We start from the raw sequence: 72089 nt of genomic DNA, 5'->3' as shown, positions 1-72089 counted from the left end.
TTTTGGGGAGGCATGACTCAATCCTAAGGAAGATCTGACAGTTACCAATCTTCCATCATCTACAAGCCCTGTTGGTGTCAGCAAAGGTTTTCCCATCAGCTGCTGGGAGGAAGAAGAAATGGAAGCAAGTCGGTATGCCAAGGGTTGCTTATGCCCAAAAGGCTACGAGAGTCCAGAGACGTAAGTACCTGAAGAAAATATATCAATTCTTCTCATTTTCTATCAAAGCACAGCCAGCAAACTCCCTCAGGTCTCTGTGCTGTTTGCTGGTGCTTATCTTCGGAGAGTTGACAATCTAGCAGAAGGAAGAAGAAATGATACAGATAACTAGGAAACAAGATGAAGGGTGGCTCCTGCGCTAAAGGGGCAGGAGAATTGCTGAAGGAAGGGAACACGAACTCTGGTCTTAGAAGTAGAGCACCACTCTTCAGGCAATTTTCATAGTTTCATGGCCCAGCTTTCTCAACTTTCCTAGGGATGTCTTGAATATGGGACAACTTGTCTAATTTAAAGAGTAAATGAACAGGAAATACTGTATATAGGCAGTCCTCTGCTTTCATAAATATAAAAATACGTATGAAAGTAACTGTATAGAAGTGGAGCAAAAGACTTACACATTATAAGTAGTTGTTTCACCCCAAATGGCACTGTAAGGTTGGGTAGGTTGTGCACTGTGCAAGGGCACCTGGCCAAGGGGGTAAGTGAGGACTGAAATCCAGCTATGTGCCCTGGTGCAGGGTTGTATTTATCCAGGAAAAAAAGGAGTCCTTTTTTCTGATTCGCACAAGACACCATGTTGGCTAGAAGTGGCCCTGATTCTGAGAGGTTAAAAAATATTTTAAAATTCCAATCAAATATTTGTAGCATTTTCATTCATGATGTTATTTTCCTTTACCATTGAGTCTATAGTAAACCACATTCCCCATGGGGGCATATGTTCTTGTGCCAGAACGAAACACAAAGGGCATTAGGACACCTGGTTGCCTGTGGACTCAGGCCACATGAAGACAAACTCTTCACTAGAGGCTGCCAGCTCAGTCCAGAAACTGAACACCTACTGTGTGCTGACACTATGCCAGGCCTGGAGAAAGAGCAGACACAACGTGCAATTTTGTCTCTTCTCCCCAGGAACAAGATAAACATAAATAATTCTCACAACTGTAGACCAGTGGGAAGTGCTAAAAGAGGTAGGAGTAGGCTTCCCTAGAGGCGCAGTGGTTAAGAATCCACTGCTAATACAGGGGACACGGGTTCAAGACCTGGTCCGGGAAGATCCCACATGCCGCGGAGCCACTAAGCCTGTGCACCACAACTACTGAGCCTGCGTGCCACAACTACTGAAACTCACGTGCCTAGAGCCCGGGCTCCGCAATAAGAGAAGCCACCGCAATGAGAAGCCCACGCACCACAACGAAGAGTAGCTCCACTCAGTGCAACTAGAGAAAGTCCGTGCGCAGCAACGAAGACTCAACGCAGCCAGAAATAAATAAATAAATAAATTTATTTATTTTTTAAAAGAAAAGAGGTGGGAGTAACATGGTCCCCGAGGAAGGGAGAGATTCTCTATGGCCAGAGGGACTGGGAACGCTTCCTGGAGGAGGCGGGAATTGATCTGGGGAATTGAACAGTCCAGAGGGGCCATTCCAGACAAGACAAACAACTTGAGCAAAGATTGGGAAGCAAAAGAAAAGTGGGCTTGTGCAGGGAGAGAGGAGAGGCTGGGATCCAGAATGCTACAGTGGAGGGGGTGGGTGGAGGGAGAGGTGGGCAGGAGAGCCAAGAGGTCAGAGCTGACAGTGGAGAGGGGGGCTGGCCCTGAGACTGCTGAGGGTGAGGCGTAGAGATTTGTACTTAATTCTCTGGACAGTGAAGGTTTTTGAGTCCAGGGTAAAAGGGTCAGAGCTGTGTTTAAGACTCACGTTGATAAATGAACTTATTTACGAAACAGAAATAGACTCACAGTCATAGAAAACAAACTTATGGTTACCAAAGGGGAAAGTGGCAGGGGGGTGGGGGGGGTGGAGGATAAATTAGGAGTTTGGGATTAACAGATATACACTACTCTATATAAAATAGATAACCAACAAGGACCTACTGTATAGCACAGGGAACTATATTCAATGCCTTGTAATAAACTGTAATGGAAAAGAATCTGAAAGAGAATAAATATTTTATACATATATATGTATGTGTGTGTATATATATATATATAAAACTCAGTCACTTTGCTGTACCTCTGAAACTAACACAACATTGTAAATCAACTGTACTTCAATGAGCGAAAAATTTTTTTTAAGATTCATGTTGATGACTGCCTGATTCGTAAAAGTCATGTCACCTCCCAGAAACATCGGAGTGGCTGTGGAGTGGGTGCTGGTACACAGGGAGCGCTGGCTTTGCGGAGGACGCAGCAGGGCAGCAGGACTGGGCTCTGGGGAACATGCTCCGCTGGGGTCTTTGTCTCCCTGCTCACCTGGAGCTGGGATGAGGATTTCCGCCTCTCTGGCTTTGGACCTCTGCACTTCCCTACCAGTTGCTGCTCTAGAATATTCGGCTCAGCCGCCCACCCCAGAATCAGCTCTCCTGGTCATCCGGTGACAGGTAACATGGAACGGGCAGTCCAGGACCTCAGGCAGAGATGTTACCAGGCACACAAATGAACTTCAACATCACTCACTTGAAAAAACAACCAGAAAAGCAGATTTCCTGTTTGCCACTCTGAAGCAGAAGTTTTCTGTAACTTCTCAAAAATTTCAGCCCTTATGCCGGCTCTTCTCTCCCTTAGGAACCTGCAGCCTCAGCGCGGCTGAAAGGGTCCCTTTATGCAATCGGCGTCAACTACATTCAGCTTTTTAACAGCTGATTCCAGCCAACCACCTCCTCTTCCTGTTTCCAACCCCGAGAGTATTGCAGAGATTAATTAGAGAGAAGCTGTCTGCAAGAAGGCAGCGACATTATGAGTCTCTGGAGAGCAGGGCCCCTGTCTAATTCAGCCACTCGTTCCATCAATACCTATTGGATGTGCCAGGCGTTCTTCCAGGTAATAGAGCAGAGTGGTTCTGGGCACAGACTCTGGGGCCAGACTGCCTGGTTCCTGTCTCAGCTCCATCACTTACAAGCTGCGTGACCTTGGGCAAGTTAATTAACTTCTCTGAGCCTTAGGGATAGTAATATTACCTACCTCATAGGGTTTTAAGGATCATATGGTATATATATATAAGTTTCTGAGAACAAGGAATGAGAACATATATCCACACAAAACTCGTACACAGATGTTCGTAACAGCCAAAAAGTAGAAACAACCCAAATGTCCGTCTGAAGAATGGGTAAATAAAATGTGGTACATCTATACAATAGAAGATTATCCTGAAATAAAAAGGAATGAAGTACAGACAAATACAATAAGGATAAGCCTTGAGAACATTATGCTAAGTGAAAGAAGCCAGTCACGAAGGATCATGTATTATATGATTCCATTTGTATGAAAGGTCCAGAACAGGGAAATCTAGAGAGACAGAAAGTAGATTAGTAGTTGCCTGGGCAGGGGGAGGGGAGAATGAGGAGTGACTGCTCGTGGGTGCAGGGTTTCCTTTTGGGGTGATGAAAATGTTCTAAAACTGATTGTGGTAATGGTTGCACAACTCTGTGAATATACTAAAAGCCACTGAATTGTTTACTTTAAATTGGTGAATTATATCTCACTAAAGCTGTTTTTAAAATGTCTTAGAACAATGCCTAACACATATTAAGTACTAAATAAGTGTTAGCTAATATTATTTGGTGCTCGGAAAGTTAGGAATGTAAAAGATGAGCAGAGTCTCTGCTTCATGAAGCTTGCGTTTGTGAAATTCACTTCTGCATGCCATGCATTGTCAAGCACAGGGCTGGCAAATAGTCGACATTCTCCATTGTCTGTTAGACTGTGTGCCTTCCGTAAGTCCCACCATGTGAAGGGGTGACTTGTGATGGCTGGTCAGGGCTGTCTGCCTGGCCATTCTTGTCCCATAACAAAGCCCACCCTCTCTCTCATGGTCCACATGGTCAACTCAGCAGTCTTCCTCTGGATCTTCTCAACTCCTGACCTGGCTTTGTCTCAGGCTCTTAGAAGCCCTTGACCTCTTCACTTCCTACCCCACCCTTGGACTTGACAATGCCTCTGCTTCTCTGGTTTGGACCTTAAGCTCTCGGGGACAGGCTCTGGTCCCCCATCCAGGGGATGGGATGGTGCCGGTGACATGGGGCCATCTCGTTCTCAGGGCATGGCCAAGGTTCCAAGCACACCAGTTCTTGGGACCTTCACCGGAGGGACTCTGAGTGCAGAGGCAAATGAAGACTTCATCCCCCAAGAGCCACAGCCAGATTCACACGGCCAGGCGACCACAAAGCTGCATTCCTGGAGAGGCGCAGGGGAGCAGGAGAGACAGGCTGTGTTCTTCCAGAGCAGCAAGGCGCTGCTTCCAGCCCCACCCAGCCCCGGCTTTCCACACAGGGTGACCAACTCGTCCCAGCTTGCCAGGGACTTTCTCAGTTTTAAAACTCAAAGCCCCACTTCCTGGGAACCTCCTTGGTCCCAGGCAAGTTGAAGTGGTTGGTCACTAGTTGCACAGGTCAGTGGGAGGGAGGGTCCCCTGGGAGTCAGTGACACCCCCCCCCCTTCTCCTCCTCCCCCCCCCCCCCTTCTGCTCGTCCTCCACTTCCTTCTCCTCCTCTTTCTCCCCGGTAACAACGAGGGTGGAAATCATAATGATAGCATCAGGCTAAAGACAGCAGGCAGAGCCAGCACACGGGTCACCAGAGACAGTGGAGCCGCCCACGGGGGGCAGGGAGTGGGGGAGCAGGGGAGCTGCAGGACAGCCCATGGTGCCCATGTACCACCAGCCTGCTGGTCCCAAGGGAAGAGTCTTCCAGAAACGAGGTGAAGAGGAAAAGGCAAGGAGGTCAGAGTGGCAACTGCATTCCAGGAGAGGGCTGGGCTGGGCTGGGGCATCCATCCTCCCAAGAGCCCCATACCAGCTCCAGCCTGTCTGCATTGGCCACCTTTGCCCCTTGTCACCCCCGGTCTGTGCCTCTGCATCACGCACCTGCCTGGAAGACAGCAGCCGTCCATCTTCCTGTGCGGGCGGCAGCGGTCATCAGGTGGAAGGAAGCTGGTGGAGCAGAGACAGGCGTCCACGGCTGCAGGCAGAGGCCGGCGTGGCTGACTTCCAGCGCTGTGGGTTTAGGGATAATGAACATCACCCACGGGAGCCAGACAGCAAAGAGCCCCTGAGGCGTGGCCTCCCTCGTCTCTCCCTGCGGCTTTTTCTGTAGCTGGCCTCTCAGTCTGGGAGAGCCACGTCACAACGTGTGAATTCATAATAGGCCGGAACTACGGGACAAGCGCCCAGGAAGTGATCAGGGTGTGTATAGCATCCGCCAGCTTCATCAACACCCCCAGCCCCACATCACACCAAGGAGGGGCTTCTTTGAGGTTCTTAGACCCTTTTTTAAAAAAACAAGTAGTCCTTGACACTTTAGTATGAAGTCCCACAATCAAGTTATCAGGTTCTTCCCTCCAAAGCCCTAGGTGACACCATCCCTACGTGTTCTTGAATAGCAGGCTTTGGGGGCCTGGGAGCTCTGGATAATATGTTGGGGAGGGGGAGCTCTGTGCAGCCAGGATCCTGTGGTGGGAGAGATAGGGTGCTGAGAGGTACCATCTTCATCTCTTCTCACCCAATTTTTCCTCCCTGCTCCCCAAGCTGGAATGCCCATGCGGACTCAGCACTACCCAGGTCTGAGACCATTGTGACGGGCAGCAAGTGTCTTGGCAGCCTGAGTAATGCCAGCCCTGGGGGCTGGGGTAAAATTCTATTGCCCATGGGCCTAAGGCTTGTATAGCCAGGTCACCCTGGGAGTCAGAAGCCTGCATGGGGACCCATGAGTTGACCCAGCACGGAGGACAAGATTCCTAACTCAATTTCCCTACCCAGCACTCTGTTGCCCTACAGACCTCAAGCCCAGCTTGTATTCCCCTTCGTCTGCTGAGGTGGGGACCTAACACTCTGCTTGAGTTTTTTTTTTTTTTTTTTTTTTTTATAGAATTTACTCTTTTATTTTATTTTATTTTATTTTATTTATTTATTTATTTATTTATTTTTGGCTGTGCTGGGTCTTCGGTTCGTGCGAGGGCTTTCTCTAGTTGCGGCAAGTGGGGGCCACTCTTCATCGCGGTGCGGGGACCGCTCTTCATCGCGGTGCGCGGGCCTTTCACTATCGCGGCCCCTCCCGTTGCGGGGCACAGGCTCCAGACGCGCAGGCTCAGCAGCTGTGGCTCACGGGCCCAGCTGCTCCGTGGCATGTGGGATCTTCCCAGACCAGGGCTCGAACCCGTGTCTCCTGCATTAGCAGGCAGATTCTCAACCACTGCGCCACCAGGGAAGCCCTCTGCTTGAGTTTTTTCCAGCCCTTCCCTAGAGGCTGGAGCTTGCTTCCCAGACTGCCCAGAGCTTGCCATTGGACCCTGGACAGCTGGCCTTGCCAGGACCACACCTGCCCCATTCCCCTTGGTCCTGGGGCCTTCTCCCTTCTCGTGAGCCTGTCGACCACATGGCTGTGGCCCCCGTCGGTCTCACACTTGGGCTTGTTTCCTTTCTTTCCCTTCTCTTTCCATATTCATTCAGTGGAGTGGAAGGTGTGGTCCAGTGGCTGGACAAGTGGCCACTGCCTTACTGAGGGCAGAGAGGAGCCAAGAGGGAGCAGAGACATGAAGTGCCCCGTGTCCCTGAGGAAGGCAGGCACTGCTACTCAGGGGAACCAGGAAGAGGGGTGTGAAGGGGAGCTGGGAAGAGGCCCAAAGCAAATACCAACACAAAGATGACAACTGGGCTTCCCTGGTGGCGCAGTGGTTGAGAATCTGCCTGCCAATGCAGAGAACGCGGGTTCGAGCCCTGGTCTGGGAAGATCCCACATGCCGCGGAGCAACTCGGCCCGTGAGCCACAATTACTGAGCCTGCGCGTCTGGAGCCTGTGCGCGGCAACGAGAGGCCGCGATAGTGAGAGGCCCACGCACCGCGATGAAGAGTGGCCCCCGCTTGCCACAACTAGAGAAAGCCCTCGCACAGAAACGAAGACCCAACACAGCCATACATACATACATACATACATACATACATACATAAAAAGAATGTAAGCAGACAAGAATATCATTAAAAAAAAAAAAAAATTAAAAAAAATAAAAATAAAAAAAAGATGACAACAAAAAAGGACTGCATGTGGGGTAAATGCCCAAGCTCTGGAATAAGACTTCCCAGGTCCAAATAACCTATGTGATCTTGGGTAAGTTACTTAATTTCTCTGAGTCTCATCTGAATTTCCTCATCTGAAAAATAAGGATAATAAAACCTTAAAGGGTTGCAATAAGAATCCAGTGAGGGCTTCCCTGGTGGCGCAGTGGCTAAGAATCCGGCTGCCAATGCAGGGGACACGGGTTCGAGCCCTGGTCTGGGAAGATCCCACATGCCGCGGAGCAACTAAGTCTGTGCGCCACAACTACTGAGCCTGCGCGTCTGGAGCCTGGGCTCCACAACAAGAGAGGCTGCGATAACGAGAGGCCTGCGCACCGCGATGAAGACTGGCCCCCCCTTGCCGCAACTAGAGAAAGCCCTCGCACAGAAACGAAGACCCAACACAGCCAAAAATAAATAAATAAATAAATTAATTAAAAAAAAAAAAAAGAAGAATCCAGTGAGAAGCATATAGCCCATGCATGGCGTACAGTAGACACTCTAGAAATAGGGGCCATTATTTTATTGGAAAATACATACAACCTGCTTTGGTTATAGGAACACCACCTCCAGGAAACCCTCTAGGCTCTCTTTCAAGTTTCTGGAGTACTTTGCGGGGAAAGAAAGGGCAGAGGAGAGTGTAGGGGATGGAGGGGGAGGCGAGGAAGGGAATAAGGATAATAAACAGGGACAAGCAAGCATTTTGCCCCTCCCTGGGGCAGGGCCCTGTGCTGAACCCTTGGTATAATATACCCCATTCTATCCACCAAGGAGCCCAAAAAAGGGAGACATTCTGGTTGACCCAACAAAACAATAATCCAACCTTAGTCATGGACCAGTGAGTTGCCCTTGAGTGTTTGATGTGGGGACATGCAAGGCCCAGAAGGAAAACTAGCTCAGGATTGGCCTTCAGTGACAGCTCACATCCAGGGATTCAGCCTCATCAGCACAGAGAGTAATGCTCTTTTCTAAGGCCGAGGGGCTGTGAGCATCTGAACATCACACTTCCTTCCCCCAGAACAGCAGGTGAAGAGAAAGCTTTTTCCAGGTACAAAGCAGGAGCGTGAGCAGTGCCTACCAAAGGGGAGGTCGCACACTGAGCTCAGAGGCGGGTTAGGGACTCGGCATCTTCAAAGCGTAGCCTATTCACTGTGCTCGGTCACAGGGTAACCAGTGGGGCACGGGTTCTGGAATGATCTGCTTGACTCTCAGTAAATGGCTGTTTGCCATGGCAACGGGCACCGTGGAGACTCTGAGCCTGATCAGATGGGAATCTGCTCTCCAGGGATGACTCAGACCTCTTTCTCCTCATTGTGTGGGGCAGGCTGCTCACAGAGTGAACCCAGGGGCTGGGGAGAAGCCCAGAGCTCCCCCTTACCCCTTCATGGTGGCAGCCCATATCTCCCTGTTTTCTTTCTCCAGGAGACTTGGATCAAGTGATGATAGAGTGAAGAGAAAAGAAAAGGCAGCATAGAATCTGGTCAGACCAGCCCCTCTGAGAACTCACTTTCCACATCCCACTCCCACCAGCAGAAGTCAGGAAGCCCAGAAAATGCTATCACCTCATCCTTAGCTGAGCCAAGCATCACTTCTACCTGAATGATGGGACTCTCCTGAATCCCTTCATCCGTGCACCCATTCCACGAGCAGTTACTCCAAAGATAAACATAGACACAGCCCTACCTTCCAGGAGCTTGCAGAGCTCCAGGGAGGCTTCCAGAGCCTCAGCGGCGGGAGGTCAGCTGAGTACGGCCCCAAAGAGTGCCCACGGGGAGGGATGGAGTCCTGAGAAGGTAAGGGGCCCCCACCCCAGGCTCCCTTCTCTATGGTTCCCCCCATCTCATAATGGCCAAGTCCGTTCTTCCAGTGAGTCAGGCCAAATCTTGGTTCCAGACCCCTCTCTCTCTCACACCTCACGCCCAACCCATCCTACCCTCCCTACTGCGACCGTAGCCTCTTGGCCGGTTTCCTTGTTTGCCCCTCACTCACTGCCTGTTCTCCACGAGGCAGTGAGGGCCAGCCCTTGATCTGAAGTCAAATTGTGCCCTCCTCTGCTCAAAACTCACCAAGGGCTTCCCCTCTCACTTGGGGGAAAAAGCCACATCCATGGATTCAAGGCTCTGTGTGATCTGCTCACTGCTGCCACTTAAACCTCTGCCACCACCGGCCCCCCCCTCCACACCACTCCAGTCCTGCTGCCCTTCTTGTCATCTGTCCTCAAAAAGCACCTTCTCCCAGAGAACGTCCCCAACCCCCAGTGGGAGAGGTTTTGATGCTCGTCTTGAGAATTAAAAAACGCAATCAGAACAAAGGACAGCCCTCAGCTGGCAGCGCCCTCCAGGATGTTCAGCCGAAGCAAGCGCCTCAGCCAAGGTGCCACCTCCTGCCCCACACAGTTCACGCCCAGTGACCGATGGGCGTGGGCCACAAAGGCCTGGCCCTCTCGCCTCAGACTGGAACAGCCCTCAAGCGTCATCCCAACTCAGAACTCCCCGCAGATCAGCTGAGGTTTCTCGTGAGCCCGCATCACCGCTCGGCCCATCCTGCTTCCTGCCCCCCGCCCCCGTCCTCCTACAGGTTTTTGTGCCCGTGTGGCCCCCCAGCCACAGGGCCCAGACCCACCAGGCCGTGAGAGGGCAGCAGTCCACACCGGTGATTTGGAAACATGAAAGGCAGATGGATCCACAAAACAGGTTTAAAATTAAATCTTGGATGTGCTTGCTCTCAAATAGACCCTAGCAATTTCACCAGCCTGGGCGCCAGCACCTTCCAGGCTGCTCAGGCTCCTCTCGTGGCTGGCTCTCCTGCAACTGCAAACCCCGCCCCCCCACTTTATAGTGCAGAGGAGCCCAGCTTCCTCCAGCTCCAAACAGCCCCAGAACCCCTTTGTGTGTCCACCACAGCATGTCCTCGGAACCGTACACCGTCCAGGCGGCCTCTGCCTTTCTCCCGTCCCACGTGACACAGATGCACATCCGCTTCCTCAAGCAACTGGGAAGGATGCCCCTCGCTCCCCCTAGGAAGACAGGCGTCCTAGCGTTGGCTTGGATTTTTTTTATGATGATATTTTTTCCATCCTGTGGAGCTGGATCTGCCCTCATCCAGCCCTGTTCTCTCATCTGGCCTGACCTATCTGGTCCTCCAGCCCAAAGGGACTGGGGGTGGGTCTGGAGGAAGAAGACCCTGGCCCAGGGGGCACTGGATGTGTTTGTGAACTGGCCTCTCTAGCACGATGCTTGACGCCATCAGAGGATGAAGAGAACGTCAATCACAGCCCTGGCGGGTTAGGTCAAACCATTTCACCTGAACAGCCCAGTCTGTGGCTCAGGATGAGCTGCAGAGTTCCCGGATGTGTGATGGCCCCACTCCTTCACTCCTGGAAAAAAGGAAGGCTGGGCTGCTAGGACACCTGCAGGTACGAGGCCACTGAGCAGTTCCCTCCCGGAATACCCTGGCCCGGGCCTGTGGACTGCACACGTCTACCCACACCTTGCCTTTGCTTGTCCTTTGCAGGGGATAAGTGCCCAGCTGGCAGGTCCCTGGGTTTAGTGACAAGGAGAGGAGAAGAAGGACGGCTGGCAAGGGTCAGGAATAAAAGCAGGTTGGCCCGAGCAAAGGCAGGCCACACCTGGAGCCCTCCCCACGGCCATGGTCAGGGTGCCTTTGGCTGGCCTCCCTCCACTGCTCTGTGCCCAGACCTTCCCAGGAGCTTTTCACCCTCCGTTAGCCACCATCTGGAGGTGTCATTGAGAGCCTGGAGGGTGGCCAGGAGCTGGCACAGGCTAAGCACAGAGATTTGCTGGCCTGTGTGCTGGGCCTGGCCCCGGGGACCTGGGCTCTCTCCTGATTCGATGGTGATGCCGGGGTGGGGTGGGGTGGGGTGGGATTCAGCTACACCGAGAGTGGTCCCCCAGGGCCAACAGATGGGCAGCCCTGGGAGGAAGCCACATGGCAGGGCCGTGTTGTTAACTGCAGCTCATCAGGTTTTATCAGCAAGATGCTTCTCCGTTGGCGGGAACACACCTGCCCCCAGCAAGGGCAGCCTCCAGAAGCACCGATGGCTCTGGGAAGACTTTGGTGGGAAGGCTGGAGCCATGGGCTTGCTCCTGGGGCTTGGTACCCTCTCCCAGACCTACCCCTCTGTGCTTGGGGCGGGGGGCCTTAAGAAAACGTGGAGGGCATGTGCGTACACTGAGCCTGAGGCCAAGGAGGTCCGGCATCCCGCACCCACAGGGCCAAGACGCAGGCAAGGCCAGGTGTCTCCACCAGCAACCTGTGGCCCCCAAGGTTGGACTCTAAAGACCAACCTCCCCAGGGGCCAACAGACTTTGTAAAGGCCTAGGTAGTAAATAGTTCAGGCTTTACGACCCAAGAGGCAAAATTTGAGTATACTGTGTAGGTACTTGCATAAATATTTAAAATGTAACCACTTAAAAATATAAAAAAGATTCTTAGTTCACAAGCCATACAAAACCAGGCCGTGGGCCAGACTTGCCAACCCCTGGACAAGGGATCCTGGGCAAGGGATCCAGCACAAGAGGCCACCTACAGCTTTCCTCCAAGGCAGAGCCATGAAGGTCCGGGGCTAGCCAAGCTCCACAGCCCCCGTGCATGGCTACCTTAGCTGGGGACAGACTGTGTGTGTGTCGGTCTCTTCCCTCGCCAGCCCTGGCCTGCCACCTGTGCCATGCTGTGGCCTCTCTCCCCACCCAGGGCCCCACTTAGTCCCACAGGGCCCCCGAGCTGCAGCGTGACCATCCCGACACCTCCCGGTCCTTACCGGCGACGCTGCCCTACCTCAGGGACTGCCGAGGCCCCCAGCTGTGCCCAGGCTGCTGTGGTCACGATGCCCCCCTCCCCTGTGCCACGTTCGGTGACGGGCTAAGACTGTCTTCCTGATTCCCTCTCCCTTAGGTGACTTCTCTCCCAGCAAACTCCTTACTCCATCAGACAAACACACTTCTGGTAGCTCCAGTGCCCAAGCCCAGACGCATCTGAATCTACTTAGCCTCATGCTGGGACCCTGGCCTTCTAGATTATATTGCCCACTCCACCCCATCTTACAGGGAAAAACTAGCAGAAGGAGGCCTGGGGGCGGCACCGGACAGCCTGGGTCAGAGCCCTGGCCGCAGGACCTGGGAGCCAGCCGCTCAGCCACAGCTCCCCATCTGCGAAATGCAGTGATCGCCGTGCCCAGCTCAGGTGCCCATAAATCAGACACTCAGTGGAGGAGGAGGGGCCCAGCATAGGGCGTCTGTGACCTGGAACATGTGTAGTCTTCAGCAGCTGCTTATTGGATCTGCATATAAAATTGAGGTCCAGAAATAGGATGAGCTATGGAGATGCCGGTGCAGAAACAACCGTGCGAAGGCAGAGTGCAGCGGACCTGAGGCCGATGAGGAGGGAGCACAAGCAAGGCTGAGCTCAGAACGACCCCACTTCATTCCTCAGGGCAGTGCCTGGCGGTGCAGCGCACAAAGGTGGGGAGGGGGGCGGGGAGGCAGGAAGTGGGAGGATCACCTGACCACAGTCACCAGGTAAGGTATCAAGACTGAGAGCTGCATCCAGTGTCCTCACAACCACCTCCATCCCTGAGTGGGAACACACGCTTTCCCTCACCTGCGCCTGGCCAAGGGCGTCACCACAAGCCCGGCTTCAGCTGGCCTGGCTTTGGCTGCAAGTAGCACCTGAGTGAGCCAGGCCTAAACAGTATGTAATGAGAAACCTGGAGGTGTGGGAGGTTCCAGGGTAGGTTCACAGCTCTATAAGGTCTGGGCTCCAGGTCACATCCTCTGAGAGTCCGTGTTGTCGGCCTCGCCTGCCTGGTTGCAAGGCAGCTGCTGCAGGCGTCACTTCCCCAGACAACTGCGTCCCAAGACCCGAAGTTGGGGGGCGGAGGCTTCTCAACCAAATCAAGTCCTCGGGAGATTTCCCTTAAGTCCCATTGGCCAGAACTGGGTCACATGTCCAGTCCCAAAGCAATCGCTGGCAAACAGGCGAGAGCCGGGCTCCAGGCTGACCCCCACTGAGTACACCGCACCCCATCCTGAGCACAGCTGGGATTCTGTTGGAAGGAAGATGGTGGGAGTGGACATTCGGTTGGAAACCAACCGAACTGCCAGGGTTTGTTGGGATTTTTGTTTTTCAGCTTCTGCGTTATTTTTAACTAGAGATATTATACTGTCAAAACAAGTGAGTCACCATGCCCTTCCGACTGAAGCCTGATGGCTTATTAATACTGCCATCCAAATTCCCAGGGAGACACATATGTCCGGATGGGATGAAGCAAGGAAATGTTAGGCTGCCCTTGGAAGGGTTTGATGTCATCACACCAGGAGCTGGGACTCTGGGTTTATGGAGAGGGGCTGGGCTGAGGACCCATGTGTAGGGATTTGGTAATGAATGGCTTTTATTCATTCACTATGTGACAGGCACTCCATTAAGACATGAGGGAAACAGTCCATAAAATACTAAGGGGATAAAACTAATTGAATTGTCCAAATACTCCACGGGTGGTCCCAACAGGGAAGGAGCCTTCTCCTGGCCCCTCCTAGACACTGAAATGGTTCAAGATCACCAGGCCAGGGGACAGGTTACCAGCATTCTGATTCCAGATGACCACTAGCTCGGCCTCAGTTTCCTCATTTGTAAAATCAGCCTTTGGTGTTAAAGGTCCAGATCCTTGCAGCTCTGATCCTCACTAACTGCAGCCTTGAACCACAAATGACAAGCAGGACCCAGAGGTCTGAAACCAGCAGATCTCTAGACTGATGGAGATGATGCAGTGGTGATGGGGATGATAAAAGTGATGGTGATGGTACCTAGCACACTGAGCACTTGTCGCATGCCATCACTGTCCTCATGTAGTACCTCATTGAATTCCCTCAAAAACTCTATGCAATAGTTACCTTTATTAACCTCATGTAACAGACGAGGAAACTGAGGCTTAGGGAGACACATGCCTATGTTCACCTATTACGGACGGAATTGTATCCCTCCAAAATTCATATGTTGAAGCCCTACCCCCAGTGTGACTGTATTTGGAGATAGGACCTTTATAGGGGTAAACAAGGTTGCATGAGGTCATATGGGTGGAGCCCTAATCCAACAGGATAGGTTTCCTTATAAGAAAGGACAGGAGGGATTCGCACACAGAAAAGACCACGTGAGGACACGGAGAAGGTGGCCATCTGCAAGCCAGGTAGAGGGCCTCAGAAGAAACCAATCCTGCTAACGCTTGATCTTGGACATCCAGCCTCCAGAATCGTGAGAGAATAAATTCCTGTTGTTTAAGCCACTCAGACTGTGGTATTTTGTAATGGCAGCCCAAGCTGACACATCTCCCGATGGCAGAGCCATCACTGGAACCAGTCAATCTGACTTCAGGGCCATGTCCATAAGAACCTCGCCATCTACAAGTTGACTCTGATCGGAGAGGTGGGTAGTGGATCTCCTTATGACTGGGCCTGTGTGTACAAAGTATACAGATTGCCAAATCTCACCCCCTTCCCTCCTATTCTGCATAACAAAAGACAGTCCATTCAGGACTAGCCAACACCCATGTTTTGGGTGGAAATGGTCCCAGGGAAATACAAGCCAGTGCTCAGTGGGTGGCTAGAACCATCTGGGTAACCTGGGTCGTGCCTCAAATGGCTGTAGGCACCAAAGAGATTTCAGTCAGATTTTAAATGGTATCACCATCTGCTTCCAGGGAAGAGTCCTCGATGCTGCCCAAGTTAAATGGACCTGAATTGTAATCCTGCCTTCCCTAGGTATGGGACCTTGGGCAAGTTACTTCACCCCCTGAGCCTCAGTTTCTCCGTCTGTCACACAGAGATAATCATCCTGACTGCAGCAGTGCCGTGAGCATAGAGAAGTCAATACATAGGAATCCACTTCACAGATGGTCTTAATTCAGTAGCACCTAACCCGAGGGACCACCTGAAATCCCCTTAGCTTCATCAAAGCAAAATCCTCCGTTACAAATCCCCTGGCAGGCAGCCGCCAGTCTTTTCTGGAAGGAGTTGGGGATAAATTATAGATCACAGTCTTTTGGATCAGCCACTGTTCTGGTTCTCACCCCCTTGTGGACAGAGGTCTGGGAAGGTCCCCTCAGAGTGCTGTTCATGGCCCTGGGTTGGGGGGGATCTTGCTACCCCTGCACTGCCTACCTCCTGCCCCTAGCTTTCCTTCCCCCAAGCATTTGCTATGCTCCTTGGGCTGGGGGTGAGGGGATGCCCTGGAAGGACTTCCAGAAAGCTGCCCACCCATCGGAGGGCCACAGCCTGAGCCCCAAACCCCAGCCCCTGTGAGCATGCCCACTCCATCCTCCATCCCCCAGGAAAAGCTCCATCTCCAGAGACCTGGAAGAGGAGCCCAATGCCCTGAGGGAATTTTGTGTTTAAGATTGGGAGGCTGCAAGAGGCCCAAGTGAGAGCAGCCCTGTTTTCATCAGCAGGGTCTGCCCACCTGAGGGGACTGAGCAAGATTCCTCACTCTTTCCTGTGGCCACTCGCCTTCCCCACTCCACACACACACATCCCAGCCACGTTCCCAAGACCCACCTGCACTGGGCTTTCTCTCCCTTCCCCGGCCCCTCTCTGAGGAACCCACAGCCAGGGCAGGCCAAGCAAGCAGCCTGTGGGTAGATGATGCCCAGGTCCAAGCATTTCTCCTCCTGGGAAATCTGGGATTCTGCCTCAAGAGCAAAGGCCCTGGAGCCAGCCAGCCAGGACTCCAAACAAGTTCCGCCTTTCCAGCCTCGTGACTTTGGACAAGTTACTCCCTCTCTAAGCCCCGTTATCCTCGTCAGTAAAAATGGAGATACCCAAAACACCCATTTCACCAGGTCATGAGGATTAAATAGTGCATGAAACATGAAGCAGCAGCACAGGGCCTGGATGCAGGGCCCGGGCTGGAGTGGAACAAGCAAGATAGCAAGGGCACAGAGTGCAGGGCCCCGAGAGTGAGGGCACCTTAAATCTCGTGGCCTGGCACCTGGCTTACCTCACTGATAATGCACAGGTGAAGCTGAGAGACACAAAAAGCCGGAATCAGCCATTTGCGTCTGTCTTCACAAAGGGTAGGAAGACGCAGGGTCCAGCCTGCAGAGGGCGCAGTTCCTAGTTTGGCTCCACTTCCTCGACTCTCCTCACATCTCTGGGCCTGTTTACACATCAGAGACGCTGAGGCTCCCACGGTGGGTCCCTCCCCACCATCCCCAACTCAGAACTGTGTGGGGACCAAATGAGATAAGGGAGTGAAAGGGCTTTGTAAACTAGATGGACCAGACCACTCAAAAGACAATGCTCCCCATCAGGATGGTTAGTATTACGTTCTGGGAGGATTTCTCCATTCTCCTCACCCCAGCCCACCCCTCAGTTCCCCTCCTAATGAGCTGAAAGTCTCTCCAGTTATTTAAAGCCTCTATTAAACATATTCAATTGCCCCTTGATTCTCTGGTTTCACGTCTTTATATCCGAGGGAAAGACAGCAAAAGTATCCAAAACATGAGTTGGTAATAAAGTGCTCTGTAGCAAGACTCATTCATCTCACCTCCATTTTACTTTTTTAAACAAAACCCACGAATCACCAACCACCACCTTCAATGAATTAAATTGGAAGGAAAATAAGAAAACAGCTCGGATTTTAATCAATATTTGCCTTGGCCATGAAAAAAAGAGGTTCCTTCTTTTGCCTGTCTCTAATCAGGAGTGTTAATTATCTTGCTACATGCTAGCAAATTAATTATGAACTAATGAAGTTAAAGGAGGTCATTTGTTAAGGAAAACTGATTACATATTGTTAGCTCTGGGGGATTGAATGGAAAACCACTGTCATGAAAACAGCTTTAACAATTAGACCCGATACTTGATTTGTGAGGTTGCCCAGCTGAAAGGATGAATCACAAAGGCACCCGCAGCCTGCCACGGGGGACCTGAGGGACTCTGGACCACAGGCTGCTGTCACCATCACCCCTCCACTGCACTCAAGTCTTTCAAAGATCTGCTCACATGTGGGAGCCCTGTAACCTGCTCCAGGTGGAAAGATACTAACACTAGAAGAGGTTTCTTTCCTTGGGGTGTACGTGTAGAAGCAAGAAAGAGAAAGCTAGGAGAACTGTAAGTGATTGTGAAGACAGAGAGTTGGGGGAAAGTGTGCATGGGGTGTGCATGCGTGCAAAACACGCAGTAGGCTCCAGCCCATGGCCCTACAGCAGCAGTGTCTTCCCAGCGGGCGACTCCAGGCTAGCTGAACGCAAACTGCCCTACTCGCTGGGGAACAGGATAGGAGCCCTTGGCGGCTCTGCCCTTCACGTGGGGTTCCAGATGCTACCTTGGAAGCGGCAGAAAAGCTGAGCGGGAAGGCAGAATGTTCAGGCTTGGTCATGTGTTGATTATCCAAGTCAGGCGGACGAGCCTAACAGAACTGAATGACCGACTTTCTGTGTCCTCCCAACCGTGAGCCAGGCCTGCAGTGCAGGCGAAGAAGCAGAATGAGCTCACTGGTTCTGAAAGTTCATTCAAGGCCTTGACTGCCATGCTAAGTGAGGCAGAAATTTCTAGTTGTCTACCAGTATTCATTCTCCTGTTCTTCCTTAGAAACAGAACTCTTGTTTAATTCAAAGTGGCAATGTGTCCAGCTAGAAAACTACATTTCCCAGCCTCACCTGCACCTGAGTGACTAAATTCTGGTCAACGAAATATAAGCAGAGATTACTGGGTATGACAGCTGAGGAGAACAGAAAGCTGGGATGCACATTTTTGCTCTTCCCTCTTCCTCTTCTCCCTGCCTGGAATATAGACATGATGGCTGGTGCTCCAACAATCATTTTGGAGCAGAAGCAAACTTGAGGATGAAAGCCAAACAAGGCTTTCATCCTTGCTCCTAACAAGGGTGGAGCAGAAAGACAGAAGAAGCCCCGGTCTCTGATAACTGTGGAGCCTCGCGTCAGCCCTGAAACACCATCCTCTGGACTTGTATGTGAGAAGGAAAACAAAACACCTGAGGTGATGTTTCTGAGCTGTGGTTTTTATTGCAGGGCGGGAGGGGTGGGGTGTGGGGAGGCTTGTCTCTGCTCGGAGTTGAGTGCTATTTCTAAGTCATGAAATGAGGAATATGGCCATCTCAGCACTGGCAGTGGGTAGCCCCAAAGGTTTGATTCACTCAAAGTTTGTCAGGCTGGAAGGAGAAGCACCTATTTATGAGGGGGCAGCCACGTGAAAGGGGGTAGCAGGAATCTGGCCATGGTGACTCCGCACCACAACACGTTCTAGGCCCACTGGCCCTGCTCTCCCTCCTCTCACTGGCTCAGAACATTCTAGCTCTCCTGAGGTTCAAGCCCCATTGTCCCTATGGGCTCAGGTAAATGGGACCCACATGGCCTTGGGGTTTGGGTGGGAGTTGGGCTGCCAGGGCCCTCGCTTCCTGGACCTCACCCTCATCCAGTTCTGCTTGACAGCCCTCCCTCTGAGGCCGCTGACCAGTGAGGTGGCCTCCTTCCAAGTCCCAGAAGTCTGTCCATCTGACTCGTCAAGAGTCAGGCCAGGAGGGCTGCTGTCAGGAGCGCCCTATGTCTAATGAGCTGTTTTACATTATCTTTTGCGTACTAGGTCATTAGTATCGGTATGTGTTTTGCGCTTACAGCACGCTTCGGTTGAGACTAGCCACACTTCAAGGGCTCAATAGCCACAGGTGGTGAGTGGCTCCCGTATGGAACAGCAGGGGTCCTGACGGTTGGTGGGAAAGCTTCACGTCCTCAAAAATACAAAGTGCTTTGTGAATACACACATGCAATGACAAAGACCAGCCTGGGCTGAAAATGCCTTTTCTCCTAATCCTCAACACCACTTGATAGCAGCAATTTAAAAAAAATTGTCCATCTGTTTTTAATGAAGAGTCTTTGTTTTAGTTTGCCCTTCCCTGACCATGAGGGAAGTGGCCAAGTCCATTTTTATAGGTTGACTGCTAATCACAGTTGTCTTCTGTGAATTGTCTTAGCCAGATCCTTTGCCCATTTTGGGTTTTTTTGTTTGTTTGCTTTTTGGCCGCACCGTGCAGCCTGTGGGATCTTAGTTCCCCGACCAGGAATGGAACCTGGGCCCTCGGCAATGAAAGAGCAGAGTCCTAACCACTGGACCGCCAGGGAGGTCCCTTTTGCCCATTTTTTAAGTTGGGCACTTTGACTTTTTCTCATGGTATATTTTGAATATTAATTCTTTGTCAGATATGAAGAAAAAGTTTTCTCTGGTCTGCACTTCACTCTATCGTGCCTTCGTCAATCTGAACACTTTCTGGCTTTCTGTAGTCAAGTATGTCAGTCTTTCCCTTGGTAGCATCTGGGTTTTGTGAATCGGTGAGGACGGCTCACACTCCCCAGGATGACAAAAATATTCTCCTATATTTTCTGCAAATATTCTATGCTGGTTTTTTGTTTGTTTAGCTCATTGCTGCATATGGAATTTATTTTCACCCAGCACTGTTCCGAGCACAGCTTACAAAATGTCAGCCCCTGGTGTTTGTTTGGGGAGGGAGGAGCTCCCTGGAAAGGGCCCGTTGAGTGAGAAATGCAGAAGCAGGGCTGGAAAAGAGCTGCACTTGAGAGACAGGTAGGGCAGAGCCGCAGCGAGGGTGGGGGGTGGAGGCTCAGGCCTTGAGCCCCTCAGACCTCTCACCCACCCCACAGTCCCCAGTGGGGATCCCCGGGCAGACTTCCTAACTCTGCAGAACCTCAGTTCCCCTCTATAAAATGAGGATCTTCGTGCCTCGTAGCACAGTTGTGGGGATTCAACTGCCTCTCTGTGGCTCCCTTTCCTTCTTTCTAAAGGGAATAAGACAGAGTGAAGTAAGTCAGAAAGAGAAGAACAAATACCGTATGCTAACGCATATGTATGGAATCTAAAAAAGCGGTACTGATGAACCTAGTGGCAGGGTGGGAATAAAGATGCAGACGTAGAGGATGGACTTGAGGACACGGGGAGGGGGAAGGGTAAGCTGGGATGAAGTGAGAGAGTAGCACTGACATGTATACACTACCAAATGTAAAATAGGTAGCTAGTGGGAAGCAGCTGCATAGCACAGGGAGATCAGCTCGGTGCTTTGTGACCACCTAGAGGGGTGGGATAGGGAGGGTGGGAGGGAGACGCAAGAGGGAGGAGATATGGGGATATATGTATATGTATAGCTGATTCACTTTCTTGTACAGCAGAAACTGACACAACATTGTAAAGCAATTATACTCCAATAAAGATATTAAAAAAATAAAATAAAGGGAATAAGAATGTCCCTCCTCACAGGGTTGTGGTGAGGATGAAGTTAGCTGACACTCAGTGTCTTTCAACAGGGGACAGCATTTCTCACGGTTCAGTGAGTTGACAAGGCTCAGCTGGGCGGGTCTCACTTGGTGTTTCATGTCCTTATAGTCAGATATCGGCTAGCTGCGGCCACCTGAAGCTTGGCTGAGCTGGGTGTCCAAGACAGCTCACTCACAGGGCTGACAGTGGATGAGACTGCTGGTGGGAGTGGGGGTTGCTTTATAGAGGTGGTCAGGGAGGGTTTCCCTGAGGAGGTGACATTTTAGCTGAGGCCTGAATGGTGAGGAGACAGCCATGCAGATACCCAGGGGAAGCCTGTCTGCAGCTGAAGGAACAGCAATTATGAAGGCTATGATTCCAGACCTCGGCTGGGAGATCTCAGCCCCAGCGGCAGGCGAACCCAACTGGCCAGAAAAGGAGGCAGCTGGTGCTCTCTGCTTGGGAGTGGGCTGTGCAGAAGGAAAAGAAAGCATGATGCAGAGGTGGGTGGGCAGGAAGCCTGCCTAGCATGAGGCTTGGGAAAATGAGACTGGGGCCAGGATCTTCCTTCATCTGGAAAACTGCCTCACTTGTTCAGTCCAGGCCTTCTAGCTGAATTAGGATATGCCCCCTATTCCTCAAGTTTTATTATTGCCACCAGCGACACGTAAGTGACAGCTTAGCCCAGCAGAAATAGCACAACTGGAGACAGAATGCAAAATAACAAGGCACCTTTTATGAAGCGAGCCCAGCAGGCGCCCTGAACACCCCTCACTCTGTTCCCTTCTCTTTGACATGAAAGCTGCACTAAGGTGAGTTTACCCATCAGATAAAAATAATTTGCTGAATATCACAGTGGAGTTATTTCTAAGTGGCTTCAGTTACTGTCATAAGATGCAGAGCTGTCTTAACAGTGAGGTGCATTTGGACAACAAAAGCAGGTATTTGGAGCAAAACCCCAGAGAAATGAGGCGTAAATTCACAGTTCAATCAGGTGCTATTATAGCCTGGATTATTTAGCTATTTGAGTCTACCAATTCAAATGCTAATCTCATCTGGAAACACCCTCACAGACACACCCAGAAATGTTTAGCCAAACAATCTGGGCACCCTATGACCCAGTCAAGTTGACACGTAAAATGAACCATCACGCCCGGTCCATACATTAACTCACTTTACTGAAACTCTTTCAGGTGGCTCTGATTGTCACTCCATGGTCTAGATGAAGAATTTGAGGCTCAAAGCTTCTAAGCTTGCCAAAAGCCACACAGCTTGTCACAGTATGTGCCAGATCCAAAGCCAGGGCTCTCTGACTTCACAGCTGTGCTGGTTCATTTTTCCCTGGCACCTGGCTGCAGTATGGTTCGTAAATACTGTGCAGGTGTGGGTACTGGTTAGAGAAGTCTGGGAACCCCATGCCTAGAGAGGGGTTGCAGGGTATCTGGTTAGGAGAAAAATTCTACCAGTGCCTGGAACCCCCTCTTTAGAGAACAAGCATGCTTACCTGGGAAGAGGAGGATGATCTAGAACTCTGTTAAGTCTCTCCCAGCTTTTTGGACCTTCGGGTACCACCCTCCTCCTGGGGGCAGTTTATGTGAATTGCAACGTAAGGGGTAAGGGTCTCAGAGGAAATAAACAAGAAATAAACAGTCCTTTAACAGCCCTGCCTTCTCCTCCTCGGTGGTTTTGGTCCAGTAGAACCATCAGTTCTGTCCTGTCCTGAGAAGGAATCCAGAGGCATTTTCAGAAAGATTCTCAAAATGCAGAGACAAAGCCTCAGAAGGTAAGTGCAGAGGGACCTGTCCAGCTGTTTTATGACCTGCCTCTGGCTGTGGCGAGGCAGGGGGCAAGGGAGTGGGGCAGGCAATGCCGCAGTGGCCCCCAGGCAGCCCGGGCCAGGCCTGCAGGGAAGGCACTACAGCCAGAAGCTGCTCCCCACCACCATCCACTTTCTCTCCGCTACCCTCCCCTGGAGGCCTTCCTGGCCGCTTCTCCCAGAGCTCAGCCCACTGGCCTCCAGCCAGGCTAGCACCTGGCAGGTGGATGAAGGCAGGTGAGTCACAACTTCCTGGAAAACTGTGTTCTAGACAAACTCCCAGAGGGCAGAGGCCATGTCCAACCAGCTTCTCCGGCAGCCTTGTCCAGTATGTGCTGGGCCAGGCACACAAACTGCCATTGTAAGAGAGGTGGGGACCTACAGGCTCACCCTGGGTGTGAGACCCAGCTTCTGGCTGTGCCTCCTCCCAGTTCAGCTCAGTTCTCTGCTCCCAGGGAGCCAGCACTGGGCTCAGGAGATAAGGAACAGGAAATAGTTTCTGACTGAATGTGTCTCAAACTGTAACGCCTGCAAAAAGTCACCTAAGATCTTGCTAACGTGCAGGTTCTCATTCAGCAGGCCTGGGAGGAGCCAAGCCTCTGCTCTCTAACAAGTTCCTGGGGATGCAGATGATGCTGGCTGCCAGCCCACACTTTGAGTATCGGGAGGATCCAACCCCGTCTACTGCACAACCCCGTCTACTGCACTCCCCGTCTACCGCACAACCCCGTCTACTGCACTCCCCGTCTACTGCACAACCCCGTCTACTGCACTCCCCGTCTACTGCACAACCCTGTCTACTGCACTCCCCGTCTACTGCACTCCCCTTCTACTGCACTCCCCGTCTACTGCACAACCCCGTCTACTGCACTCCCCGTCTACTGCACAACCCCGTCTACTGCACTCCCCGTCTACTGCACAACCCCGTCTACTGCACTCCCCGTCTACTGCACTCCCCGTCTACTGCACAACCCCGTCTACTGCACTCCCCGTCTACTGCACTCCCCGTCTACTGCACAACCCCGTCTACTGCACAACCCCGTCTACTGCACTCCCAGGGTGTGCTTTGGTTCAAAGAGAAGATATCCCAGCAGGGGCTGGCAGATGCGGAAGGGGAGCAGCATCAAGCAATGAAAATATGAGAGCTTGGGGGTCAGGCAAATGGTCACTTCACCTGTCTGAGCCTCGGTTTCCTCAGCTACAAAATGAAAATAACTACAGTACTTCACTGGAGTTTCTGAGGAATCAAATGTCCTAACATTTATAAAGTCTGAATTGCTGTTTTTGAGCCATCAGAATATCAGAGATCAATACATCTGCTTACAGAAGTGCATTTAACCAAGATGGAGTAAGGATTTGTAATACCACTGGGCATCAGGTAATGAGGGACAGTGACCCTGAGACTCAGGAAATAAACAAGATAAGACCTATGATCGCCCAGCTTGCTGCCTTCAGAAATTTTCCCGGGGCGGTGCAGAAAAGGGAAACCCAGGAGGAGCCCAGTGGACTCTCTGAGTTGAAGAGATGGAGCTGAGAGTTGGGGGAGACCCATGCAGCTAGAGGTCGAAGGACAGAGTCCTGGAGAGAAGAGAGCTGTACAGAGAGATCTCCAGAGACCTGCAAAGGATTGCCTTTGAGTATTTGCCGAGACTGATCAGCTCATGCATGTGAGGAAACTACCCACTGTCATGGAAAGAACCTTCCAAAAGGAGGGCCAGGAACAGTGCCTATTCCCACCAGCCAGACTGGAAAACATGGACATTGAGTATTCAGAAAGGTCTTGCCTCAGGAGTGGAGAATAATTAACCCCAGACAGCACTGCTCTGGTCCTGCCTACCCAATCTTAAAGCAACACTCAAAAGAGTCATAAGATGATTTAACTGCATCCCAGAAAAAAGCTCAAGAATTTAAAAATATCCAGCACCCAACAAGGTAAAATCACAATATCTGACATCCAGTCAAAGATTACTAGACATGCAATGAAGCAGAAAAACATGACTATAGTGAGGAACAAAAAGCAATCAACTGAAATCAACCCAGAATTGACACAGATGTCAGAGTTAGCACACAAAGACATGAAAACAATTATTATAATTGTATTCCATATGTTGAAAAGCTACATAAAACCATGGAGAATAGTTTTATTTTTTTAAAGATTTATTATTTATTTATTTTATTTATATTTGGCTGCGTAGGGTCTTATTTGCAGCACACAGGATCTTCGCTGAGGCATGTGGGATCTTTCTTTGCTGCGCGCGGGCTTCTCTCTAGTTGTGGCATGTGGGTTTTCTCTTCTCTAGCTGTGGCACGCAGGCTCCAGGGCACGTGGGCTCTGTAGTTTGCGGCACCCGGGCTCTAGTTGAGGCTCACAAGCTCAGTAGTTGTGGCATGCGGGCTTAGTTGCCCCGCGTCATGTGGGATCTTAGTTCCCTGACCAGGGATCAAACCCACATCCCCTGCATTGTAAGGCGGATTCTTTACCACTGGACCACCACGGAAGTCCCTAACCATTGAGAATATTTTTAAAAGACCAAAATCAAACTTCATCTCAATACTACAGTGTCTCAGATAAAAAGCAATATTGGATGGGATTAGTGGAAGATTAGACATTACGAAAGAAAAGATTAGTGAACTTGAAGACAGTAATAGAACTTATCTAAAACGAAACAGAGAGGAGAAAAAAGATCTTAAAAAAAATTAAAGGAGTATCAGTGAGCTCTGGAACAACTTCCAGCAACCTAACATACATGTAATTGGAGTCCCAGAAGGAAGTGGGGATGCAAACAGAAAATATTTATTCTGATTCAGTAGGTCTAGAATAGGGCCCAAGAACTTGCATGGCTAACACGTTCCCAGGTAATGCTAATGCTTTTGGTCCAAAGACTACACTTTAAGACCTACTGCTCTAAGGCAGAAGTCAGCAAACTATATCCTCTGGGCCAAACCTACCTGCTTTTGTAAAGTTTTATTGGAATGCAGCCATGCTTATTTATTTACATATTCTCTATGCCTACTTTCATGCTCCCAAAGCAGAGTTGAATAGTTGCAACAAAGATCGTATGGTCTATAAGGCCTAAATATTTACTATTTGGTCCTGTACAGAAAAGGTTTGCTGACCTGTGTTTTAGGGAATAAGTAGGGTTCAGGGTGTTTGGAGCCAAAGCACCAGCACCATCAGCTGGCTTCTGCCACTCACAACTGCAGAATCTGACCAAAGAGGGCCCATCCCCAGGGAGGAGCGCCTAGGACCTCAGCAGCTACTGAGGGTCATATTCCCAGATGACATCCAAGTGATCCTAACAGATAGTAGGATTTGGTGAAAATGATGTCACAGCACTGGACCTCATTTTCACTGGGGCCTGCCAACCACTCTGCTGCCTCCTTGAAGGCAAACATCTTCCCAAAGAGATGGGGAAAGTTAAGTCCCCTTTGCCAGGAATGCTGGCAGCTATTATTGTTGATGAGAACAAAACAAGAGCACAGATGGAATGAGGCTGAGACAGGGAGCCACCCAAGAACAAGGGTCTCAGGGGCCCCTGTCCACTGTACATCATCCAACCATCCACCTCATCCATCCACTATCTAACCACTTATTCTTCCAGTTACCCATTCATTCCACTTATCTTTCCATCCACCATGCAATCATAATCTATCCACCATCCACCCCCTGCAACCTTCATCCATCTATCAATCTGATAATCCATTCAACCCTTCATTCATTTATTTGTTCAAGAATATTTATTGAGCAGCTATTATATTCTGGGCACTGTGCCAGCTGCTGGGAATGCAGCTGGGAACAAGAAAGATGTGGTTTCTACCCTCATGAAGTTTGCAGCCTTGTGGGGAGACAGACAACAAGTAATTACACACACACACACAAATCAGAATTACATTTGTGTTAACTGCTATGAAGAAGTTCAGGTAAAACCAGGGAGGCTAAGGAAAGTGTCTGTGAGGAAATGATGTTGGAGCTGGGGCCTGAAAAGGAGTGGAGTTGGCCAGGCTAAGCAGGAGAAAGAGCATGCCAAGAATCAGACCCTAAAGCAGGAAGGAGGTGAGCAGTGGGAAGGGGCAAGAGCTAAGACTGGAGAGGAGGAGGGACCAGGGGCCAGCCCTGCAGGTCAGGTAAGGAGTTTGGTTTGTATCCTAGGAGGACTGAGGGCGATTAAAAAACGTAGGCATAGGGGCTTCCCTGGTGGCGCAGTGGTTGAGAATCTGCCTGCCAATGCAGGGGACATGGGTTCGAGCCCTGGTCTGGGAAGATCCCACATGCCATGGAACAACTAGGCCCGTGAGCCACAACTACTGAGCCTGCGCGTCTGGAGCCTGTGCTCCGCAACAAGAGAGGCCGCGATAGTGAGAGACCCGTGCACTACGATGAAGAGTGGACCCCACTTGCTGCAACTAGAGAAAGCCCTCGCACAGAAATGAAGACCCAACACAGCCAAAAATAAAATAAATAAATAAATAAATTAATTTTAAAAAAAAACGTAGGCATAGACTACATGATTATACTGGCATTTTAAGGCAATCAGTGTATTGGTCGTGTAGACCGTGGAGGGTACGTTTGATGAGGGTCAGAGTGGAAACAGGTGGACAAGTTCAGAAGCTGCCTCCAGGTGAGAAATGATGGTGGCTCAGACTTGGGAAGGAGGGGGAGATGGAGAAAAGTGGACAAATTCTAAATATGGGCTTAGATTGGGCTCCATGTCAACTCAGCAGAGGCCAGAAGGAGAGGGGTCCTAGGAGCAGGGTTGGGGGTCCTGGCCAGGAGAAAAGGGGCCTTGACAGGATGCCAAAAGCCCGCACCCCTAATTTACCATCCTTCCAGGACCTTCCCTCACACTCAGCTGATCACCTTGTGCCAGTGAGTAAAAGCTCAGTTCCCAGGTCAGGCCCAACTGGAGTGACCAAGCGTCCAGTTTGCCTAGGATTGAGGGGTTTCCCCTCAGCACTTTCAGTGCTGGTCACCCTATGCCCAACAGGGAAGGGGAAGGGGAAGTCATCAGCCTTGGGAGGTAGTTTGGAAAGTGTAAGACACAATGTCCAGAGAATGGGCTGAATGCACATCCCCCTGGTTCTGGGCAAACGGGAACACAATTACTGAGCATCTAAGAGCCGCATCTCCACCTGCACAGTATTCTCCTCTTACTGAGTGCTCTTATGACTATTGTCTCTCTGGGCCCTACAACAGTCCATGAGGAGGACCAGCCACATATCACAGATGAGGAAATTGAGGGCTTGGATGGGGGGAAAGGGAGGCACTGTTAAATGGCTGGCCCGAGTGCCCCCAGCTAGGGAAGAGCCGAGTAGAAGTCAAAGCCACACCTCCCACCTGTGGCACAGCTGCCCACTCCTCGCTGGGTGTGGAACCAGGAGTGGCCTTGGCCTAGGGCTTTAGTGGGGAGACAAAAGTGTTCCCCCGAGCCTGGCCTTAGCAAGCTCCCAGCCTAAAGGGGCAGAGAATGGCATCCACAAACTGTGATGCCACAGGACAGCCTGAGCTCAGTGTGGGGACAAAAGAAGAAACATGGGGCCATGAGATCTCAGGAAGAAAGGGTGCAGGCAGAGGAGTCACTGAAGATGGACCTGGAAGCATTGATCAAACCCCTGTGTCTTCACCTGTGGCTCGAGGTGCATAGCCAGATCACCGCTTCCCCAACCCGGGGCAGCTTGGTGACATCACGGCCTCTCAGTCCCACCCCAGACCTACTGCATCAGTCTCTCCAAGGAATGGTGGCCCAGGGCTCCCTGATTTTAGGGCTCAGCAAGCGGTTCAGCTGATGACCCAGTCTGCAAATGATCTCCAGCCAATTTCTGTGGCCCCTCCCAGCCACGCAAATATCTTGAAATACACATGAGGAGTCCGTCAGCAGGTTCTCAGTGGGCAGCCACCTTATGAGACCGGTAATGTTAATACACCCATTTCACAGATTAGGAAACTGGCCCACACTAAGACCAGCTAGTTCATGGCTCATTTCACTTGGTCTTAATTACACCCAGAACCCAAGTTGTCTCAAACCTGTGCTTCACATCTGTGCATCTTAAACTAATCCACAGGTGGGCAAACTTTTCCTGCAAAGGGCAAGACAGTACATCTCAGGCTCTGTGGTCCACACAGCCTCTGATGCAGCAGCTTGACCCTGCCACAGCAGCACAAAAGCAGCCTTAGACATTATGTAAATGAGCAAGTGCAGCTGTGTTCTAATAAAACTTTATTGCTAGACACTGAAATTTGAATTTCATACATTTTACATCACAAAATATTTTTCTCCTTTTGATTTTTTTCCAATGATGAAATAAAATTCATATTTTATGGAAAGACAAAAAAAAACCCATAAAATTTTTCTCTGCCCATTTGGGCCTCCTCCCTGCCCTTTAGTGTATACTGTGCACCTGCATTATCCAGACCTCCTTAGGAGATAACACTCCTTCTTAATCTTGTAAAGGGTCATGATGACCCATAATTCCTTAGAAGATAACCTTCCTTCTTAATCTTGTAAGGGGTCACAATGACCCGCTACTTCTTGTACCTCTGGATATGGGTTGCGTAAACTGTCAATACGTCATTTGTCTCAAAAATTATATAACTGTGCTTTGACCTCTCCTGGGCAGAGCCATCCTCAGGGCTTTCTGAGAGGCTGTCTCCTGGGTTATAATCTTCAGGTTGGCTCGAATAAAATTTTCCATTTCTTTCTTAGATTGACTACTGATTAATTTTTTCATCGATACCAACCATTTAAAAATATAAAAACCATTCTTAGCTCACAGGCCATACAAAAACAGGCATCAGGTCAGATTCGGCACTGGCCGTAGTTTTGCCTGCACTAATCCATCCACATATAGGCAAGCAACCCTCCATAGCAATGAGCTGGGGTATCTGGGCCCTGTGGGCAGTTTTGGTCTCCGACCCATCACTTCACTCCCCCACCCCTTGCCCTGCCCTGTGCTCCTCTTTGCTTGTCCTTGGGCCTGCCCAGCCTGACCTCTTTGATTCCCGGATTTGCACGCACCCTTTGGATCCCCAAGCATAGTCAGTACTAACCACTCTGCCATCTTGCCTTAACAAGTCTAGCCCAGGGCCCCACTGCCCGTTGTGCTTTCCAGAGATCAGACACATTAATTGCCTACCATTTGGAAATTCAAGGTAAGGGCACCTATTTATTTTAAAAGAAAATCATATCCTCCCAGTCAGTTTGCAACCCACAGCCTAAGGTGGGGAGGCATACCCAGCCCTGGGTAAGCCTGTTGTCAGAATCAAACAGTGCAGAAGTCACATTGGTTCCATGCTTTTCACAAACAGCCCCTGCAGTTCTAGTGTGACACTGAACTTTTTTTTCAGTGGATTATTTTAGCTACTAGCCAGTTCTGGGATCTCTCTCCCCTGGGGTCAAGTTCAAAGAGAATTCCAATGTGATTAAGTAAACATATGCGACTAATAGATTTATGTGCTGCTGTGCTATTCTTTGTGATGTTGGCATTGGGGGTAGGGAATTATAACAGCTCCTGGGTGCTCAGCTTATTTGCTAAGAAATTAACTCATCAGTCCCCAGTGTGGATGAAAGCACTTCTTGGGACATTTGAAATTCAAAGTGAAATGCATTCATGGCTCTATCATTTGAAGAGGACAAGGGGAAGAAAGCTCAGGAGGAGGCAATGACTTGAACAAGAAAGGACGGGTGAGGAGTGAGCTGATGAATCTCTGCTGTTTGTGGATGCATGTGGTTCGTGGAGAGAAGCAGAAGCAAGTCAGGTATTTCCGTCCATCACAACTGAGAAATTCGACTGTAAATGGAACCTGGAGCAGTGAGCTGAAACTGCCCCACGTGGGCAGTTAATGGAAACGTGGAGAGCTTTTCTCTTTTTTTTTTTTTTTTTAGGATTTTCTTTTATTTATTTATTTATTTATTTGTTTATTATTTTTGTCTGTATTGGGTCTTCGGTTCGTGCGAGGGCTTTCTCCAGTTGCGGCAAGCGGGGGCCACTCTTCATCGCGGTGCGGGGACCGCTCTTCATCGCGGTGCGCGGGCCTTTCTCTATCGCGGCCCCTCCCGTTGCGGGGCACAGGCTCCAGACACGCAGGCTCAGCAATTGTGGCTCACGGGCCCAGTTGCTCCGTGGCATGTGGGATCTTCCCAGACCAGGGCTCGAACCCGTGTCCCCTGCATTAGCAGGCAGATTCTCAACCACTGCGCCACCAGGGAAGCCCAGCTTTTCTCTTTTAACAAAGTACTTGAGCTATTATCTCAGCATACCCACTGCGCACGGGGACCACACAGGCGGCTGGGCTGCCCAGGTAGCTAGAGCCAAAATAAATTCCCTCTCAGCTTGGCCAGCAGATGCTCTGGTCCTGATCTACCACCAGCAACAAATGATGTTTGGGACCCAAACCCTTCCCCAGCCACCCCTTCTTTACCCCAGGGTACAGAGGCCCTTTAGGAAGACAATTAGTCAACAGATTCATGTCACAGCCCTATCCCTACACATGCCCCCATTTAATCCTCACAGTCACCCTGCGAGGAGGCTTCGTCATCACTCCACCTTGCACGTGTGACAATCCCATCTTACAGTGGAGAAAACTGAGGCTCAGGGAGGTTATCAAGGCAGAGCGAGGGCTGGAAATCAAGTCAGCAAACTGAATCCTGAGCTCTTTTCATTATGCCACGGAGACAGGACCCTCAGCATCCTGCAATACACCATGCCTCAGCCCTCACATCAAACCCAAGCAACCTCTCAGCCCGAGACTCACTGAGGATGGGGAAGTGGACCTGGCCTTGAACGGGGAAAAGAAGTGGGAGGGGGCCATATAAAAGCAAGTGGAGTCCCACTCTCATCTGAGTGAGAAGAGACTGCATGGCCATGTCTGGGAAACCTGCATGGTGTTCATGAGAGTTTTATTGGCATCAAGGTCAAGCTGCATCTTGAGAGAACCCATTCCATGGGAAAGGGAGCCTAGGGGGAAGCTCTTGGCCCAGTCAACAGATTCGTTGGAGGAGAGACTGATTTCGGTGAGGGATTTGTTGTTTGCACTGGTTGGTCCCTCAGCCTGCCCCATGGATCCATGACGGAACTTTACAGAGAGCAGAGTTGGTAAGAGAAAGGGAGCTTACTGTGTGCTCATTAAGACTCAGGTTCTGAGGCCAGGCAGACTGAACCTATGCCTGCTGCCCCCTCCTAATACGCACATGACCTGTGTAAGTCACTTGACTTCCCTGTGTGTATGTGGGATGAAGAAAATGAGTGATTTTGTGATTTTCTAATTCTATCATTCTTGTATCCTTGGCATGGAAGAAAGGAGACACATGTGTAAGATAGAAGAAATCTGGTAAAAATCCTGTAGTTGAATTTGAATAGGAAGTATCAGTAAGTTTTAATGATGCATTTTAACTTTAACAAAAGAAAAGAACTAGTTCTGAGATTTATTCACTGAAAAGGCCTAGAAACAATCACCAACCCAAGAGAAATAAGCATCCCTCACACCCAGATAGCACTTTTAAAATACCATTTCCTACTGGAAGGAACCAGGGCTATTTGGAGAAATGACTGGTTCCAGGACTGGCTCAGGAAATATACAAGATGAGACTAAGCCATCAAAGGGTCATGACAAAGGACTCAAGGGCCACTGGCTCAAGTTGAGAAAATCTGAGCATCCCTAAGGGTAATAACTGCCGTGGATCGAAACACACCAAACATACTTAAATCTATGAGATCATTAATGGCGCTAAACCTAACTGGTTACCATTAGAGGATGCTAGAGAACCCATTCCTTATTTTGAAAACTGATAAAATTAAAGCAATCAAGCATTTAACCTATCTTTCCAGCAAGGATTGTGCCACTGAGGAAGCAAAGAGTTGATAGAGGGACATTTCTCATTATAGAAGTAACTGAGATAATAAATAAACAACAATGATAGAATTAGAATGTCCCATTTTGCAGTCCCTAATAAACTAATGGACCTAAGCATTGCTCCTCAATGGCTGCTAATATCACAGAGAGATAGAGATAGCTACAGAGATAGAGACAGAGAGAGAGAGAGAGAGAATCAGACATTAACTGCCTTCTGATAGAAGAACACAGCACCACCTATGAAGTAGTAATGACTAAAAAAAAACCCGAACTTGAATCTGATCAAGCTTCTGGATTCAACTACCAATTTATAGGAAATACAGCAGAAGAGCATGTTAAAGGACACCAAGGGGCCGCAATCAGCAAAACCCAGACTGGGGAAGCCCCACAAACAGTCTGGTTTCTTGTATGATTAAATTGCAAGAAGGAAAAAAACAGATGGAGGGGGAGACTGTAGAAAAAAAGAACGACAAATTTAGAAACAAATGAACCAGTCACGATGTACGAAATTTTGCGGATCCTGATTCAAATAAGCAAACTGTTTAAAAAATTTGACATCTATGAGACAACTGGAAATTTGAACACTGACTTGGTATGGGATGATATTAAGAAATCATTACAAATTTCTTTTAGGGGTGGTAATTCTATTTGGGTATGTCTTTTTAGAAATAGCCAATGCATCCTTATCTCAGACACATACTGAAATATTTACGTGACTCTGCAGTTGAACTCTGAATAGTGTTGGCTACTGGAAAACCTCAGAGCCCAGGCTTCAGTGGGGGTGATGATGCCAGTTCTGGGGTATCCAAGAGATGGCGCCTGGTGGAAGATGGCCAATGCCTAGCGGAACCTTGGGAAGCCCATGGCGCCACCTGGCGGATGAGAACTTGATCCTGAGCATGTTTAAGTTACCTCATGGGAAACGCTAGAGACGCTGTGCCTACAGCTGGGGTAGAATCACGTTAGTTGGGATTATTACTTGTAACACGGCTCTGCCATATGCACAGGCTGGTAAGGTCCACAGAAAGTCAGGCAGCATATTATTCACAAAAAGGTGACAATTTCTTGTGTAAACCTGGAAGGACTTTTTCTAAATACTCAAATTTCTTGGCAGTTTCCCGCAAGCAAAGAGAATCCAATGGCTTCTTCTATTCAAGGTCATTTAAACCCTAGTATATTTGGGTTTAAATACACAGACCCTTCCTTTTCCTTAGAAAATTTTTCCCATATCAGTAGTGCTCAAACTTTGGAAGGCATCGGACTCACTTGTTAAAAATACAGGTTCTGGGTCATCCACCACCCCAGACCTTTATGGGTGGGTCTAGGAGAACCAGGGCCCTTAACAAACTCATAGACCTCCAGGAAAGGCTCAAAAGAAGAAGAAGAAGGAAAAGCAGACCTCCCTCTCCCCTTCCCATTTGTTCAAACTCGGGACATTCAAAGCCCCTGTGCCTCTGTCCTGTAAGGCAGGTGCTCGCTCTGTGTCTCGAAGGTGCTGAAGCCTCAAGAGTGGGCCCAGATTACAGGCCCATGACCAAGGCCAGCTGACGGTCATGACGTTTCCCCGCTGTCCTGACCAGCTTATTACAGAATTTCCAAACTGCCCAGCTGCTCTATCTTCCCGTGGATCCAAGAAGAGGGAGGGATCACCTGGTAGAATGATGACTTGGGGATGGGGATGGTTGACCTCTGAGGATGGAGCAGGCCCCTTCTTTATGCCCCAGACCTTGTGCAGGAAATAGAAGACCTGGCCCCTGCCCCAAAGGGACTCAGGGTCTAATCAGCTTTATTTCACATCCTCTCCTTCATCCACCCTCCACTCCATCCTCACCTGGCCCTATCCTGGACCAGGGCTTCCCATCTCCCTTGGACCATCCCAATAATCCCTACTCCACCATCACCCCCCTGAAGCCCAGCCCCTGAGATCTTCCAGTGGCCAGCATTATTCAGGGTTCAATTACAGAGTCGTTGTAAATATTTCAATACGGGTCTGAGATAAGGATGCATCTGATGAGGACTCTTATTTGTTTAAAAAAAAATCTATAATGGAATTCTCACTCCTAAATATAATTAACAATGATTGATTCATCTTACTAATCTTCTGAGCCTCTCACCTTTCCTAGCTGTCTTCCTTCTGTCTCACTTTCTTCCTAAAAAGAGGCAGGACCATGCTACAGCCCCTGTTTGAAGTCCTCTTTGGTCTCCTTTTTGCCTCCAGAATAAAGTCTAAACCTCTTGGCCTGACACCAAAGATTCCCGCCACCTGACCCCAGCTCACCTCTTCAGCCTCCTCTCCCGGTCAGCTGTCCACACCTCCTGTGCTCCAGCCACAAGAACTTAAACACCCTTCTCTGCTCACACCCCACACCACCTACCCACGGCACTTTGCTACCGGCAGTCCCTCAGCCGGAAGCATCCTCCCCTTCCAAGGCCCCATCACCCTTTACCACATTTTCCCTCGTGCTCTAGTCACAGTGAAGTGCTCTCTCCACCCACAGCAGGTTACTTTGAACTGTACAATGACGTTTATTTCATCCTATCATGAACTCTGCATGTTGTTTCCCTCTTGGTCTAACTCTATCCCTCCCACTAGATGGAATGGCAGATCTCATTCATTCACCTCTGTCTTTTCCACAATGCCTGCTTCAGTGCACGTTACACAGCAGGTGCTATTTAATCCGTGTTTGTTGACTGACAAATAAATTGTCCTCTTGGGTGTTTTTATAAGAGAGCTTGTTCTCTAATAGTTCTTCAGGTGGCACTTGCACACATGCCAGCCATCACGCATGCCAGGAGGGATGATCCTAGCGTTGACATGGAATCCCATGTTGAGGGCATGAAATGCCCATGCCCCAGCAAGGCAGTACTTTCTTGATATGGGGATAGTTTTAACTTCAGCATCCGTTGATGGGAGACAATTGTTGTAGCCCACAGGAATCTTGCAGGCAGTGCCCAGCCAAAACAAGTTCTCCCTACTGAAATCGGAAAGGCTGAGAATCCCCTTCTGTGGCCCCGGGGGATGGCCACTGTCAAAGGAACTGCACCAGCTGCAGACCCAGCCTGGAGTGGGTTTATGCACCAGCCAAGAGGAAGTGACACCAGCACAGCAGAAGTAAAACCCCCATGCTCATTCAGTCGGTTGGGGGCCAGACTCCGAAGCAACACACCCAATAGGGCTAGGAGATATCTGCCCTGAATATACCCACCCTGAACCATGGAGGCTGACGGGGCCAGCCTGCCCCACGTCACACAGCTGCAGCGCGCAGCTAGGAAAGCGACCTGACCCCCTGCACTTCCTGGATTCACATCTTCCATTAATCACGGTGCAACTCCAGGTGTGGCTGACCCCATTCATTCCCCACCCCCTCCAACCAGAAGCATTTCACAGCATTCTCTCAAAAAAATCCAACTCTACAATTCTTAGTGAGATGTAGATTTTACTAACACTTTGGTGGGAAGACAAGGAAGACATTTTATACATCACAAGGTGAAGCTCCATAAGAACCACCTTTAAAGATTCTCTCTTCTCTGCATATGTCCCCCCCAAGCTTATCTCCTTTTGTCACTTCCCAAATTCTTCTATTGTCCTCAGCCCTGGCCTGAAACCCTACTGAGCAAAAAAGGCATTAAGCATCTATTGTAACTGACGCTTGTCCCTTGTTGGAGATGAGAATCCTCGCCCTCCATCCAGACACAGCTTCTCTGCTGCTGATCAGATTGTTCTTCATAAGTCCCTTCTCCCTCCCCGCAAAACAGTTTCCTTTGTGGAGGAGAGATTATGCTATTGAGAAATTAAGTTAGTCTTCACAGTGGCGCAACAATAGTAAGTTGAGTTTTTTCCATCGATCAGGCACTGTGTAAGGAAGACACTGACATGCGTGACTTCATGTAATGCCCCCAACAACCCTGAGAGGTAGGTACCCCCACTGTTAAGGTGAGAAAATTTAGTCCCAGAGAGATTGAGCAATGAGCCCAAGGTCAAACAGCTAGTAAATTAATGAAAGACAAGTCAAATTTTTTTAATGAGCAAAGATTCGAATAGACATTTCTCCGAAGAAGGTATCAAGTGGCCAATAAGTACATGAAAAGATACTCAAATCATTAGCCACTGGGGAAATGCAAATCAAAACCACAGTGAAATACCACTTCACACCCACAGGACGGCTATACTCAGAAAGACAGATAATAAGTGTTGGCGAGGATATGGAAAAGTTGGAGCTCTCGTACGCTGTTGGTGGGAATGTAAAATGGTGCAGACACTTTGGCAAACAGTCTGGCAGTTCCTCAGAAAGATAAATATAGGGAATTCCCTGGTGGTCCAGTGGTTAGGAAGTGGTGTGGCAAAAAAAAAAAAAAAGATAAATATAGAAGTGTCAGGGCTTCCCTGGTGGTGCAGTGGTTGAGAACCTGCCTGCCAATGCAGGGTACATGGGTTCGAGCCCTGGTCTGGGAAGATCCCACATGCTGCGGAGCAACTGGGCCCGTGAGCCACAACTACTGAGCCTGCGCATCTGGAGCCTGTGCTCCGCAACGAGAGAGGCCACGACAGTGAGAGGCCCGTGCACCGCGATGAAGAGTGGCCCCCACTTGCCGCAACTAGAGAAAGCCCTCACACAGAAACGAAGACCCAACACAGCCAAAAAATAATAAATAAAATAAATAAAAATATTTTTAAAAAAATGCTAATTATATTTATTAAAAAAAAAGGGAAAAGAAGTGTCATATAACTCAGCAATTCCACTCCTAGATATCTACACAAGAGAAATGAAAATATGTGTTCACCTAAAAACTGTACACAAATATTCATAGCAGCATTATTCATAATAGCCAAAAAGTAGAAACAACACAAATGTCCATCAACTGATGAATGGAAAAATAAAATATGGTATATTCGTAAATTAAATATTATTCAGGCATAGTACTGATTCGTGCTACGCAATATACATGAACCTTGAAATTATTATGCTAAGTAAAAGAAGAGAAACACAAAAAGCTACATATTGTATGACTCCATTTATATGAAATGTCCAGAAAAGGCAAATCCATAGGGATAGAAAGTAGATCAGTGGCTGCCTGGGGCTGGGGGGAGGGGAAATGGGAAGGGACTGCTTTGAGTACAGAATTTTTTTTTTTTTAATTTTTTGTCAGCACTGCACGGCATGTGGGATCTTAGTTCCTCGAACCCGCGCCCCCTGCAGTGGAAGCACAGAATCCTTTTTTTTTTTTTTTTGATATTTATTATGTTTATTCATAATTTGATTATGGTCAGTGGGCAGCACATCTCCAGGAACCTCCCGGAGCCGGGGGATCTGAGCTACGGTCACAGACCACGCAGGAGGCTTCACTAGGGTTGGGAGGCTGAGGGCTTTCCCGGGGCCCATGTGCTGATAGGGAAGGAGGAGAGGGTGCGAGCATCTCCATTTCTTAAGTCAGGACTCTCTCCTTTCTACACTTCCTCCCTGCCCTGTTAGTCACCATCATCATCATCCTCTGGAACAGAAATATCATGCTCCTCAAGTAGAGCGGCAAAGTTCTTGCTAATGAGCGTCCCGACAGAGAGAAAGGGGATCACGATGGAGAACACACGGAGAAGGGAGAAGGACATTTCACCGGTTTGGGCAAAATGGTGCCGCTGAGAGTAGCGATGACTGACCTCATGGTACCAGACTCCGAAATGAGCCGCCCCGCCCGTTTCCTCAGGCTCAGCCGGCCCCAGAAAGCCCCAGATCCGACGGGTGCCAACGCGAGTCAGCGAGCCGCCCCGGACGCCATCTCCCAGCTCCGTCCCTCGTCCGGGCAGCTGGAAGCCCGGAACCTTAACCACTGGACCGCCGGGAAAATCCCTGAGTGCAGAGAGCGATGAAAATGTTCTGGAATTAGACAGTGGTGATGGTCGCCAAACCTTGTTAATAGAATGAAAACCACTGAATTGTGCACTTTAAAACGGTGAATACTATGGTATGTGAATTACATCTCAAAAACAGACCAACCAACAAAACAGCTGATAAAAAGCCAGCCAAGAGTCCAACCCAAGCCATCAGCCTCTTGGTCCCGCGCTGACACCCCTTAAAACGCCCATCGCAGCCTCACATCACCAGGGTCCCTCATGAGGAGAATCTCACACCCACATCTGCCACTGAGGGGCTGCTGGCATTTTTTTACCGTGTGACTCTGGGGACAAGGCCTTACAGCTAGCTGGATGGGGGCGTGGCCTGGAACACCCCCAGCCTGGCCAGAAACCTGTGACTTCACTCCACACGACAGCCCAGGTCAGTCAGATCTCCCTCTCCCTCTCTCTCTGGAGTCTGGAACCGGAGAACGAGGGACTGAAGAGGTAAGCTGTGAGGGACGGACAGAGGGGACGTGGGGGAGACCTGCACTCAGAGCAGCCCTGGGAGACGGTGAGCAGGTGGAAGGCGGAGGAAGCAGCAAGGATGGAAAAGCCAGGGAGGGCAGTCAGTCAGCGGAGAGCAGAAAGAGGCTGTCTTCTTCCTTCCCAAGGCTCTGTGGGCTCCTTGAGCCATACTCGAATTCCTGATCTGATTCCGAGTCCCTGGGGCGTCTTTACAGTAGCCACCTGTTCAAGGGAGCTCTGTTCTCTGCACTGAAAAGAGCCTGATGGTACCCAGCAGGCATTTGTTGACCCAGGTTGGATAGACCAGCTCCCCCAGATTCATGGCCTTAGGGACGGGTTCTTTCGTTTACAAAGAAAACAGCAGATCTCAATGGTCCCTTCTGGAGCCCAGCCGAGAGAGCATCGGGCCATCTGCCTGAGATTCCGTATGTAGGACTCCAGGACCCATCTTAGATACTGGCCTCAGAAGCCCTTGCACCTGCCCGGCGACGAGAAGATAATACACAAGGCGCAGGTTTCCACAGTGCGGACCAGTTACCATCTTGGTATCATTCTTTACTTTCCTTTGTCTTCTGACTTATTTGCTATGATTTAGCCTCTGCAATCCCCTCAAGTTAACCCAGTTTTTTACAGACCAACAATTGGTGTGGAATAATAAAGATAGTCAAACTAAATATCTTATCTGGAGTGACCTTGAACTTATCAGTATTCTTCAAAGTAAGGAGAAGACATTTCACATCTCACTTTTAATGAGGAAAAAAAAAACTGTTGCTGGAAATATTTACCTTTCATCTACTGCGCTGAGAGATGGGGGAGATTTGTCGGCTTTGATCTCCACTTGTTTAATTACCAGGAAACGAAGTGCGCGTGAGCCAGCAGGATCACGAAGTCTCACTCTTGCTGCAGAAGGTGGCAGCTGGGGACCCAGCAGCCTGGCATTTTATTTTCCCAGATCAAAGCTGAACCAGCACCAGGATGGAAGAAGTATCCCGATGAGATGCGCCTGAAGAAGAACCAGGTGGCAGAGACTTGACCAAAGGGGTCACTGGACCAGCATCTCCCATGGGGTCTCCCCTTCTCGCCTCCCACCCTAAGAGAAGGGCACGGTGTAGTCCAGGGCCCTGTCTGGCCTGCCTGAGCCAAGTGTCTGCCCGCACACCACATGCCAGGCCCCAACTTGAGGCAAGCCCAGCACACCTGTGCACCCACGGCCTTAGTTCTGACCACTTTCAACACACTACCAGCACCTGACTCCACCTGTGCTGGACCTCTCAGCTACAGCCTCAGGTTGGTCCTCTTCTGAGCCTCACCTGCACAGTTCAGGTGAGTGAACACCATCCCAAGGAAAAGACCAGGGGACCGAAAACAAGACAAAAGCTGGCCTTCTCCGTGGACTGCCCGTGACATGCAAGCTGGAATTTGGCCTCTGGGCATGCAGGGGCTGATAGGTAACCACGGGATGAAGGTGGGTAACATCTGGGTGGGGGGTCACTGTCTGTTGTGATGGATAGCATCCCACCGTCCTTAGCACAGAAGTAACTCCACGATGCTCATCTCTGAAATGAGGGTGTTAAATTAGACATTCTTGAAGAGCCTTCCCTCTTTAACATCATCTATCTTTATGATTCTATTTATTGAGCCTCTTCTGTAACCAGAACTGTGCTAGCTCCTCCAGAAGTCACATGGGTTGATCATGGTAGTGGTGGTGGTGATGGTAGCTGCTCACATTTACTGAGTCCTCACGATGTGCCAGGTACACCAGGGGCTGTACAAAGATTAACTCATTTAATCTTCAGAAATCCCTATGAGGTCAATACCATTATGTATTATCCCATTTGACAGATGAGGAAACTGAGGCCAGAAAGGTTCACACAGCTGTGAAGTGACAGAGCATGCTGTCAAGATATTATACTTCCCTTACATTCCAAACAAGGAGACAAGACAAATCCACATGAAACAACATAAGAGAAAATATGATGTAGGATTAAATTGTGCAGAACAAATGTTAAGCCCCAAAGCAGGAATCAGAAGACTATGGCACATGGAGCAAATGGTCCACTGCCTGATTTTGTAAATAAAGTTTTATTGAAACACAGACACACCCATTTGGTGCATACTGTCTATGGTGGCTTTCATGCTGCATTGGCAGAGCCAAGTAGTTGAAACAGAGATCATGTGGCCTAAAATAGTCACTGTCTGACCCTTGAAAGTTTGCCAACCCCCTCTCTTACGGTGACCAACTGACTGGGTTTGCCCAGCACTGAGGGAGTTCCTGAGATGCAGGACTTTACGTTTCTAAAACCAGTAAAATCTTGGGCAGACTGGAACAAGTTGGTCACCCTACCTGCTCTACAACAGCTCAGAGGAAGGCAACATCCCTGGGAGCTGCAGAGTTGAGAGGGGTGAGCCTTGAAAAATGTGCAGGATTTGGATATGTGGTGGGTGGGACATGGGTAGGATAGAGGGAGGAAGAACATAGGAGAGGGCAGCAGGAGCCTAGAAAAAAGTCATCATGAGATGCTCATGAGACAGTGAGGAGAGAGACGGGTCTCCCTGAGCAGAGAATGCCCATCAGGAAGCAGAAGTTGGGCCCATTAACTGAAGACTCCACAAAGGGTAGCTCATCATCATTGATGGCAGTGTAAACAGGTCCCATCAGCTGGACAGTGCGTAAGTATGCATCAAAATGTTAAATGTGCATGTGCTTTGACTGCCAATGGGGGAGACCCCAAATCAACACCCCACCCTCTGTCCAAGCCTTTTGAAACGTGACTTTGTGGTTCTTCCCATCTTTACCTCTTAAGGCTGCATTCAGCCACGTGACTTGCTTTGGCCAATGTGATGTTAGTGGACTGGTCTTAAGCGGACACTTAAAAAAGCCCTGACTTGTTTCTGCTTTCCCTCTTCTTCTGCCTTTGCCCTGAGAACATATCTGGGCCACAGAGCAAAGCTGAGCCACCAGAACTGTCCCAGCCAAGACCAGCTGAGGCCACCCAACCTGCAGCTGACCACAGACATACGAGTGAGCCCAGCCAAGCCCAGAACAGCCCTGTCAAGCGCCACCTAAATTGCCAACCCCCAGACTCAAGAGCAAAATAAATGCTTATTGTCTTAAGCTACTAAGTTTGAGGTTGTTCATTGCACAGCATTATTATGCAACTAGATAACTGACCCTGCCTAATCCTTTTTTAGGAACTTATCCTAAGGAGGTAATCCAATAAAGATGCAAAGATGCGTGAATAAGGATGTCCCTTACAGTGTTATTTACAATAGTTAAAAAACAGAAAACTTCTTTGGGAAAGATCTAAGTGCTCAGTAATGGTGGATTGGTTTTCAAAAATTAAATCCATACAATGGAATATCATTAGCCATTAGAAAAGGTAATATATATCAATATTTATTGACATGGAAAGATGTCTACTTCATGTTAAATGAAAAAGTAGATGGAAAAACAGATTTTAAGGTAGGACCTATTGTTTTTGTTGAATATGAGAGAGAGGGAGGGAGGGATGGAGGGAGAGATACATGCATCAAAATATTAACAGTGATTATCTTGAAGTAGTTGGATTTTTTTACTTCTTTATCCTATTCTGTATTGTATGAATTTGTAAAATGATAATGTATTATCCTTACAGACAGAAAAGAAAATGTCACCAAGAGAACCTTTCTCTCTCTATATATAAAAACATGGCTTTCAAGTCCGTAGTAAACCTCTGCCCCCTCCACCAACTCCACTTACTACTGACTCTGGAATGAAATCTGACTGACCTTGAAGTTGCCCTTCTTGCTGACCCAGGAGACTAGAACCCACATTGGGAGATTGAGGGGGGAGCACAAAGCCCCAGTGAGGCCTTCTGTGGAGATGCCAAGGAAAAGTTTTCCCTTCCCAACCATCTGCAAAGAAATTACCCATGAAACCAACTCCAACCATGCTTTTAAAAACTCCTTGCATCCAAGTCATAATATTTTTGGAGTGAGATCTACTTTACAGTATTTTATTAACTGCAGTGTTGCTACTAGAAGTCCTTTGTAGCTGGTCTCAGGGGCCTTCCTGGGACGTTGCACTTAATGAGGTTTATAATTCAATATAACTACATCTGCATCTTTAATTATGCCTAACATTTAATCTTCATTGCTCCACTTGAATTGGAAGAGCTAAAATTAGGTCTGCTGTAGTTTAATCTGATAATAAACATCCATGACATTTAGAGCAAAAATGTACTCATTTCATTAGAGTGGCCGACACATTTACCATTTGCCTGAACTGAACAAATACTCTCAACAGTCCTTCCAACTGTAACAGAGAGCATTGTTTTAAACTATCCCCTGTAGACTCCTGGAACTCTAGAGCTGACAAGGACCTTGGAGGTTAAGTAGTCTAACAGCACTATTTTTCAGTGGAGGGCACTGAGGCCCAGAGAGCCTAAGTCATTTGTCCAGTGTCACACAGCAAGTTAGCAGATAGGGGATATTGCAGGAAATAAGACCAAGGATTCTTGAATCACTGCCCAGTGGTCTGTTTGTCATTCCTCTATTGCCCCCCTGGCATATTTGGCTAAAGTAGGACATAATTTTTTGTTGACATCCCTCTGAGCAACCACCACCTCCCTTTTTTTATGGAATCCAGACAAAATGTCATTCAAGTACCTATACTGAGCATCATGCCCCAATCCCAAATTCAAAGCAATAACAAATGAAATATAAAACGAGAAAATTAAAAAGACACACCCTCATTAAAAACAAAATAAATATCTCCAAGGACCAAAACTCAAGAAAATAAAACATTAAATGAACTGAAGGTTGGAGCTATTTGGCTGCAGGTCTAGAAGGAGGCAGAGGTGGTTAGGAGTTTAGTTCCACTGAAAACCAAAAATGCCCCATTTAAGACCAAGGATGAGACTCAGGCTCTTAGATTTAAGCTGGGACAGAGGCTAATAAAATAGGGAATGATACAGTTAGACAATCTCAATTTGGCAAGCATCACAGTAATAATTAATAATAATAATTCAGGCAAGAGTCATTAGCGGATGCTAAAACTCGTGGATAAAAATTTGAGGATAAACAAAATATTTACATAGTCTCAAAGACTTCCCCACAAAATGCTAATTGCTTACAAAGGGGAAAATATTAACTATGAAAGTGGAGAAGTCTCGCGGACACCACCCGGACCAAGTGATCAAAGTTCACATCAGCAGCAGTGGCACAAAGAAGGACACGGCGTCACTTTTTTGGACTCTTTTCACTTCTCCAGTCTTCGTATTTTGCCCTTAACTCATTCTCATCTGTAAACCCCTCTGCTCTCTGCTTCTGTACTATCTTGAACCATCATCTCTTAGTAGGCAGGGATTGGTCTGCTTACTTTATCTGGAAGGAGCTGGTCAAGAGACAGATGTTCCTGATTCCCCACATGTGCACCTTAAAAGGGCTTTTACACCCAATACCTCATTGACCCTCATGGTCTGAAAATTAAGTAAAACATATATTTCTCCCATTAAAAAAAAATGTGAAAAACAGGCTCAGAGAGGTTAAGCCACTTGCCCAAAGTCACACAGCTAGCAGGTGGTTGAGCCCACGTCTCCTGGCTCCAGTGATAAGATGCTACAGTCGACGTGGTGGTTGACTCCCAGATATCCATCCCCCTCCCCCACTGTGTGGCCACAGTTCAGTTTCAGGGACTGACCCTGCCTCCAGGTGGGCCCCATTTAGTTAATGCAAACCCAACGAAAATGAAATCCCATCTCCCTTCTTCAGCAGCTGGAGCAAGAGCTCAGGCCTAAGCTGATCAGCATATGCCATTCCCCTGGGCCTGGGGAACAGTTCTAGCCAATGAGACACGATAAGAAGTCTGCTAGGGCTTAATGTCTTATGCTTCCTTACTTTTAAGAACAAGACTAGGAAGCTTCTCTCTCTTCATAAAATAAATGGGGAAGAAGATAGCCCAGCTTGCTGCTGGCAGCAATCCTACAAAGAAAGGAACCAGCCCTAGAACAAAACTGACACTGTGGATGGCGGAAGAGAGAGGTAGAAAGGACCAAGCATCCATGATGACCTTCTGAAGTGCAATGTCAGACAACCCTGGAAGCTACGTTAAGTTGGTTCATCTGTTCATTGCAATCAAAAGCACCCTACTGGGTGCAGGCCCCCTCTCCCCTGAGGCAGCCCAGCAACGGGGAGCCCAGCAGCCCAAGTGTCCCATTGAGCTCCAAGGTAATAATGACACCTGCCTCACCAGCCCCCATACACCCCCGCTGTCCTCAAATGGCTGTTTGTTGATATCGCTTCTCTTGAGCTTTTTAAACTTCACAAGGAAGGCAGTTCTATAGTGCTGTGAGCTATCTTTCTGAGACGCAGCCCTAGTGCTAAGGCAGGATGAAGATTCGTCTGTTCCCAGTACCCACCACCCCTCTCTCCTCCCCCACAAAGAGCAGCTTTCCTCTGGAATCCATGCACATGCTGTTTATTTCTAACTGCACCAGCAGGTCCCAATCCCGTTGCTTGCTGCTTCTAGTTATTCACTTGGAGTCAGAGCTGCTGGGAAGTCAAAATTAGCCTTATTCTACCAGCATGAAAAGGAAATGCAGAAGCAGTCTTTTGGCTTCACAGGGGCAAGGAGCTGGGATTTTTCTCCTCTTCCTGTGAACACCAGGGCTCATGCTTACGTGGGTCTATGATTACACAGCCATTTGGAAATTCTGTGACTTGGAAGCTGCACTGTCACTAACTTCCTACAAAGAAGAGGCAGCAGGAGAAGTCTTCCAGAGGAGGGACACAGGGGCGGCCATCTGGCTGGAAGCCACCGCATTTACCTAAGTTGTCTCTTCACTTGAGGTGGTGAGGAGCAGTCTGTAAGGGAGGGGGTGTTAATGACCAAAGCCATGCTTGACACCATGTATTAATCAAGTTTTTTATTTAATTTTTTATTTTCTGTATTTTATAATGCTTTGACATCTTGGGGCCTTGCTGATCTTGGAGAGACTGACCCTCCCAGGGCTGACTAATTCCTAAAGACAGCAAACAACTTGCCTTCCGTATGCTATTCCTATGCAAACCAACCAATCCAAAGCCCATAAATCCACCTCCTCCTTTATCTAGCTTTCTAATACCATGTTAATGTTTCCCCTGCCCTAAATCACCACCAGGCCAGGTGCCAGACATATAGAGACCACCCTTATAGCCCAGAGCCCACTGACGTTATTCAAACTATACAATCCTAAACTTGCTCAAACTTGCCTACCCTGCCCACCCATTCCTTCCCATGGAAACCTCAGTAAAGGCTCTGACCATGCTCTCCCTTCACTCCTTCACTCCTGGCCCACCCAGGTGCTTCCCCATGTGGCCCTCCAGGGCACTGTGTGCCCCCTTCTTTGGGGAACTGTGAGTAATAAACTCTTCTTTCAAGGCAATTGTTTCCATGTCTGTCATCTTACCACATCTGATTAAGCCAGATCAGCTAGCAAGAGAAAGATAGCATGATTGTAGGTAATGCCTATCACACTGAGAAGTAGGAATTATTAGCTCCATTTTCCATGTGAGAAAAGTAAAGCTCAGATGGTTGAGTAACTTGCTGATGTTGGTTAACAGAGAATATTGATCATGAGCTAAGGGTGCAGCAGTCGACTTCTCTTTATAGAGGTATATGAAATTTTAAAGATATTGATATTTGGTGGGAGAATTGAGTACTGTTCATCAAAATTAAAATGTTTCATTTTAGGACTTCCTTGGTGGTCCAGTGGGCGGTACACCACGCTCCCAATGCAGGGGGCCTGGGTTTGATCCCTGGTCAGGGAACTAAATCCCACATGCATGCCACAACTAAGAGGTCCACATGCTGCAACTGAGAGGTCCGCATGCCGCAACGAAGATCCCACGTGCTACAACTGAGACCCGGCGCAGCCAAATTAAATAAATATTTTTTTTAAAAAATGTTTTATTTTAGGAGGGAAATTTATTAGACTTAGTTAGTGGAAATGAAATATGTTACGTGAGTCCATTCAGAGGGGCTACTGGGGAAAGCTGACAGAATAACTCGGAGGAACTGGCCGGCATTACTCCATCAAATCTCCTGGGCTTTTTGTTTACATTCTTACAACCTTGAGAGGAGGTGAGCCGAGTTGGAATACAGCCAGCGGAGCAGAGGGTCCAGCTGAGACTGAACTTGGCAGCCCCTCTCCAGGGTATCCCAGTGACAAAACATGCCGCCCCCAGCATGTTAGCGATACAATAAGGAAAGCCACATGCAAGAAGTAAACAGTCACTAGGGGAAGAGCAACACGTGGTCTTACTCACTGCTACTCAAATCTGGTCTGGGGACCAGCAGCCTTGGCATCACCCAAGACGTTAGAAATGCGGAATCTTGGACCCCATCCCAGACTCGCCAAACCAGAATCTGCAAGTTAACAAGATCGCCAGATGATTCACATGCACATGACAGTTCGGGAAGTTCTAGTCTTTATAGTTCCACACTTGCGAACGGGGGACACTGGGGAAATGATTAGGATGTGGATGAAGGATGAGATCAGAGATGGACTTAAGCTGTAACTGAAAGGGCTTGTACTGAGCCTGTGTGCTTGGTACCTCTTTGGTGCCACAGACCTGATACAGCTCCTACTGCTTTCATGTTAGGTTATCAGGGTATTACCAACTCAGCCTGGATAATCCTTCGTCATGGGGGTGGGGGGGGCTGTCTTGTACATTGTAGGACGTTTAGCAGCGTCCTTGGCCTCTATCCACTAGATGCCAGTAGCATTCTCCAATCCCATCCCAAACCCCCTTGTGACAACCAAAATTGCCTCCAGGCATTGCCAAATATTCCAGGGCAAGTGGAGGGGAATGGGTGTGTATGTAAAATCTCCCCCTTCCATTGAGAACCACTGAGTTAAATAAAGCATTCTTAGGAATTCATGTTGCCTAACCCGTTCTACCTGGAACCATCAGTACAGGAAAGGGCGGGGAGACGGTGGAATTTGTGTTTGTGGTCAGGGTGAATCCGCCGCTGCGACTGCCTTCCATCTCTCTGCTGCCACGAAGGAGAGGAAAGCCTCCAAAGGGATGGAAAGAAGGTCAACAATAATTCAGAGGGAAGCCAGGATAAAAAGTCAGTCTAACTGGCTTCTAATGTTGTTTCCCTCGCTCCATACCACCTCGCGTTGAGGGTGTGGGAAGTGCTCTGGATCATGAGCTATGAGCTGTAAGTTCTAATGCCAGCCCAGGTCCCACTGGCTATATGCCCTTTGGATGAGTCACTTCCCCTCCATGGGCCACAGTTTCCTCCTCTGGGTTGGCCAAGGAAGTTCCCTTCCATTCCAGTCATTCAATGAAGATCCTGGAAATGATAAAAATCATGTGTGTCAAGTTCACAAGGCAGGATTCCCTTTTGGGAAATAGAGATACAGATAAAGTTGAGTTTGTTGATTGTTGACTCCTAGCTAGGCTGAGAGGGGATGAGTTCCTAGGAGAAGCTGAGATGGGAAGACCAGCCATTAAACAACCTGGTCCAAAGGAGAAAATGGGCAGTGAGAGCAAGTCTCAATCAAGGCAGATACTGCCTCCATCTGCAACAGGGGGGTGTAGGTGGATGGCTGCCCAAGACCCTTCCAGATTGGACATTCTGTGGCCCTGACGCTGTTGAACTATCCCTCCCCAGGGGACACTCAGTAACCAAATCATCTTCAGTCCTAGGGCTCCCTTCAAATTATTTTCTGGAACCTAAATAAAACTGGGCCCATCTCAGCACAGGGCTGCACCCAAAGAAACCCAGACCCAACTCCTTACAGCTTTGGAAAGAAATGTAGGTCCATTACAGAAGGCCTCTTTGGGAACTATCAAAAGGGAAGCTACATCACACAACACAAACCAAGGCTGCTTAAAAATAATATACATTTTCTCCCTGCAAACCTCCCAGCATACCTCGTAGCCCCCCTTCCACCTCAGCCACCCCGGCCTTAGACTAGTTATGTCCTGTCCCCTCCCCAACTACTCCGTCTTTGTAGAGTCTTCTGGCTTGCTTCCACCTTCTGTCATTCTCCCCTTCACTACCTACCCTGAGTAGCCCCACAAAATCTCAGAAGCTGGTTCTATGCTCTGGAAATAAGTTTGGTTGCATGAATCAGAAAATGAAAAGTATCCATGGCTTAAGCACTCAAGGTCTTAGTTTCCCATATCAAGATTCTGGAAGTCAGCAGTCCAGGGTTTGTATAGCAATTCCCTTATCCCTCCCATTCTGCCCTGTGCCAGAGCTAGGAGTGCTCTCTGTTGCCAGGGCTAAGACAGCTGACGTAGCACCAGTCATGTGTGTTCCCAGCCCAGAAAGGAGGAAAGAGGATGAGAAGGGCCCACCCCCACCCTTTACGGACATTTTCCAGAGTTTTGCTGATATTTAGGATGTAGAAGAATGTAAAAGACTTTTGATCCTGTGGTAACAACGAGAAAAATCTGGACAAAAATTAAAATCCTACTTCTCTATGGGTCTAGCAAAGAGCAAAGGGTAGCAGGAAGCCTCGATGAACTGAATTCTGAAAAGAAATGAGCATTTCATAGGTAAGTAGAGGGCCACAGTGGCTGCCCTACCTGAGAAGGGATGGGGAACCAGTCTGGAATGCATGTGGCATCCCTGAGGGGAGAGACTGTCCACGGATGAGGAGGAACCAACCTAGCCTTAGATGACTGTGTAGCAGTCAGTGTCGATCAGAGAAACAGAACTACTACTATCAGAGAAGCAGGGTACAGAATCAAGGATTAATTTCCTGAGTTTGACCTTATATAGTATGAGGCACTGGTGGGACAGTCCCCACAGGCTGTTGCCTCTGTAACTAGTATTAAGCTTGAAATCACTAGAGGTCAGCCAGACTGGCAGCCAGAAAGGAAAACTGAATGTGGACAAAGGAAAGCACAAATTGGAATCACAAGGATGAACTGGAAATTATGAGGACGAACTGGAATCCACAGCTGTCGCTCACACTTTCCAAACTGAATGTTCTGGACGATTTATGGGAAAAGCTAACAGCCTTCACCTCAGAGGTGCACGTGCAGCTGACCTACAACTCAGAGAAGAAGGGGTCTCATGGGAGCTAGAGAGCTGGCCATTGAGGCAAGCGTTACCAGTGCTCTTGCTAACCTTCAGAATGTCCAACAGTGTACCTGCAGCTTCACTTCTATCTGCCAAGCCTTGTGCAAAATGTCTTTTATGGCCTAAACTAACCTAGATGCACAAGGAAGGAAATTCTTGGAAACATAGTTCCATTTCAGCCAAACTTACAAAGTACAGAGTTGCCACAGACTGTGTGGGCTGGCAGGATGATGTGGAATCTGAAAGAACCCCAAATGCAAAAATAAATTACTCAACCCAACAATGCTGCGCTGTCAAAAATGTTGCCAAGGAAGGAAGGAGTCATGAAGACAGGGCAGGTAAGCAGAGACAAATCACTTAGTCCCACTCAGCTTCATGATGATCATGGTGATTGGATTTGGGAGCCCTGAGGAGTTGAATGCACAGTGAACCAAAAATATCTGAAACTCTAATCCAACCTCCTCCCAGTTCAAACACTGACCAGATTGAAAAGCTGGAAGACAAATGGACTTATAACAGGTAAACTCTCAATCTAATGAAGGCTGCGGCCCAACCAGACTCAAGGAGGAATCTGACTGATAGAACCTCTCACCCTATCTGCAAGACAGAGGAATGGGTTTGCATGTTCTGGAAAACAAACAAAACAAAATATTATACTTTATTTTAGTATACTTTAGTCTCCAAACAAAAAAAATTATGAAACATGCAAAGAAGCAGGAACATGTAACCAAAAGTCAGGAAAATCATAGTCAACAGAAACAGATCCACAGACAAACACTAGCTGTTGGATTAACAGACAAGAAATTTAAACCAACTGTTATAAATATGTTAAATAAGTTATAGGAAGAGATTAATATAATGGCTGAATATATGGGTTATTTCAAGATAAAAAGAAAAAAATTAGAATTGATAAAAGAACCAAATAGAAATTTGAGAGCTGAAAAATCATAACAGTACATTGTAAAAAAATTATAACAATACATTGTAGGATTTATAGTGTATGTAAAAGTAAAATATGACAACAATAGCACATAAGATGGGAGAGGAGTAAAGGTTCTTACATTATTCATGAATTCAAGGTAGGCTATGATAAATTAAGGATATATATTTAATCCCTAGAGAAACCATTGCAAAATTATAAAGAGTGACAGCTGAAAATCCAATAGGAGATATAAGATAAAATATGAAATAAGTACCTGCTTAATCCAAAAGAAAACAGGGAAAAAAGAAAAAAGAAAAAAATAACAGGAAGATAAAATACAACCATATCAATAATTACATCACTTGTAAATGGATTAAACACTCCTATTAAAAACTAGAGATTGTCAGAGTAGATATGAAAGCAAGACCAAAGTATCTGCTGCCTACAGGAGACCCACTTTAACTACAAAGATTAAATATAAAAGGATGGAGAAAATAGACCATGAAAGAACTAATCATAAGAAGCTGAGGTGGCTATACTGTTATTAGGCAAAGTAGACTTTATGATTAAAAGAAAATTACCAGAGAGATAAAGAGAGAATTCATAATGATAAAAGGGTCAGTTCATTAAAAACACAAAACAATCTTCAATGCGTATGTACCTAATAACATAATTTCAAAATGCATGTGGCAAAAAACAGAAAAGGGAGAAATAGACAAATCCATAACCATAAAAGTACATTTTAGCATTACCGTCTCAGGAATTCATAGAAGAAGTAGACAAAGTATTGATACAGGTAGGAATATAGAAGATCTGAATAACACTATCAACCAAATTGACCTAATTGACATTTACAAAATATACTAAACCATAATACAAGTCTCAAAAGATTTAAATGATTAAAATAATTCAGAGTATGATTCTCTACCAAAGGTAGTTAAATTAGAAGTCAATAATTTAAAGATCTAGAAAATCTCTAAATATTTGGAAATTAAGTAACACTCTTCTAAGCAATCCATGGATTATGAAGAATTCACAAGAGAAATTAGAAAATATTTCCAATTTAATGTAAATGACATGGATAATTCAGTGGCAGAATTCTCACCTGCCAATTGAATGATAATGAAAACACAATTTATCAAAATTTATGGATGTGGCTGAAGGAGTACTTACAGGGAAATTTATATCCTTCAGTGCTTATATTGGAGAAGAAAGATTTAATTCACTAATCTACACCTCCACCATAAGAAGCTATATATTAGAGTAAAAAATACAAAATTAGTAGAAGGAAGAAAATAATAAAGAGTAGAAATCAATGAAATAGAAAATATATGAACAACAGTAGATTTAGCAATATCATAGGATACAAGGACAATGTATGAAAATCAGTTGAATTTCTATATACTTGTAGCAAATAATTGTTAAATGAAAATTTTAAAAGAATAACACCTACAATAGCATTTTAAAATTACTTAGGGGCAAAGTTAACAAAAGACACGCAAAACTTCTACATTGAAAATTACAAACATTGCTGAGAAAAATTAAAGAAGACCTAAAAATTGGAATGACATACCATGTTCATGGATTATAAAGACTTGATATTGTTAGGATATAGATTCTTCCCAGATTCAAAACAATCCCATTTTTTTTTTTTTTAAGATTCTTTTTTTTTTTTTTTAAATTTATTTCTTTATTTATTTTTGGGTGTGTTGGGTCTTCGTTTCTGTGCGAGGGCTTTCTCCAGTTGCGGCAAGCGGGGGCCACTCTTCATCACGGTGCGCGGGCCTCTCACTATCGCAGCCTCTCTTGTTGCGGAGCACAGGCTCCAGACGCGCAGGCTCAGCAATTGTGGCTCACGGGCCCAGTTGCTCCGCGGCATGTGGGATCTTCCCAGACCAGGGCTCGAACCAGTGTCCCCTGCCTTGGCAGGCGGACTCTCAACCACTGCGCCACCAGGGAAGCCCAACAATCCCATTTTTGTAGAAATTGAAAAACTGCTCTAAAATTTATATAGAAGTAAGTGTGAAGGACCTAAACTAGCCGACACAATTTTGGGAAAAAAAAATTTGGAAAACTCATATTACTTGTTCCAGAACTTACTATAAAATCACAACAATCAAGTTAGTGTGGGATTTGCATAAAGGCAAAAATATGAATGGAACAGAAGTTCCAGAACTAGATCCAAATATATACTGCCAATTTATTTTTGACAAGACACTAAGGCAGTTCCGTGTGTGCATGCAGGGAGAGACCTTTTAACAAATTATGCTGGTACAACTAGACATCCACCTGGGGAAAAAAAAATGAACCTCAACCCCTACTTCATCCCATATGCAAAAATCAATTTGAGATGGGTCACAGACCCTAACATAAAAGCTAACATTATAAAACTTCTAGGAGAAATCATTTGAAAAGTTTCACAAATTTGAGGTAGAGAAAGTTATTAAAGAGCACACAAAAAGTGTAAACCATTAAAAGGGATATTCATCACTTCCATTTCATCAAAATTTAAAACTTCTGCTCTTTTGAAAAACACTGTTAAGCAAGCCACTGACTGAAGAAAATGCATGCAAAATATATATCTGATAAAGGACTTGTATCCAGAATACATAAATAAGCCTTACAACTCAATAATAGTAAGAAAACCCAATAAGGGGGGGCAAAGATTTGAACAAATATTTCACAAAATAAGATATATGGATGACAAACACATGGAAATGTGCTCAACATCATTAGTCACAGGAAAATATAAATTAAAGCTACAATTAGATGCCACTACACTCACACTGAAATGGCTAAAATTAAAATGATTGACAACACCAAGCATTGACAAGAATACGAAGCAACAGAACTCACATACCTGAGGGAATGTAAAATGATATAATCACTTTGGAAAAAAATATGGTAGGTTCTTATAAAGTTAAGCATACAACCTAGTAATTCAAGTTCTAGGTTTTTATGCAAGAGAAATGAAAACATATATCCACATGAAGTCTTATACACAAATGTTCATAGAACTTTTACCAAAATAGCCCCAAACTGGGAACCAACCCACTAGTTGATGTACTATTCATCAACTAGTAAATGTATAAACAAATGGTGGACTGTCCATACAACGGAATGTTGCCTAGCTATTAAAAGAAAAATACATTGATACGTGCAATTAAATGGATAAAACTCAAAAACAATATGCTGAGCAAAAATGTCAGACACTGGGCTTCCCTGGTGGTGCAGTGGTTGAGAATCTGCCTGCCAATGTAGGGGACACGGGTTCGAGCCCTGGTCTGGGAAGATCCCACATGCCACGGAGCAACTAGGCCCGTGAGCCACAATTACTGAGCCTGCACGTCTGGAGCCTGTGCTCCGCAACAAGAGAGGCCGCAATAGTGAGAGGCCCACGCACTGCGATGAAGAGTGGCCCCCGCTTGCCACAACTAGAGAAAGCCCTCGCACAGAAACGAAGACCCAACACAGCCATAAATAAATAAATAAATAATTTTTTTAAAAAAATGTCAGACACAAAAGAATACATACTGTATGATTCCATTCATCTGAAATTTTACAAAGGGCAAAACTAATCTATAATGGCAAAAGCACATCAGTGGCTGCCCAAGGCTAGCAGTGGGAAGGGAGAAGGAAGATTGGCTGCAAAGAGGCATTTAGAGAACTTGGTGATATGATGAAATATTCTACATCATGCTTGTCATGGTGGTTATACAAGTACAAACATTTGTGAAAACTTTTGATTTCTACACAGAAGTGGATGCATCTTAGTGCATGTAAATTATATACCTCAATAAATTAAGGGTATTTTTTTTTTTAAAAAGCAGCTCAATTTAAAAATGGGCAAACACTTGGACATCTCACAAAAGAAAACATCTGAATAGACAGTAAGCATGTAAAAATGTGCTCAACGTCATCAGTCAACAGGGAAATGCAAATGAAGACTACAATAAGATACCAAATTCCACCCGTCAGAATGGCTAAAATGAAAAAGACTGATAATACCAAATGTTGGTGAGAATATGAAGGAACTGGAACTCTCATACATTGCTGGCAGAAGTGTAAAGTAGAACAGATACTTTGGAAAACTCTTTGCCAATTTTTTATGAAGTTAAACATACCCCTCCCCACTGATCCAGCAATCCTATTCCTAAAACAAATGAAAACATGTCCACAAAACGATTTATACAAGAATGTTCACAGCAGCCTTAATCTTATGGTCCAAAACCAGAAACCTCCCAAATGTCCATCAGCGAATGAATGGATAAGTAAAATGTGACACATTTGTACAAGAGAACACTGCTCAGCAGTAAAAAAGGCATGAACAATTGATAGAAGAACAACATGGATGAATCTCACAGACATTGTACTGAGTGAAAGTAGCCAGATACAAAGGGTACATACTGTACAGTTGAAGTCCAAGCACAGATAAAACTAACCTACGTGTTAGAAAGCAGAACAATGGTTAGCCCAGGGTGGGGGCTGTCCAGACTGAAGCAGGCAGAGAGGATTAATTGATTGGATGTAGGGAACTTTCACGGGTATTAGAAATGTTTTTTATCTTGATTGAAGTGTATGTATACATTTGTCAAATTTCATTGAACAGTATAGCTAAGATCCGTATGTGAATTATACTTGCTTTTTTTAATAATGAAAGAAAAGGAAAAAAAGGAAATCAAACACATCACTTCTGCTTGGATCTAAATGACTAGAATTTAGTCACATGGCCACACCTAGCTATAAGGAAGACCAGGAAAGGCAGTCTTTATTCCAAGCAGCTTTGTGCTCAATGAAAATTGCTTTTCTTCTTACTGTAGAAGAAAGCAGAGACTTGATTCAGCAGGACAGATAATGGCCTCTGCCATTGGCCAATAAAGCAAATAAATGATTCTTTTTTTGAAGGAGGGGGGCTCAAGGAAGATTTCAAATGCTTATAATAATTTAATAATTCTTCTAATTTTTGCTGTCATGCTACTTTCTGTAGTTTTTCAGTGTTCTCTTTTCCCTACTGTAATCAGGCAAGGCCACTCTTCCCACAGTGGCCATAACCTTGAGAACCTGCCAAGGGCACACTGGTGACAAATGAAAGGGGGACAAAGGAAGGAGGGTAGCAGGGCTGGGAAGGAAAATGAAACAGCCTTGAAAGTGTGAATGAAAACCTGCCCGGCAGACATGGCATGTGTGACACCTGCCGCCTTCCAGTGAGAGGAAACACCCCCTTTGTGTTTAAAGCTTGGTTTGGCTTCCTTTGGGGACCACACAGGATTTCACCGGTTTTAGCCTATTATGAGAGATGCAGCAACAGTAGCATGCCCCGTCCTCGGAAGTCTTCTGTCCTTGGGCACTGCTTGCTGGGGATGTCTGCCACAAACACAGGAAATCTTCTTCTCCATACATAGTCCAACACTCGGGCTAGGATTTGCCTACCAAGAATCTCATTCCATAGGCAGGTACTGGAGAAGAACGCGACTTTATTTCCCATGGGAACCATGCTTGGCTGATTTCCTTGCTGCATGTTATCGTATACCAGTGCTTTCTCAGTGAAACAACAAATGTTTATTGAGCTCCTGCTTTGCCTGGCTCTGGGCTCAAAGCTGGGGATACAGAGAAAGCACAGAACTGTTGCCTAGGCTGGGAGTCAATCTCCTGTTCCCAGCCCACCATCTGGAGTGAGCCCCTTTGACACTGATGTCAGCCAGAACCACACCTAAGATCCCTAGAACCAAGCACTCTGGGTATGAGCCCCGCTTTATTTCTCTATCCCATTCCCCCCACAAACTGGCCCATCCTACCAGGGTTTCAGCCTGCTCCTACTTGAGCCAGACACAACCTCTTTCCCAGAGAGATGAGAGATCAGCAGGGTCTGCTTGATGAAACTCGTCCATGGGCTGCCTCCAAGATCTGGCTGCAAGGAGAATGGACTGGAAATTGCACAGTCATTATCTTTGCAGACAACTCTCTCCTCCCCATCTTTCCAACATAATGAATTGCGTGGAGAGCTCAGTTGTCATGAAAGCTTTTGAATTTCAGCCCCACCGTCTTCCAGGACATCCTTAGAGGTTATCTCGGCAAGGTAGGTAGAAGAGAAAAGAGAAAAGCTTAACCCTATAAGGATAATTATGATGTATTATTAGCAACTGATGGCAATCTAATGCAGGATTTTCAATATAGACACTGCTGCCTGTAATTTTTCTCTGTCATATGCACACACACAAAAAGGCTACATTTAATGACTTCAAAATTGAGAGCAGTTTCTCAAACTAAATTTAGTTCCTTAGAAGCAGTGTCTTAATACAGGGCATTTTAATAAAATAGAGACACAGTTTGAATGTTGGAGACACTTTTCAGGATAGATGGAAATGTTATGAATAGTATGTTTATATGATAAGACCACTAGTTGGCATTAGTGTTGAGTTTATACGGCCATGCTAAATGCATTATGTGCAGAAATCCGAGTGGCACTCAAGATGGCAGAACCATATTTGCTGTAGGATCATCACAGTGAGTAACTGACAGGCAGGAAGCCTAATTAGTTTCTGTATTCTCAGCCTCTAGCACCACACTGGGCCCAAGCAGAGGTCTGATAAATGATTGCTGGCTGGATAGATGAAAGGGTGGGTGGATGGATGGATGGACGGACTGACAAAGATACAACTTCAGCAATTTATTTTAATGTGTTGGGAAACCAATCTTGTAACTAAAAGGCTAAAAGCCTGGGGATATAAATTCAAAGCACAGTGATGTGATTGCTTGGAGTATGTTTGACTTAGTTAAAAAGTATCCATTCCTGTGTCTGTAAATCAGTCTTTTGTGTCTCTCTGTCCTAAAAAGTATCCATTCCTGTGTCTGTAAATCAGTCTTTTGTGCCTCCTCTGTCCTAGCCAGATTTGGAACACACACAAAAATAGAAACTTCTAGAGGCATTTAGTTGTCTTTCCTTGAGCTCCCCCCCAAAGCAGACCCTGAGGCAAGGGTTGAGGTGCAGGTGGTTCATTCGAGAGGTGATCCCAGGAAATGCAAGTAAGGAAGTGGGGAAAGTGTAACAGGATAGCGGAAGAAAATCAGTCATGAGTGGGTTCCTGCTGTGGGTAACTGGGGCTCAGTCTCACTGAAGACCCTCTGAGAAATCATGTGGACCATGTCCTAGAATTTTCCCACAGGGGCAGAAAGTGGGACACTTACCAAATCCCATGCTCCAGTGGCTGAAAGTAGCCCCAGGACATTCACACCTTCACCCCCTGGATTGCCCCTGTATTTAGCAGAGTGAATTCCAGGTGCTGGAAAAAGCCCTCAATCAGAGAACAAGTTTGATGCAGGCACTCAGGAGGGAAGCTGGGAACTGTCACAGCTCAGGGGAACCCAGGTGGTCGGGGGGGCGGGGCATCAACAGTGTGCCCTAGAGCATCTTAATAGGAAGGGATTCAAGACCAGGAATTAGATACATTTCCTGGAAGGGCTAGAGGAGGCTTTCTAGGCTGGCCTCCAGGGCTGACGCCCAGACAAATAGAACTGACCCACCAGGGGACCTTTGCCCTCTGAGGCCACCACCGCTACCGCTGTTGCCACCACGACTCTCTCCACAGCCAGTAAGCTATGGAATGGGCTTTGCAGCATGGCTGCAGAAATCCTCACACTTCCATGACCTTGTTTAGCATCAGAAAACAGCCTAAGGGGGGCAGGAAGAAGGTTTCTGCCACAGTTCCCCTGTCCAAATCATTCATGCCTGCGTCTAATTGACAGGACCTGATTCGCATCCAGAATGGGAGCTGTCAGGGAGTCTGGAGAATGTGGGGTTCAACTTTCCAACCTCCCGAACTGGAATGAGGCAGACACAAGTTTGGAGAAGCTAATGTACCCTGTCTACCATGCTCCCTAATGACCTACCCTTAGCCTGTGCTCCCATCACCATCCAGAGCCCCTCACGGACGGGGAGCACACCTGCGGCCCCTGCTCTGTCGACCCGTGGAAGCTGGTACAACGAGGTAAGAAGACACAAGGATGCCTGCTCTGCACTGCAGTCACGTGAGCCTTCTCTCAGTTTCTCAGAAGTGCCTAGTTCTCTCCAGCCACAGGGCCTTTGCACACACTACTTCCCTGCTAGAATGGTCTCCTCACCTCTCCCACCACACTCTTCTTCTAGATTCTGTTATCCTTTGAATTGCAGCTCAAACAACACCTCCTCCAGGAAGCCTTCCTTGACTCCCCAAACTATTTTGACTTCCCCAATTAGGGGTTCACTCAGGCTATAGCACTTGCAGATTATTAGCTGATGTTGGGCTTCCCTGATCAGCCATACTCTGTGTCATTGTGCCTGTGAGTTTTTTTCACCTGGGCTTATGAGTCTAGACTGAATCAGCTGACCCTCAGACTGTCTCATCCCCACAGCCACAGTCCTTTTCACAAAGATGCACTGAAGCTGATGATGATCTTCATGATGTGTCCTTCAAATACACATTTAAGTACGCTGGCATCACAATTTTTGTTCCTATAAAGCAAGGTAGATGAAAATTCAACCCTGGCTCTGACACTAGTCATTACCTGAAGCAAGTTACTTCATCTCTCGGGGCCTCAGTTTGCTCATCTTTATATGGGGATAATAAATAGCCACCTTGTGGCGCAGTGGTTGAGAATCTGCCTGCTAATGCAGGGGACACGGGTTCGAGCCCTGGTCTGGGAAGATCCCACATGCCACCGGGCAACTAGGCCCGTGACCCACAACTACTGAGCCTGCGCGTCTGGAGCCTGTGCTACGCAACAAGAGAGGCCGCGATAGTGAGAGGCCCGCGCACCGCGATGAAGAGTGGCCCCCGCTTGCCACAACTGGAGGAAGCCCTCACACAGAAACGAGGACCCAACACAGCCAAAAAAATAAAATAAATAAGTAAATAATAATTTAAAAAAAAATAAAAAAAATAAAAAATAAATAAAAAAATAAATAGCCACCTTGGAGAGTTGCTAGAAGAACTAAGAAAATAATGAGAGAGCAAGCCATTGCCTAGCACCCAAGTGTGTGTCCTAAAAAGTATCATTAACCCTCAGGGGCACTTACATCTTCGTTAGGTAGTGTGTGATGCCAGAGTTGGGTTTTTTTGTTTGTCTTTTTCTTGTAGGTTTTTTTGTTGTTGTTGAAGATGTCATTTCCAACACTTCCTCAGGAGGATGGGGATGATTTTTGAGGCTCTGAACAGAAGAGAGAGCTAGGAATCCTTATAGACTGGTTTCTGCACACGCGCCTCTAACAGGCTGCATGGAGCCCCCAGGGATGGCAGAGTACATTGATTCCCTTTCTGGAAAGCAGTGTCAAAATGTTTATCAAAAGCCGGAGGAGCATCTCCACCCTTTGGCCCAGTAATTCCTCTTGTGGACTATATGCTAAGGGAGTAATTAAATGAAAACAAAAAGTTTTCTTTGTGAAGATGTTCACTGCAGGAGCCCAAGACTGGAAAGCCCCTCGATTACCAAGAGCAAAGGAGCAGTTCAGGAAACCAGCACACAGATTTTGCAGCCACTAAAGGAATCACTGTGAAGTCTCCGTAGAAACATGGAAAAACATTTCGGATAGAATGTGAAGAGAAAAAGCCATGTTGGACATGGGGTCAGCCTGACATCACAACGCGCAAAAATAAAAAGTGTTGCCTTGGGAAGGGAGAAGATTAAGAGAATTTTTTAAAAAATGTTCTTTAGTGTCTATTTTACTGCTATGCTGTTTTTACAAGTTTAAAATGACCAGCCTACTGGGCACCTTCTAGCAGATGAAGGGAAGCAAAGAAAAACCCCATCCACACTAACAGAAATGAAGGGGTCCTTCCTCACTGGGACTGTGTTAATATGCTGAGGTCCATGCCTTGGATAAGACTCTCTGGGATAGGGACTTCCCTGCTGGCACTCCTGCCAACGCAGGGGACGTGGGTTCGATCCCTGGTCTGGGAAGATCCTACATGCCATGGAGCAACTAAGCCCATGCGCCACAACTACTGAGCCTGTGCTCTAGAGCCCGTGGGCCGCAACTACTGAAGCCCGTGCACCTAGAGCCCGTGCTCCACAACAAGAGAAGCCACCGCAATGAGAAGCCCGTGCACCACAACAAAGAGTAGCCCCGCTTGCCACAACTAGAGAAAGCCCACGTGCAGCAACAAAGATCCAACACAGCCAAAAAAAAAAAAAGACTCTCTGGGGTAGACAAGGCAAATACTATCAAAGAGACTAACTAGTTAGCCAGGAAAATCAGACCTCTTCCAGGCTAGTATGAAGTGGAGCATTTAACATCACTTAAAGGGCTGTAAATCATGATGAGACAAACAGGCTAGGTCCTCCAATTCTGATGCACCACAAGTGGAGGGGGGCACACTTTGGGTACCACGGAGAGAAGGCAGAAGCAGCCAGAAATGTGTCACCCACACATTTTAGGGACGAGGCCCACAGAGCTATCTGCAACTTAGCACGGCATTTATAGTTGACTTACTGTGTTTGAGTCAAGTATTTCTCCCCCAGTCCTTGACCAAGAAGCTGCCTCAGGGCTGTTCATGCTATGAAAACACCCAGAGACAGGCATTGCCTATGATACTCAGAAACACAGAAACATTCTCAAAGCTAGAACTTGGGAACTCATGCATGCTCAGCTCTGAGGAGCTTCAGTTAAGCAGAATTCTTTTAAGGTAAGGAAACAAACACAATGAAATCTAAATGAAGAAGAAAAAAGAAAGAAGGGGGGAAGGAAGGAAAGAAGGAAGGGAGGGAGGGTTCTAAATGCATTCACAGCCAGTTGAGGCCAGGATGTATTTAGCCCATTTTCCTGATGCTTCTGTCCTTAAATCTACAATTTTTTTTAAAAAGTCAATATTCAGAATGGTGCTCCTTTGGCCTTGCAGTCTCCTCAGTATCACAGCCTGGCAGCTAAACAGAAGATGGCCAGAATAACTGCTGTCTCAGGAATAGGCAAGAGAAAGCCTGAGTGGGCAGGGAGCCGTTCTCAGGAATGTCCAGGAGCAGGAAGTGGGCCCAGAGCACCCGGAAGGACTGCGGTGCCAAGTGTGGGTTCCTCATTTCTGAAGCAATGGGGGTACACGGTGGAGACGGGTCCTGAGAAAACAAAGCCAGGGCATAGTCTCCTGGAACACAGGCGGGATGGCAGCGGGTAGCAGGGCAGATGGTGGGCTGTGAGGGCCCTGCTGCAAAGGCAATGGGTGTGAGGACAGCAGGCATGGGACATCAGAGAATTACTTCTCTTCTCATCAGGGCTGAGAAGGCCCCTCACAGTATGGTGTCTGGTTGTTCCGGACCATGTTCACCAGACCCAATTTCAAAGATGCCCCATTGTCAGGCCATGGGCCCTTATGCTGTCTGGAAAAGATAGTTGTTATCTTTTCCTCAGGGCTCCCCCAGGAGCAGACCTTGTGATAAGGACGTATAGTGTTTTGGGGAGTAAAGGACAGATGAGTAGAAGAGGAGGGATGTGAGGCCGAGAAGGGAAGGCATTCCTAACCCTAACTCTAATCCTAACCCATAAATGTTGCTTTATCAAGACGGCTGCCACTGCAGGTGACTGAGACATAATCCCCCTGGGGAAACTCTGGGAGCCAGTATAGACACAAACCCCAGGGTTAGAAGGGTGAGGGAGCCGGCATACTTATACCCACCAGTCACTGGTTAAGGGCCACAGGGGTAGGGGGCATGAATTCCCCAGCATTTCCAGCAAAAGCATAATGGGCAAGCAAAATGATTTCAATGCCACAAAAATGCCCTCAGGTGCTGACTGTTGGAAGTTGGTTGTTCTTACTCTAACAAGGTAAGGATGACGGGCTATGGGTGGGTCATGGTGTCACCAAATTTAAAGGTTGCGTGATTCAGTGATGCCATTGGTAAGTAGCCCTTCCAACAGTTTCCCCCAGTAATCTGGGACTCATTACCTACCTCCTAAGGCGGCCCAATATTTCTATTCTCAGAGAGTTCTCTGGGGTAGGAAGTTTGCCTGCCCCCCAGGGGACTGATGTTAGCTCCCACCCGCTGGTCTTAGCATTGCCCTCTAAGCCATGCAGAACCACAGGAAGCCCTCTTCCCCCAGGAATTCAATTCTGTTCACGATGGTATTCTTAACACAGAGCAAGACAGCAAAGCAAGCAAATGCACTTTAGGAAGAATCCCACCAAGGACTGTGCAAACCAGAGAAAGATTTTAGTTAATTAATACTGTAGTTCAAATAATCAGACGAGTCTGCTCCTGGTCCTTCTGGTGAATGAAACTTCCACTCTATGGGGCAGTAGTTATTACCAGGTGGGCCAGGGGCTGCATGCATTTATCATAAAATACGACACTTAAATTCAATATCAAGATGAAAGTCAAACGAAGGCTCCCCGGGAGACAGGGAGCTCTGCTTTCACAAGCCTGGAGAGGAGAATATTGCCTTTCAGCAAATAGTGCTTCTAATTTGATCCTGCAAAGATTCTTGCAAAGAGGAAAGCAACGATATGTCAGGAGAATATGGTGTGTGTACACTTTCATATGTATTTTTTATCATGGCCACATTCTTCAGGATCTCTGTCATCAATTATTGGTGACAGGCAGTCAATTGTTTATCTTTCAAGAACATTACCACTTACTTCCCTTTATATATCCTCCCTGTATTATGGTGGGGACAGGATCATCTATTTTTTCCTCCCTTCCAAGTCCTTCTGTCATTTGCTGCCCAGCCCCCCGGTGTAACAACCTGGAATGATGGGCTTTGGGAGGCAGGAAGAGGAATTACTTGGGGCTCCAACCCCACCAAGCGATGCCCAAAAGGGCACCAAAACTGGCATTTAATTCAGCCTAAAGTCGCGGCCCTGCGAGTGTGAATTCACCTCTGTGTGTTAGAATGGGTGTTGCTGGGAGATGCCCAGAGAAAGTGAAACAGCTGGAAGCAAAATCATACCCCCCCCCCGCCCGAATCCCCTGTTCAGAAAATAGAAGCAAGTTTCTGCCATGAAAACCATTTTTGCTTAAAACACCAGCCTGAAATAATTGCATACTTGTTGGGGATTGACAGTTGAGTTTTTTCATGAATTTTGCTCTCTTTTGACAGTAGCAAATAAGCAGGTAGAGAAAGGCACTCTCTTGGGGCTTCTAACAAAAAAAGAAAAAAAATCACAGTAGGAAAATTGCACCAAAGAGCACGGCAATATTTCCATACTTTGCTGCACTTAAGGGGAGAAAATGGTCATTAAAGGTAACAGGATTGTTATAAAAACAGTGATTCTATTTCCGGGTCTCTCACTTGCCAAAAGCCTCAGTCCACAGTCACTGAAAGTGGGGGAATGTCGAACTTGAATTTCTGTAACGTGCCTCGCAACGGTGGACTTATTCTTAATGGAGCCCTGCTGCATTTTTACATTATGCAGCATGTAATTAGCTATTAAATGACTTAGGAATAAACAACTCAGATTTGTTGGGCCTGTTGCCTGATGAATGATTTCATGCTGTTCTTTTAAATCAGTGCTGACTGTAATTTAGTGGTGGATTTGAGGGGTTTTTTGAGGGGAGAGGGGTTAAAGATCTCCCAGTTTTGGAACCTGAAATGACAATGCAATATTAACTTAATTATAAACATTTTAACCAACCCGCAGTCTCCAGGACAGTTCTGGGCAGCACAAGCTGAATTCAGCCTCCGTAAACAGTGCTTCAGACTCTCTCAAGTCTTCTGCTCACCAAAACAAACCAAAAAACACACAGAAGGCTCCCTTTATCTATAAAGTCAGGAGATTTTTGGGGGGTGGGGGGCGCTGAATTATCCATCAACTGGCACAAATTTCTGAAACTCCTACGTATGTCCAGAATGGCCGATGCTGGGATGACAAGGTAATTTGCTGAGATCTTAATCTGCATTTTGTTCTTGCTGCATTTTTCTTACCTGCCCCCACCTGCCCCCCGCAAGAAGGTAGCCAGGGCCCGAGGACCCCCCCTTGCCTCAAAGGTAGCCCGTGTACCCAGGGCCTGCAATAAAGTTTGCTTGCAGAAAATCTCTGGGCTTCCACGAGAGCCCAGCTCATCGAGTGGCTGCTGCTAGATGATCCAGGAGATGGGAAGAATAAGCTGAGTCTCTGAAGAGGGGAGCACAGGACGGGCAGGAAACTGGGGGAGGGGAGCTGCCTGCGGGGGCAGGCAGGGAGATGGAGGCCTGCAGGTTCTGGATGCAGCTCCAAAGCAGCCCAGAGGACCTCTGGGGGAAGTGACCGTGAGGATCACCCAAGGACTGGCCGGGGCTGGCTGAGGCACCCGGACCCCCAAGGCCAAGTGTGGGCAGCAGTAAGGGCTGCAGGAGACTTTGCTCAGCACGAGACCCCTGGGACCTGCACACGCCACAGACCAGGGGAAGGAGCCCCAATCAGGTCAGAAGTCCTCACCAGCCCAGCAGGACGGGGGGCTTAGAGTCAAAGTACATGGCTTTAAAGAGGTGTTGGGGCACTTCTTACACAGCCAAGCTTGTGGGGGCAACAGTCATGTCCACCACAGTTACTGGTCCTGATTGACGCCCCTGGGGCTTTCGCCTTCTCCGGTCATGCTGCTACCACCCATACCAAGGGTCAAGGCTGGAATACGATGACCATGACTGGGGGCGACTCCAGCATGGCCTAGAATGACCGCCGGCAAGCCTGCCAAGGGCCAGACCAGTACCACTCCGGGGTCCCAAGTTCCACCATCCCCTCCTCTCCTCTTCCCATGGCTGTAGGAAGTCCTAGGCTTGGGTGTCTATTCTGACCCCTACTCTGGAGCCCAGCTCCTCCACTCCCTCCAAAGCAAGCACCACCCTGAACCCAGGGCCCTTGACCAGAACCCTGGCTTCAAGCTCATAGCCACCCATAGAGGTCCTGCCCTCAACAGAGATCCATCCATTCATTCATTCGAAAAGTAATTTTTAAAAATTATTTATTTATTTATTTTTGGCTGCGTTGAGTCTTAGTTGCTGGGCATGGGCTTTCTCTAGTTGCTGAGAGCAGGGGCTACTCTTCAATGCGGCGCGTGGGCTTCAGTTGTTGTGGCACACAGGCTCAGTAGTTGTGGCGCACGGGCTTAGTTGCTCTGCGGCATGTGGGATCTTCCCAGACCAGGGCTCGAGCCCATGTCCCCTGCATTGGCAGGCGGATTCTTAACCACTGCGCCACCAGGGAAGTCTCTCGAAAAGTATTTTTAAACACTTATCACTGTGCTACGTACTCAGAATCCAACAAGGAATAAAACAGATAAAGCCCCTGCCTTCCCAGATCCCTGAGGCAGCTCTCCCTGACTCCACGTCACCACCTGCCGTCTGGTCCCATCTCCCAGTGCTTCAGCAGCTGGAGCTTGAATCCTGACAGGCCCCCCCAGTGATCGGGTTAGTGCCCCACATCATCTCCTCGCCCCTGCCCTGCCCCCCCCAGCCTGCCTGTGGGCCCCACAGTACCTTGCAACATGAAACCCAGGAGTGGGAGGGAACAAGCTTGGCTGCCATCTTGAAATGGGGACAGAATGATAGTCATCACAGTAAGAACACTATGTAAGTTAATATCTCAATAAATCATCATGGTGCCAAACAATTACAGAAGAACGCAGCGCCAAGCAGGACAGGGCACACTCAAGGCAAGAGGGAGCCCTCTAGGCTGGGAGCGGAGGATTGAGCTGAATGGCAGTGAGTAGGTGGAGGGTCCCAAAGCCCAGAGATGGAGTCCATCATGATTTTCATCTTCTAAGATCGGCACTTTGAATTATGGCATATACTATGCAGGAAGACAGGACAAAGCAACCAGCTGTTGCTCGAGCATGGTTGATGGGGGTGAAAGAGGCACAGTCTTTTCAAAAGCAATTTGTCAAAACATTTCCAGAGCCATAAAAACCTTCTCACCTTTGATCCAGTAATATTACTTGTGGGAATATATCTGTCAGGACTGAATTTGGCACAATAAGAAGGAAAACAATAGGTTATAATAAGTGAGCACTTACTCTAGAATGCCAGACACTATTCTAAACACTTTCTATATGTGTTTTCTCATTTAATTCTCATAAGCCTATGAGATGGATACTATTTTTATGCCCGTTTACAGATGATAAAATTGAGACACAGAGTTTGACAACTTTTTTTTTTTTTTTGGCTGCGTTGGTTCTTCGTTGCTGGTCGTGGGCTTTCTCTAGTTGCGGTGAGCAGGGTCTACTCTTCCTTGCGGTACACGGGCTTCTCATTGCAGTGGCTTCTCTTGTTGCGGAGCACAGCCTCTAGGCACGTGGGCTTCAGTAGTTGCTGTATGCAGGCTCAGTAGTTGCAGCACGCAGGCTCTAGGGTGAGCAGGCTTCAGTAGTTGTGATGCATGGGCTCAGTAGTTGTGGCTCATGCGCTCTAGAGCGCAGGCTCAGTAGTTGTGGCACACGGGCTTAGTTGCTCCGCAGCATGTGGGATCTTCCCAGACATTGGCAGTGTCCCCTGCATTGCCAGGTGGATTCTTAACCACTGTGCCACCAGGGAAGTCCCTGACAACTTTTTATGTAGTAACAGAGCCAGGATCCAAACCTAGAGACAGTCCTAATTACAACTCTACCCTGCCTCCCAAAGATCAAGGAAACTCTATGCAGCATCATGTATATTGGGGGGACAGAAGAAACACATTTTATGCCCAATAATATGTGATGGTGAAGTGTGGGGATGCCAGCTGATAGACTCCTATTCAGGCGTGGACCCGATTATAATGAAGACTACGTAGCAACGTGGGGAATGTGGACGACAGCGAGGAGGAAGGGATGTCTAGGCTGAATCCAGAGGAATCAGTAAAAATAATCCAGTTTGGTTAGAGAAATACTCAGCTCCAAGCAGAGGAATGCAAGACACAGGAAGGAGCCTGACATATTCAGGGAACCAGGAGGCCTTGCAATGGCTGAGCCACAGAGACCAGAGGGGAGCAGTCAGAGATGCAGCCGAAGCAGAGGGCGGAGGCCAATGGCCCACGAGTAGGCAGCTGTGTCCCTGAGCAAGAGATGTTGGGAGGGATCCCAGAGCCACGGGGGGCAACTGAATCAATAGGGCTTGGTGGTGAATCACGTGTGCAAGTAAGTGACGGAGGACTCTGGGTTTCTCGGTGAATTGTCGTGCTTGCTGTTCACAGAGACAGAGAATGTGCTGGACGGCACGGGCAACCTCACTGAAGATAACCTGAGCTTCTCCAAAGAACTGGCTGTGTGGTTGCAGACAGTCACATGTGCCCTGAGAGCTGTGTGTTATTCTTTTGTGGATATATGTACATAGACATACATTTCTGTGTGTGCATGTACTACAATAATTAAACTTCAGCATTTGCAGCTATTGAGATAATACTATTGAGAGAGCCTAGATGAGGGGCAACATAGCAAAAGTTGAAGTATGTCCCAAGCATGAGTTAAAGGAGAAAAACTGAGCCTAAGATTGCTGGGGAAGATGTAAGGGTCATTGCATGTGACCTGGTTCAACATATAAAAGGCAGATCGTCTGAGTCACTCAGCAATTCCAGGGACAAATCTTTAGGTCACCACTGCGACTACCTGCCCTCCCTCAGCTCTTACAGAGCAGTTTGGGGTTAACCCTGAAATTCCAACCCTGAATTCCTTCTAAGGGCCATGGTGGACACCAATCAGCCCATTAATGTCCTCTAGGGCCCAGCCCCTCCCCTAGGTGTGCCCCCTGCCGTATGACCAAAAATAGTGGCATTTGAAATGACGACTTTGCCATGTGGTCAGCAACATGCCCCGAGTAGAGTGGGAATGTCAGTAGCCTTGGGGTCATCAAGGTCCGGTTGATGACTTGGTCCTGCTCCCACACAGAGGCCCTCCTTCCGTGCGCAGCTGGGGTGTTGGTCCTGAGCTACCCAGAAAACAAGACCTGACCTCCACTTTCCTTCCAGATTCCTATTGCTGAGACCCAGGCCACTCCAGACTCTCTTGCCTGGAAGTCTTTGGGAAGAGACTGGATGCTCTCCACCCTCCCCAGACCATCAGGGTGAGAAGCCAGCACCCCATCCCCATGCTCCCAGGCCCCTGGGATTCACCAGAGTCCCCTAAGTTTTCTCAAGATGTTGGAGCTGGATGGGGCCATGGGGACACCTGACCCAATCCCATCCTTTTACCAAAGGGGAAACCAAGACCCAGAGAATAGAACAGACTCAACCAACAACACACAACAGGGACTGAAACTGAGTTTGCTGACACCCTACCCAGTGCTGAAGTATGTTCCTCACTCCCAGAACTTCCCCCAGCTGTACCAGAAGTCCTGGTAAGGATGGCTCCCTTTAATTTCCCCAAATGACAAATAAATGTGGGAGGGGTGGACTCTGTTTCAAGACCAGCCACACTGCCCCCAATTACATTGACTTATTTAATACATCTTTCCTGAGCACCCACTGCATACCAGGCCTGTTCTGGGCTCTGGGAATAGGGAGATGAAGATAACATGGCCCTGACTTGGAAGGGCTGAGGGCTGGTAACCATTTCTTCTCAGACACATCACTGTTGCTTCCATTGATTCAGTCAACCAACAAACAGTTACTAAGCACCCACTGTGTGCCAGGTATTGTGCTTGAGCCTGAGAGCTATGTGCCCAAGGGCTCGTGGAGCAAGAAGGAATCTAGTTCTGATCACCTCCCTCTGCTGTATGCTTGTGAGCCCTCCCCAGCCCCCTCTGAGCCTCAGTTTCCCCATCCTGAGTACTGACATTTGCTCGTTCTGAGAAGCTACATCAGAATGTCGCCAGAGCCTCTTCCAGACTCCTCTCTTTTCCCTGTTCTTTCTGCCCCTGGGCTTTTAACCCAGACAAATGCTACAGGCCTCCAGGAGAGGAGCACCAACCCAGTGTCCATGTATCAGGACACTAATGAATGGAGCTTCCTCAGCTGGTGGAGGGAGAAGTCCTTTCTCCTTGCCGGCATCACCCCTAAGCATCAGACACAAAGGAGCTGGAACAGAAGCACCGACCATACCAACAATCCTTCCTTTCTGGCCTGAGGGGAGCCCTGAATGGGGGCGCTGCCTGCATAACTCCAGGAGAGGCCATTGATATCGAGCTCGAAATAAAGGCGGCCCAGAGTCGGGCCCAGCACAGCTGTGCGGCTGGATGTGGCCGCCGGCCCCTGAAATCACAGGGCGTGCCCCAGAGCTTTTGACGTTGGGGAGGCCAGGAGAGGGACATCCAAGCGATGCAGGCAGGTGGGGGGCGTAGCAGAAGCTGGCGTTTCAGGGCGCAGAGCACACAGGTTAGAACCAGCCATCTGAGTCCCGTCCAGGCTGTCTCGGCCCCTAATGAAGACAATGCCAGGAGGAGGGATTGCAGAACTGGCTGAAGATGAAGGGGGAAAATCGGTTCAGACAGCTCGCTTTAGATTTAATTGCTCCACTTTGCAAATCCGTCTGGCTGCTGGGAGCTTGGACGGTGTGTCTGTGCCCAGCCCAGGCTGGACGAGGCAGTGCCCCTGATTAAATTATTGCATCTCCAGGCGCGGAGGGCAGCTGCTCTGAGCTGGGCCAGAGGAGCAGATGATAGCTCCCGAGGCCCGCCGTGTCCCCTGAGTCACTGCCTCCCAGCCAGCACAGAAAATCTTCATAGTTAATTTAACAACAATCTGCGGCCCAGAAGCCCCAGAGCAGGAATGCGGCTGAGTGTCTGAGTCGCCACCAATTTCAATTAGCTGGAGCCGGATCAGGGAACAGGAGGGAGAGGCCACGTATGGGGAATGGGGACCTGTCTGAAGGCCTCAGCCAGGTGACACTCCAGGAACCCACCCTGGTCTCACCAGACAGGGCCTTCCTCACGAGAAATTGGGGCAAAAAAACAACGTCCCCCTGCTTGTCACTCAGGATCGTTGTGCCAATAAACGAAGACACACACACATATGCACCCCTTCTTAATTTGGTTGGTCTTTTATCCCTGAGAGGGGCTGGTAAAAAGGGCACTTGACTGGGAGTCAGGAGACCAGAGTTTAGCGCTGGATCTGCCATTTTTAGCTGTTCATTGTTGGGTGAATTACCTTCCCTCTCTGGGCCTCATTCTAAAGGGATTGGACCACATCTGTGGTTTTCAAACTTCTTCTTCAAATGAAACCTCTCACGGAAGCCAAATAGATACCAGAGACAAAAACACAGTTTCTCACGATTGAAGGTGGGTGGGCTTCAGAGATGGTTCCTCCTCCCCACCCCATAAACCACAGAGTGCCAGGACGCTGTGGATCACTCATTTGGAAAACACTGAGCCAAACAATGCACCCCCCGCCCAAAGATGTCCATGTCCTACTCCCAGAACCTGTGAATATGTTATTTTCCCAGCAAAAGCGACTCTGCAGATGTGATTAAGTTAAGGATCTTGAGCTGTAAAGATTTATCCAGGTGGCCCAATCACAAGGATCCTGAGAAGAAGGAAGCAGGAGGGTGAGAAAAGAGAAGGCGACGTGAGGATAGAAGCTGAGAGAGAGGTTTGAAGATGCTACACTGCTGACTTTGAAGACGGAGGGTGGGGCCATGAGCCAAGGAAAAACTCAGGCAGCCTCTCGGAGCTAGAAACAGCAAAGAAATGAATTCTTCCCTACAGCCTCCAGAAGGAATGCAGCCCTGCCAACACCTTGACTATAGGACTTCTGACCTCCAGGATTGCAAGAGAATAAATTTGTGTTGTGTTAAGTCTCTAAGTTTGTGGTAATTCATTATAGCAGCAACAGGAAACTAATATACTCACATTATATAATCCTGTGGGGAGAGAAAAGAACTAGAAAGAATTTCCCTCATACTCATCCCCTCTCCTCTCCCTCTGGCTAATCAACAGGAAATTTGGCATCAGAACCCATGTAACTGGAGTTGCCCTATCCTTCCCCAAGAGGAAAGAGCCAGGTCATTGACTCTGGAAGGAAGCTTCCCCCTCCGGCCTCCCGAGTCCTTGGTCCCACAAACGGAGGTCCCTAAGACACAAGAGCTTGAACCCTCTCCCACCCCCCAGGGGTTTAGTCCTCATTTACTGATTTATGGTTTTTCTCCATTCTCTTTTCTCAACTTCCTATTTGGGGGAGATTGGTAAGAGAGAAACTTTGAATTCAGTTCAGGGATTAATTCTAGGACATGAATAGTGATAAGTCCACTCCCTCCTTCTGCAAATTCACTAGCCATGGCATATTTTCCAGTCACCCAAACCTGGACTGCCCTTTTCCCCCTCCTGTTAGGCCCACATGGATCCCAATGGCCAGTTTTGACAGCTGGCAGCACACACTCACCTATGGGATGACATGGCAGGTGACTCCTGGGTCACTGCAGGCCAACAGCTGTACAGAAGAACAGCAGTACAGGCACTGTACCAACTCCAAGGAGTCAGGCTGGGCAGTGGAACCCAGAGGGCCTAACGACCAGAGGTTAAAGAGCCCCAGAGGCAGGGGGTGGCGGGCCGATGGCCTTGCTGAGGCAAAGAATGGAAAGCCAGCGCTGGTCTGGCAGTGATTTTAAACACAGAGGGCAAGACCACCTTCCGATAATCAGGTAGGTAAAGAACAAGGTTTTTTTCAATCTGAAATGCATACTATATACCT

At 47.9% G+C, this 72089-nt stretch overlaps 1 pseudogene; it reads right to left on the bottom strand.

Moving 5' to 3' along the window:
- Positions 1–37687: 37687 nt before the first annotated feature.
- On the bottom strand, positions 37688–37992 carry LOC114236576 (essential MCU regulator, mitochondrial-like; annotated as a pseudogene).
- Positions 37993–72089: the final 34097 nt, after the last annotated feature.

This window comes from Balaenoptera acutorostrata, chromosome 16, assembly GCF_949987535.1.
Source record: "Balaenoptera acutorostrata chromosome 16, mBalAcu1.1, whole genome shotgun sequence".
NCBI classification, from domain to species: Eukaryota; Metazoa; Chordata; class Mammalia; order Artiodactyla; family Balaenopteridae; genus Balaenoptera; species Balaenoptera acutorostrata.
The sequence above is the reverse complement of the archived record's forward strand: the minus strand, read 5'-3'. Positions and strand labels throughout refer to the sequence as shown.